We start from the raw sequence: 70,726 nt of genomic DNA, 5'->3' as shown, positions 1-70,726 counted from the left end.
ACCCTGTGAGAAACACGTTCTCCAGATGGACTATACTGCATGTTTATTTGCGATGTGAAGGGAATGAACATTTATTAAGCACATACTGTGTGCCAGGCGCAGGGCCTGATGTTCTGCCCTAATTGCTCACCAACCTCCAACAATGTGACCTCCAACAATGCAGAGGACACCTATGATTATTTCCCAGATGAGTGCTCTGAGGCCCAGAGAGGCCAAGGGACTTGCCCAGGTCACACAGACACGTTGCGTGTGGGCCAAGCAAGTGAGTCCAAACTTCTCTGATTCAGACACAGGGCAGAGTCCCCTTCTCAGAGGCTATAGGAAGCCCACCCTCACCACAACCCTCCAGACACTGCCCCCACCCCGGCTTGACTCAGTTCTGTACACATAGTAGGTCCTTCTTTCCTAATGACTTCTGTGCTTTGCCCATCCTTCCCTCTGTCCAGCCACCATTGATTGAGCACCTACTATGTGCTGACCCTGTTCCAGGAGGCAGGAATGCAGCAGCAAGCAGATGGCTACAGCTGCTGCCTCTGTGAGCCCCAGACTAGGAGAAAGGTCAATAACTAAATCATCTCATGAGTAAATGCATAGTCGTACCCATGAGAGGTGCCATGAAGTCAAAGTGGGGGATCCATGAACTCAGAGGAAAGTGAGAGGGAGGAGGGGTAAAGGCCAGGCTTCCCTGAGGTCTAAAGGATGCACTTAGGGGAAGGTCAGTGGTAGAAACCATTCCAGGTAAAGAAAACAGAATGGACAAGGAGCAGGTGCCTAGAGGGAGCAGGTCCCATGGGTGGAACCAAAAAGAGTGAGAAAATAGCTGAGGTCAGGCCATGCAAAGCTCAGTGGACCACAGAGAGGAAGCAGGGGTTGATCCCAAGAGAACTGGAAACCACTTCAGTGTTTTAAATAAGATATGATCAGATTTGTGTGGAAGAGACTCTAGGTTCTATGGAAAGAAAAGGTTATTGTGCGTGAGAGCTTTAGTGTGTATAGGGCTACCTCTATATTTGAAAGTACAGCCTCAATCAGGCTGATTGAGAAAGCAGAAGACACTGGGACAACAACCACATAGTACAGTCTAGAGGAAAATCAACCTCCTTCTCAAATGCCCCTCTGCTCTGTCTGTACCTTCTACTCATTGACAGACTTGGTAGAATTGTCTGCCTTCTCATTCTTCCTACCAGTGTGCCCTCTGACATAGGGCTTACCTCTAATCCATATAGGACACTTACATTCCAGGCATGGCCACATAGTTCCTTCTTCCTGGAATCTTCCAATAAGACTGTGAGGCAGATTTTATGTTGATATCCATTTTATAGAGGTAGGAATTGAGGTTCAAAACAGAGAATCAAATTGCCCAAGGTCATTGGCTTCTAAGAAGGGGAACAATAGTAGAGGGCGTTCCAATGGGCAGATTCTTTCAGACTTGCCATGAGTTGTAAAAATAACCCAGTATTTCCTGGAAGGACAAGAAGGAACTGCATGTCCATCCATCTGTAAGTGGCTGGGCTGTGGGCTCCGTGAGTGCAGGGACCTCCCTTATTCACCAGGAGACACTCCACAAATATTGGCTGGATAGTTCAAATATTGCAACAGCCTCCCCATGGAGGTACATGTTTCTGTCCTCTCCGTCCTCCAACCCATTTGCCATGTGTTCAAAAGCCCTCCATGGCTCCCCATTATCCTCAGACTAATGGCTTAACCTCTAGGCCCAGGGCTCTCATCAGCCAGGCTCCCACTCCCCACTCCAGACTTGAATGTTGGGGAAGTGATCTTTGAGAAGCTGTTAAGAACGTCTAGCGGAGCTCTAATTAGGAGAGCTGGGGAGTAAGGTCCAGGCCCCTCAGTTTTTCTATACACGATTGGCAGACCGCCTCCTAAGTGGCAGGGACAGACACGTCAGCCCCTGCACCTACCACCAGCGGCTCACTGCAGTGCCTGGAACTTTGGCCAGAGCCACTCCCTAGCATGAAAGTGTTATCTCCTGAAAGCCGTCGTGAACGTGCAGCGGACTCCTAGACCTACACCTACACCTGCACCACCCAGCTCTGCACAGGCACCCAAGAGATGGCTGGGGCATCAGGGGCATCTCAGCCAGCAACACGCAGAACTCTAAGAGATGAAGGAATAGGAGGGTTAAGTTTGGACGCAAGTGGGAATAAACAGGTGGGTCAGCCTGGATGGGACTGCACAACACAGTAATAAACTTTTGGGGTGATACTAAATAATAAAACTGTATAATAAAATAAAATAAATAAATCATAATAAAATACTAGGTGTTTATGATGGAATTGCATTCCTGCCTTACAAGCAGAAGGGCATGGATTACGCATTTCACAGGACAGAGACTCCCTTGAGACCACCTTGCTGGTCAAGCTGACCTCAGACTAAAAGTGAGAGCAGTGGTTTGCAAAGTCTCCCAAAGTGCAATCCCGGGGTGGGGTTGTGGCAGTGCAGATTCCCAGATTCCGGGGTCTCACCCAGACCTATCAAATCAGGCATTCACAGGACTCTGCATTTCATTTTTTTTTTAAAGATTATTTATTTGTTTGACAGAGAGAGATACAAGGAGAATAGGAACACAAGCAGGGCGAGTGGGAGAGGGAGAGGCAGGTTTCTTGCTGAGCAGGGAGCCCCAACTCGGGACTCAGATCTCAGGGCATGGGACCATGTCCTGAGCAGAAGGCAGACACTTAACGCTTAATGGTTGAGCCAGCCAGGAGCCCCAGGATCTGCATTTGAAACACACTGCCCTTTGTGATACTGGTACCCATTGAGGTCTGAGAGTGACCTGGAGGAAAGAATCCCCCTCAGGGTATTCTATGTTGCTGCTGACAGAGCGGAGGGAACAGGACTCAGGCACAACCCACAGAGAACAGATGAACCCCTTTTCAGACCCTGGGCAAGTCACTTAACTGCTCTGGATCTCATTTTTATCACCTGGAAAATGGGAGAAATAGCAGTAGCATTGCTGGGGGTTGTTGTGAGAAATCATTCATTTACTAGCCATTTATTGAACAGCTACTATGTGCACATAGACTCTGAAGATTCAACAGGGAACAAGGCCCACGAGATTCTTGCTGTTGTTTTGTAGGCCTTCCAGTGGGAAGGAAGACAATAAATGAGTAACCCTATCATGATATTTTCAGAAAGTCTTTGAAGAAAATAAAACAAAATGCTAAGATAACCCCTCCCTGAAGGACAAGGAACAGGAAAGTTAAGTCCATCAATGGGGGTGGGCAGAATCGAGGGGGGTCTCTTCAAGGAAATGACACTTGAGCTGAGACCTGAGTGATGGATGGAGCCACCTAGGAGACCTAGAGGAAGAAACATTCCAGGTGGGGTGAGCAGGAGGTGCAAAGGCCCTGAGGCTAGATGAAGTTCAGTGCGCCTAAAAAATAGAAGAAGGCTAGTGTGGCAGGAACCATAGTAAGTGCAGGTGACTAGTGGGAAGGTACGTGGGAAAGGTCCATGAGAGCCACATCAAGGTAGGTCTTATGGGCATTGGGCAGTGGGTTTGGACCTCCCAGTGTCCAAGGGGACATCACTGGAGGGGTTCAGCGAGGGTCTGTCACAGAATGAGGACTCTGGCTACTGTGAGCAGAATGGATATAAGAAGCCCAGCTCAGTAAAGCTGGTAGACCTCACTATGATTACTAAGGAGAACCCAGATCCCTCACATGGACCACCAGGATTGAGCACCAGGACCCCCCACACCAACTGAGCCTGCCAATCTGTTCTCGTTATCCTGACCACCCCCAAACAGTGACTCATGTACTAAGGCAGTCAACAGCTGATGCACTTGGGTTAAAATTATGCAGACCACATGCGATATTAAAAATCCAAGGAGCATATATTTTGAGCTCAGGGGATACCAAAATGTAGCTATTTTATTTAAGGAATTATTTGGCTGGTGTGAACGGATGTTTATCTGAGATTTTGTTCCCAGTTGGGGGGAAACAGGTACATGCAGCTTGGTTGCTAAAAATAGGGGGATCCTCGGCCTGTTTTCATGTGATAGGCCCTGAAATATTGCCCCCCGCCCACTGCCTTTCCCACCCCACTCAGGCTGAGGATCAGCACAGACTCCCAGAGATCTGGCCATGGATGGGCTTTGCCTGGGAAAGGCGCTCCTGCCACAGAGGCCCTGCCCCAGGGGACAAGTGCATGCCTAGTGTCTCTGGAGTCCAAATTCTGGACTTGACTCTGGTTCTGGGCCGCTGTGTAACCTTGTGCTGGGAGACAGGTCCAGGTGGCTGCTTCTCCCTGCCCCTGAAAGACAGGGACAGTGATGTCCACTGGGGGAGGGGGTACTGGTGAAGCAGGTCTATGGGGCCAAGCTCTGTATCGTGAAGCAGGTCTGTGGGGCCAAGCTCTGTATCGTGTATCGTTCATCTGGGGGGCTCCCCTCTTGTGTGTGCAGGGGTTCAGGTGGGAGCAGCAGCTCTCTGAGCCTGACCAACTTTGGCCAGAGGTCAGAACTGAACCAAAGGGAGGGAAAGGTGTTCACAGACCGCACGCAGAGCCCGTAACAGGTCAGTTTCACAGACAGCGCATCAGCCTGAGAGGCAGGGGTAAAGGAGGCCCACCTGCATCTGGCCCTTCACAGCATCCCCCTCCGACTTCCTCCCAGACCCTGGCAGCCCACACTCTCCATGCCATCTGTCTGCTGGGGCATCCCTTTCATTCAGTCACCTATTCCCGCTTTTCATTCATTCATTCATTCATTCATTCATTCATTCATGCACGCATGCATTCCTTCACTCATCAGTACTCTGCAACTGCCCTTGGACCATTTCAGGCCCTTGCTCAAGTCCTCGACTGCAACGCCTGAGGCCAGAGAGTGGTCGGTGCTGGCAGGAGGCCCAGGCCAGCGAGGGGCTTCACCCCCTCCCCGCTGTCTGAGTCCTAGGAGGGGGCAAGGACTTCCGCTGGGCTGGGCGGGAACCTCACTCTGTGGCAGAACAGTCCCAGGTGTCTGGGATACGTGAGAAGGATGCCTGGTCCTGGAGCCCCTCCCCTGGGGTGCCACTCAGGGGCAGCTAGAGGCTGGACAGCCTGGAGTCTGGAGGCAGGGGAGGCTCCCTGGGCCCTGCCAGGGCAGGCTGAGCAGAGGGTCCTGCTGCTCTAACTTCCCCACCCCATCCCCAGTCTTCCAGGGAGGAGAGGAGCACTCACCTTTGTTACCGTGTACCGTGGGGAGTACCAGGCAGCCAGCACGTTCAGCTCTGGAGACCTCAGGGTGAAGAACTTTGGGGTCAGAAAGACAGGGATTGAAATCTCTCAGCTCCGCCACTCACTAACTAGTAGCTTTGAATGAGTGTCTTGGTTTTGTTCCTCTGAGCTGTCCTTTCCTTGGGTAAGACCTTTGTCATCGGCAGGACACTGAGCTGCCTCCCAGCTCAGGCGGTGCCGTCCCTTCGCCTAGAGCACCCTGCCCCAGCCGGCCACCAGGCTACCTTCTGGCCCCTTCACAGATCCTCCTTCAGAAAAGCCCTCCCTGCCTGCCTGGCTGGAGAGGCTGCCCTCACCCACACACCCTGCTCGTTTGTTTTCCCTCATTCCACGCATCACCCTCACATTATACGAGACATCTGGTTTCCTGTCTGTCTCGCCCACCAGACTGGACCTTCCTTAGGGCAGGGCCTGCAGCTCCCTCTGGGTGCTGGGGGTGGTGAGGTGTGTGGGGTGGGGGGACCATGCTAAGAGTGTCCTACTCTCCTCCCTGAGCTGGGGACCTATCCATGACCTTCACTTTCGGTGGAGGAGGGATCGGGGAAGGAAATTCACTCTGTGGATGCCACTCAAGCCCTGGCATCAATATTCTGAGATTGGTACCCTTCCTAGCCCTATTTAGCAGACGAAGAAATAAGGCTCAGAGAAGTAAAGAACTTGTCTGAGGTCACGCAGCAGTGACGGATCTAGGATGCACACCCAAGCTGGCTGGCTCAGAAGTCCCAGCTCTTTCCTCTTGGGGAGTATTTGACAAGAGGTAACAAGATGACCAGAATCCACACCCAGCAGCCTACAGTGGACACTTAGAGAGAGAGCAATTTCCTTCTGATTTCGGCCGCTTTGGCACTGTTTGAAAATTTTATCGTTATCATAGCTGCAATCTTTTGCACTGACAAGATTCCGAAGAGAGACGTAGGGGACAGGATGGCCTCCAGCAGTCTCTGTCCCCAGGCAGAGGGCTAGGTGGCAGGGTGGCCTTCTACCTCCCTCTCCACCCCCATCTGGTGAGGACAGGGCCAATGTTGCCAGGAGACCTGGCAGTGGTGGGGGGTGGGAGCTGGTGGCAGATGGGTGGGCACGAGGTCTTTTCAAGGCAGCTGCCAGAGTAGGGGGCCTGCTTTGTTGGGTCTTTTCAGGAGCTGTGACCACACACAATGGGGGGCCGGGGGTGCCCCCTTTCTTTGCTTTCTTCTTTTACACCTGCTCTACCACCTGTTCCTCAGAAGGCTCCCAGCCCTCCGCCTATTCTTCCTGCCAGCCCCACTGGGCTCTGCCTCCCCAGTCCCTGGGCCTTTTTCTGCTCCTGCTCCCCTTTCCAGGCCTCTGGGGGAAACTCTTCAGGGGTCCCAGGCAGACCAGATACCCACTCTCCTTTTTCCCCCATCACCTTCCCAGTATGGATTGTTTTCCAGACTTTGCCTGAGCTCTTCCTCCCCCAGAGGGCCCTTCCTGTCCCTCTCCACCCGACAGGCCACTCAGACAGAATACCTACAAAAACAGGAGTCTTCAAATTTGGGGTTCACGTGGCTCTTCACCAGAATTTTGAAAGCTACATACATCACACAGACATTTTTAATTGGCATCTAAATGTTTTCATTGCAAATGTAAACAGTTGCAAAGGATGTAATTTCCAGCACGCTGCTCCCTCAACAAGAGCTGCAAATAAAATCTCATCAAAACCGAAGAGCTCTAGTACAGTCAGCTTCTTCATCTTCCAGAAAACTCCATCCTGCAAACCCAATGGCAAAGCCAACCCTCTCAGCCAAACCATGAAGCCAAGTCAGCCTGACTTTCAGTCAGAAGATGATCTGAGTTTATTTTGCAATTAGGAAATGTGCTAACGGACACATGAGCCCTCTCTTTTTCGCGCTATTTCTATTCTAAGATGGACAAGGCAGGCGACTCTTGGATGGGGAAAGGCTTTGGTGACTTCTCTGTCTGACCAATGCTACCTTGTTTCCTTGCCCCAGGGGTGCTCCCTCAGGAGCTAGACTCTTTCAAATTGCCTTCCCTTTGGTGCTCTGCAAGGCTTTTATTCCCCCCCTCCAACATTTTTATTGTGAAATACGACATGGGGAGAGAACACATTTTGTGTGGCTAAAGTTCAGATCAAAACCAAAATATGCAGTTCAATAATTTATCGAAAAGCAAACACCTGCTCAGGATATAGAACATTTCTAGCCCCTCAGAAGCCCTAGGCCCATTCTAATCAGTATCCCCTCCTGCCTATCCAAAGGGGACCACTCTACTGAACTGTAGGATGGGTCATCCCTTGCTTTTCTCCACAGTTTCATCACTGTGTTGGAATGACATAGGAAGGGAGTCATCTAGTAGGTACTGTCACAGAGCACAATGTCGGTGAGTCACCCAGGCCGGGGTGCATGGCTCTGCTCTGTCCATTCTTGTTAGCGTGTGGCGCTCTACTATAGGAGTCTATCCTGGTTTCCTGACCCATCCTACTGTCGGTGGATGTGGGAGCTATTCTTAGTCTGGGGATATGTCGAAGAAAACCGCTCTGAGCCATCACAGTCTCTAGGTTCATGCAAATATGCATTTCTTTGGGGGTTTATCTAGGAGAGGTTTGGCTGGATCATGGGAAGAGATACATGGTGACCTATAAAAGATACTGCCAGATACTTTTTCAAAGTGGCTGTAGCACGCCCACTGGTATTCTCATCGGCACTGCCTGCTCCACATCCTTGCTATTGTCCAAATTTTTAACGTTAGCTAACCTGGCTGGTGTGCCATGTTGTTTCATTGTGATTTTAATTTTTCATTTCCTTTGATGATTGATGAGATTCAGTACCATTTTATAAATGTATTGGTCACTGGAACATTCTTTTTTTTTTATTTTTTTAACAGAGAGAAAGAGAGCATGAGCAGGGGGAGCAGCAGAGGGAGAGGGAGAAGCAGTCCCCCCTGCTGAGCAGGGAGCCTGATGCAGGACTTGATCCCAGGATCCTGGGATCATGACCTGAGCTAAAGGCAGACGTTTAATCTGCCAAACCATCCAGGTGCCCCGGTCATTGGAACATTCTTATTGGGAAGTGCCTGTTCGTCCCCATTTTTATATTGAGTTGTTAGTCGTTTTCCTATCAATTTGTAGTTGTGTTTATTCTGGAAACAAGTAAGTGCTTTGTTGGTATATGCATATCATACAGCTTTCCGCACTCTGTACCTTCTTTATCGTCCTTAGTGTCTTTTGAAAGACTTTTAATGTAGTTATTTTATCAATCTCTTTTTATGGTCAGCACTTTGTGTGTCTTGCTTAAGAATCTTCCTACCACTCTGAGGTCATGAAGACATTCTCTTATGTTACCTTCCAGAAGTTTAATATATTGCCTTTAACATTTAGATCTACAATCCCCCTCAAACTGATGCTGTGAATGGTGTGAGGTAGGAATCAAGTTTTATTTCTGCTCTACAGAAATTTCCAATTGACTCAGCATTAGTCACTGAAAAGATCACCCCTCCCCCACTGCTTGACAATGTCACATTTGTCATAAAATGTGTGTCCATATATGTCTGGCATCTCTAGTACCTTGGTCTATTCATCTATCCTTGCAAAAATACCACACTGTCTTGCTCACACAGCTTTAATAGGTATTGGTTTCCAGTAAGGCAAATCCTCCCACTTTGCTCTTCTTTTAAAAAAAAAAAAAAGGCTATCCTTCACCTTTTGTGTTTGCACATGGATTTTACAATCTGTTTTCCAACTTATACTCAACCCCCCCAGCACACACACACACACACACACACACACACACACGGGCACACACCTGTGAAGATTGTGATTTGGGTCGTATGTACTGAATCTATAAGTCAGTTCGCAGAGAGTGGGATTCTGTAACATATTGAGTCCTGTCCATGAATACATGTCCCTCCATTTAGCTTAGCCTTCTTGGATTCCTTTCAATAATGTTTTATAGTTTTCTGAGTATTTTTAGGTGAACCAATTTTTTAAAAACTAGGAAGGGAGTGGAAGTGCAGACAACATTTGGATATGGCAAAATCATGAAGACAGCAACGTTCTCAGAATGTTTCCTTTGTATCCCCAGCCGGTGTGGTATCCAAAGCACGTGGAGCTGTGCCTATCTCTGGGCCCTGCCCACATAACCATGTCCTGTGCACACTCCAAAGCAGGCCCAACACCGAGGCCTCATGAGTATGGATGGACCGAATGCTCCCTATCATTCTACCATCCCACAGCATCCAACTCGTTGCTAGAAAACTGATTCCCAAACTATGCCAACGTGCCAAGAACAGATCAGGCAGTGTTTCAGCTCCCAGATAAATCTCTGTTCTTGAAAAGTAATTTATTGAATTCTCCATTAATTCTCCATTAAAGAAGGTTTATACATGTTCATTAGAGAACATTTAGAAATTGCTAGCAGGTAGACAAAAGGAGAAAAACAACACACATATTCCTATTGCTCAGAGATAATCACTGGTCATATTTTGATGCATTTCCTTTCATCTTGTTATACAAATTTTATATTTGCTTATTTTGTTTTTACAAGCTTGACATCATTCTGAATTTATGCTGCTGTGTTCAGCTTTTCTTACTTAACATTTAAGATGCCAGCCCGCTCTCCTGTGACTCTAACGTCTTTGGAAGCATCCTGGCCAGGTTCTGTTAGTAACGCCTGGCTGCTAAACACCCCGCTGTGGTAGGAGATATTTGTGACTTCGTGCTGGTGTACGCAGTGCGTAGCCAACGTCTCTGGGCATTTCTGAGCTGGTATAAATGCCTCAGGCCTGCTAGCTCATTTACCCTCACAACCCTCTTAGGGAGTTTGTATTATTACTTCATTTTACAGACACAGAAAGGTCACTTGACCAGCCCAGGTTCCCAGCCAGTGAGTGTCCAAGCTGGGGGATACTATTGGCTCTTGGAGACACTCACGCCTCCTCTCACTGGCTCCTTCCTTTTAACTGACGGAGCCTCTTCTTTCTGCAAGTGAGAGGGCAGTGCAATGGAGGGACCCAGCTGTAAGGTCCCCAGGATGGGCCCAAGTCCCCCATGTCCAGCTATGTGACCTCCATGAATCTTTCGTTCTTGGAGCTTCCATTTCTTTGCCGTGAAATGGGCAAAAAGGCCATGACAGGGAAATGGCTCTGTGAACTGTGGAGTCCTCCCGGAGTTGGGTATCCACCAAGAGGTCATCCCCACGAGCTCTGGGCACTGGAGGAGAATGGCAGCTCCCTCCCAGTCACCACCCCCACTGGCCCAGGACCCCAGCTCTTGCCACCTCACCTTGACTGACCAATTCTCTGGAACCAGTTGAGGTGCAATGGGCAGTCCTTGCCGGTGGCTCAATGGGAGCAGCTGCTCATCCTGGGGCTTCCAGCGTCTGACCTGGGGCCTGGCACAGGACAGGTGCCCCTCGGGGCTCTGGGATGGAGTTTCAAAGAGCCCTCCAGAGATGTACCCCCAGGGCCAGAGCCAGCAGGGACTAGTCCTAGTCCTAGTCCTAGGAGAGAAGAGTACAGTGCTCTTTCTACACCTCTGAGTGCTGATGGCCCTCATTCTCACAGGGTCCCTGTTTCCCCAGAGTTTGGCCTGTCATTGAGTCCCATTGCTCTGAGACATAAAGGCAAGTAAGACATCAGTCACAGGGCAACTTAGAAGGAAAGTCAGGATTTGAACCCAGGTCTATGTGACCAAAGCCTGGGCTGCCAGCCTGGCTCTGTGTGTCCATCTGTGGGGTTGAGATACCCATGGCCTAAATGTCACAGTCCACTCAAACCTCATCTGATCCCCACAACAACCCTGTGACTCTGATTTTTATTCTTGACCATTTTACAGATGAGGAGACTGAGGCCCCCACAGCCCTGAGCTGATCCTGGGCTTTTCAAGTCCCAGTCAGCGCCAGAGCAACTCTGGCCACACAGCCTAGACATCTCCCCTCGAGTCGCATAGGCGGTGATAAAGGACAGAAACCTCAGAGCATAAGCCAGGCCACAGTGAGAAGGTTCCAGCATCACCTGGGTGTTTCCATGGATCCCTAAATAGAAGCAGAGTCCCTCAGCATGGAAAGCAGGCAGAGACCCCAGCCCGTCTCCTCCTGGGACGGTAGTGATGGTTCCTGAAACCAAAGGGTCACTTTGTGCCAGGCTCCCTGCCAGGCAGCGAGGCGACAGAAGGGCCACCTGGCCTCATTTGCTTTTCCTATTAACCAGGGGTACAGACCCTCCCACCCTTCTCATTTTTCAGGGGAAGAAACAGAGGCTCCGTGAAGGAAGTCTCTTGCCAGAGGCCACATGGCCAAGGAAGGGCAGAACGGGGGTTTTGAACCCAAGCCAGCTTGCCTCAGGGCCCTTAACCGTAGCCTGCTGCACCTGCTGTGGCCCCCTGGCTTACGTCCTTCCCCATACTCCTCTTGCCCCACCAGGTCTGCCTCTGTTCTCCAGCCATGTATCGGCCTCACCAAGGTCCTGGCAATGCCCTTGAATCTTGCTTTATACTACACAAACATTTTAGAGGAAAGGCGCGCTTTACACTGGATCTTATTCTAAAAATGAGCCTATTCGAACCTCAGGCAGCTGGGAAGATGAGGAATCTGAGGTTCAGAGTGGGCACACAACATGCTCAGGGATCCCCTAGCCGGGTGATAGCACACTGGGTGGGCACCTGAACCGGGACCCAGAGTGGGATTCTCCCCTCTGCATCATCCCCTGCTGGAGCTGGAGAAAGCCCTGTGTCTGTGCCCCGCTCCCCATCCCCGCTCCAGAGCCCACCTGAACCCACCCTGCCCTCTGAACAAACAGGACCCGGCGCATTAAGGTGTGGTCTAGGAGGACACTCGTGTCCCAGCTGCCCACGCCCCCGATCAGCTTCAATTCCTTGCCAACCTGGGCTCCCCACCTCAGGTTCCTGCTGCCACTCCACATGGCCCTGGGGCCTCTGGGACTCCTTTGATGCTTTGGGCCAGTGCAGGGCTGGCTGAGGGCTGCCAAGCCTGCCAGAAAGGCCATAGGACAACAGGCATCCAAGCATCCCGGTGCCTCAGATGGGCCCTGCTCCTCGTATCAATCCCAGGCTGGCACTACCCCTCCAATCTTGCTCAGGTTCCCCAAACCTGGACCAGTCCGGAGGAGCTGCCCCAAGACATGGAGACACTGCCGTGTTCAGGGCCAAGAGAGGCGGCTTCCCCCACTGGGCCCACCCGAGTCCCGCACTCTATTCCCCTCCCCTAGGAAAACGTGTCTCTTCGCTGAGCAGCTGACCTCAGGAATAACAAAAATCAATAATGAATAATGAGGATGGCTTACTTTTATTATTTGCCACGTGCCAGGCATTGTTCTAAGCATTTGGCGTGTAAGGATTGAATCCTCCAAACAATCTTATAAGGTTAGAACTATTAGCCCATTTTATGCACAAGGAAAGTGAGGCACAGAGAAGTTGAGTGAGATGCTCAAGGTCACACGACTAGATAAGAGGGAAGCCAGACAATGAACCCAGCTGCCTGATTCCAAGGCCCGAACCCTTGGCCAACATCTCATGATCTGTGAGTGAGACCCAGTTCCCGCCCCTGGGATTTGTCCGTCCATGCATTCATTAAACATTTATTGGGCACCTGTTCTGTGCTAAGGGCAATCCAAAGACAATCTCACTGAAAGTTTCTGTCACCTATTAGGTCGGCATTATTACCATCCGCACTTTAGAGATCAGGCCACTGATGTTCAGAGAGGTTTAGTAACTACAAAGACACACAGCCACAAGACGGGAGGGTCAGTGGCACTGGAGGTTGCAGACGCCCCGAGTGAGCAGACAGCATAGGCGGGAGGCCGTGGGCCTCGTGGGCCTGGCCAGGCCTGGGCTGCTTGCAGGTGATCTCTCCATTTCACAGAGAAGGAGTTAAAGCCTCAGAGGGATGAAATGACCTGCCTACAGTCACCCAGCCAGGAAAAGACAGAACCAGGACTTGAACCCAGCCTACCCTGACCCCACCTGGATCCTCTCTGCAGCAGAAAGGGTTTGGGGCAGAAAAGGGCTGCAACCAGCTTGTGGGCCTGCGGGGTGGGTCCAGGAATGGGAGAGCAGAGAGAAAGACGAGCCCTTCCCAAGCTCACCTATCCTGACCCTTTACTCTATGCCAGGCCACGATGATGGACACATCTCCTCTTCCAAATACCCTACGAAGTGTGGGCTCCTATCAGTTCCATTTTACAGATGCAGAAACTGAGGCACAGAGAGGAGATGCAGCCTGTCCAAGGTTGCCCAGGTAGTAAGTAGCTAAGCTAGGATCTGAACCTGGACTCTGGAGCCATTTACAATCTGTTACTCCAGTTTTTCTTTGGAAGTCCGTGTTCTCCTGGGTGGCTTCGCCAGAGCTCCAGGAAGTCAGCAGGGAGCAGCGGGCTCTCCCAGGGTCAGACCAGGGTTGGGCATTGGACCCTGAAAATGAGTCAGCATAGGCCTGCCTGCTGGTTGCTCTAGGTGGGCTGGGCTGGGCTCTGCAATCTCTCCGCTACCTGAGGGGCCAAGAGGAGGAGCGCGCAGACTCTGAGGTCAGAGTGGGCTGGGTCCCCATCCTGGGTGTGAGGCCCAGTTCACCTCTCTGAGCTTCCCAGCAGGCCCCTTTGGATGGAGATGAAGGTTTTAAAAAGCAACCAATACAAGGACTGGGATGCAATACCTCACCCATTAGCTCCCTCCCTATCTGGTAGGGTTATTATGAGGATTACATAAATCGACCCATTGTGTTCAGTCGCACTGTTCTCTGCCTGTGTGTGGGTGGCTAAGCTACCTACATTCTCTGGCCTTCGGTTTCCCTCTCGGTGAAATGGGCATATTCACAGTACCGCTGCCTAGGGCTATTGTGAGCTTCATACATCTGAAGGACTTAGAACAGCTCCTGGGACTCAATAAATGTTAGCTATTCCTGTGTCATAATTACCACCATAACTGCACAGTAAATGCAAGTTACTGGAATCATCAATTAATTCCCTTTTAGCCCCTGCCTTGCTCATGGGACATACTCAAAATGATTATATGTTTCAGAGTGTCTGAGTTCTGTCCCTGTGTTATGATAAAGCTGAGCTCCAGGCCCCTATGACCCCAGCCTCTAATAGAGCTGCCTCTGCCAGATTCCAGGAAATGGCCAGCCCTTGATCTTTTCTATGGCCATTAGAACACTGCTGAGATGTCTTTGGGCAAACTCAGGAGGAAGGTTCTGCCCATCAGCCTTCCCACACACCAAGGAAGGGCTCCGCTTTGGCACCGGGTCCAGCACCAAGCGTGAATCTGCAAGGCAACAGGACGAAGAGAGCATGGGACAAGCCTCTTTCCCTTTTTGCCTTGGCTGCTGGGTAACGCGCAGCGGATTCTGTTCCACACAAACACAGACTGGTTTGCCAAGTGGCCTCACCACTATGAGCCTGTTCCTCCTCTGTAAAAAAGAGAGAACAGAGAACCCTCTGAGTTCTGCCTCCTCCTGGTTGTGTGAACTGGACAGTTTCCTCTCCTGCAAGGTGGGAATTGTGTCAATGACCACACCGTTAGACTGTGAGGAGGATCACTCACAGGGCACAGCCTGGTGCCCGCTCCCCAGTGGCTGCTTTGTAACCAGGCACTGAAAAACCGTTGCTGTTGTAGGGGAAGACCTGCTGGGGCCGGGGACCAAGGGTTTGATAGGCGGAGTTTACTGAAAGGTAGAGCCCTCAGGGAGCAGTTTAAAAACCCAGCTTTGTGGCTTGATGGCAACCTGGATTTTGTGTTCTTGAATGAGTGGTGGGCAGGAGTGCAGGCAAACACCCTTCGGTTCCCTGGAAGAAGGGGTCTCCCCCCAGCTCAGTGTGTGCCCTTTTTACAAGGTGCACCTGACTGCGTCCTACTGCATGGGGCCGTGCCTGCCAGGGCAAGCCCTGTGGGAGTGATGCCAGTTAGCCTGGCCAGGGCCTCCCCTCTCTACCCACTGCCCTGGGAGGCTGTGCCAACACTTCACTATTAAGAGAGTCAGCCCCACCCAAGGGCCCCTGTAACCCAAGTACGGGTTCTGGTGCTAAGGGAGAGTAAGCAGAGTCTGTGGGGTTCTGGGTGTGATTAAGGGAAAGGGTAGGGGGCATGAAATTCAAAGCCGGGAGAGGTTATGACCAGAGGCTGCTGCCCAAGTCTAAGGACGCTTCCACTGTCTCCTGCCTCTGTTTGCACGTCCCCTGTGGCAGGGATCACTCTCTCCCAAAGCCTCCTTCCCCACCTTTGTGGATCAGCTTTGCCTTGCTTCTCAATTATGGTACCCAGAGCCAAAGCATCTTCTCCTCCAATGGCCCAATCAGCGTGCACTAGAGCAGCAAGCCCCTGCTTCATTCTAGAGACTTTACCTCTGTGAACGCACCCCTATTTTGTTCACTTGTTTCCCCCTATGTGTATCACTAGTGATCACACCAGGGTCTGGGGCTACTATCAACCAATTCTCCTTCCTTCACTCCTCTTTCCTACCCCTCCCTCCCTCCCTTCCTTCTTTTCTTCCCTTTCTTTTTCCAGTTCAGAGCAATGCATCTCTGTAGTCAGTTTATTCAAAGGTGTACTGAGCATCTGTGTATGCCAGCCCTGTGCTGAGCACTGGAGATTTCAAAGAGACTATGAGCTGGGTCCTGCCCACAGGAGGCTTCCCATCTGCCAGTGGAGTGGATGCAAGGGTAACAGCTATGGTAACTGAGGGACAGGACAAAGAGCAGACAGGCCTCAGAGGGGTGAGCGACGGCGGTACATTCACAAATATAAGACAACTCAAAGAAAGGTTAAGGGCAATCCCTCGTCCCCCAATGAGAAGATGCACAATAAAGATGATTAATATAAACTTTAAACGGTGAAGATAAAATAGACATCTGCTTCCAGTAGTTATTTCTTTAGCAAGATATACATATTTTAAATAATGTTATATAAGATATTAATTTGGAAAGACTGCCTTTGTCTACTCTCAAATTTCAAGAAACTATTTGGTTCAAACCCTCCATGTGTGGCTTTGACGCCAGTATCCCCATCATCTGCTTTGTGGGTGGGGGTGCTTTTTTAGTTTCCACAGATGTTTTTTAAGATTTCATTTATTTATTTGAGAGAGAGAGAGAGCATGAGCGGGGGTAGTGGTAGAGGAAGAGGGAGCCCGATATGGGGCTCGATCCCAGCACCCTGGGATCATGACCTGAGCCAAAGGCAGACACTTAACCCACCGAGCCACCCAGGTGGCCCTGCACAGCGAATCTTATTCACAGGGACCAAGATGCTAAAACACAGCCCTTTTAGATACACATGTCAGTTGGCCACTGCACACTGTGTCTCTGCACACTGCACACTGCAGGGACCATCTGCACAGCATTGGGGCAGTTGAGGCTTTATTTGCTCCAAGTGTGTACTGTGGTCTACACAACACAGGCACTTACTTGGATGCTCTGAAATTGACCTTTAAAAGGTCTGTTTATACCAACCTCCCTTGCACTCACCCTTTGTGACCCTCCCTTGGTGACCCTTGTAGTCACAAAGTCCAATTTGCACCACATTGCTTTGCATGAGGAAAATTTCCTTGGCTTCTTTGGTGATAATTCTGACCTCTATATGCGTCCCAAGCTCATATGCATTGAGGGTATTTTGAACCAATGTACCTTTCCCGAACAGGACTTGTGTTTAAAAATTAAGTAACTGACAGAGCACCTGTAAGATGAGAAATTAGTGACTCAAATAGAAGGCAACTTCATGTGCAGACATAGTGAGTCAGGGTGGGTGGGGTATAGAGAAGCTTTCCCAGAGGTGGAAGCTTTGTGCTAACCTTGAAGAATGAAAACCCTCTGGGATGGGTCAGGAACCTAGGCAGAAGGCGTTGGAGAAATAGACCTGGGGGTTCTGTCCTAGATGCCTCCCTTTCATTCACATAGCTCCAGGCCAGTTTTGGCCCTTACCAGCTGGGAAATCTTGGGCACCTCTTTTCCATTCCCTGACCCTCAATTTCCCTATCTGCGAAGTGGGGATAGTAACATATATTTCATAGAAGATACAAGAGCATGGAAAGTAAACTTGGGGAAAAAAAAAACTGGTTGAGAATTGGGTCTTCCTGGGTAACTCATTGCACATCCTGAGCCTCAGTGTTCCTATCTGCAAAATGGAGCCCAGTGAAGGCAGGAACTAGCAGGCTTCACTTCCCATTGAGTTTGGTCTGGTTTCTGTACAGGAGAGCTGCTCAGAATACTGGTGGGGTGAATGAATGAATGAATGGATGGATGAATGAGGAATGCCTGTTACTCCCTCTGCAAGGAATATGCTCTTTGGCTCTTCCCATGGCTGATTTCTTGCTGTTTCTTCAGATGGAGCTGGAGTGCCCCAGGTTCTCCCTGAGGTCCCGAAACAAAGTTACTATATCACAGTTATCTTATTTTCTCGCTGGCTTTGATCATCATATTGTGTGATCTAAATTGCTTTTTATTTTGGGGTGCCTGGGTGGCTCAATCAGTTGAGCTTCCAGCTCTTGATTTCCCCTGAAGTCATGATCTCTGGGTTTGGAGTTGGAGCCTCAGACTCCTGCTCAGCAGGGAGTCTGCTTCAGATTCTCTCTTTTCCCCTTTGCCCCTCCCCCTGCTCCCCCTCTCCCTGCTCTCTCTCTCTCTCTCTCTCTCTCAAAATAATGAACCTTAAAAAAAAAACAACCTCTTAAAATAAATATAAAATTAAAAAATTTTTTAAAAATGCTTGTTATTTAGGTTTTCACCACTCACATGCCTCGTCTGTACTTACAATGTCCAGCACAATGCCTGGCATGCACTTAATAAGTGTTATAATATGTTCCCTCCTCTCAACCTTTGGAGGTCCGTGGTCACACCCCCACCACGGTCACCCCGACTGGCTTGTCCTCAAGTAGGTGACCTTCTGCCTGCTGTGTACATCTACAGCCCCTGCACCCCGCACCCCGCATAACTGCACCGCCAGGGTGAAGGCTTGGCCCCTGTGGCCCAGCGCCTGGAACAGGGCCCGGCACACACTAGGCCTTATCCAAGTGTGGGAAGAAATGAGTGAAAGGTTTGGCACCCCGAGGGCACCCAACTGCCAGCGCGTCTTCCTGTCCCGGGCGCGGGAGCGGCGAGAGCGGGAGGCTCGGCGGTTCTGCTCCCGCCGCCCGGTCCAAACTTTCAAAAGATGCGACGGCCACGGCCCCGCCTCTGCCTGCACGGTTGGAGGCAGCGGGAGGCGGAGGCGGAGGCGGAGCCAACGGGCTGGGGCCGGTTGGCTCCGCCTTCTCCTCCGGCTGCCACCGCCTCCCTCCAGGCGCCCGCCCCAGCTGCCGCCCGCCGGCTCGCCGGTGCAGCCGCGATGCCCCGGAGCCCTACCCTGGCCCGGGTCCCCGGCCCACCGCGTTGTTAGCCTCCGTGCACCCCGCGCGCGCCGCCGCCAACGCCGCGCCCCGACGCAGCGATGGGCAACACCGTGCACAGGACCCTGCCAGGTATGCCGGGGAGCCCTGCCCGGGAGGCGGGCGCTGGGGTTCCCCTCTCCCCAGGGGACCCGCTGGGTGTCTTCCGGAGAGCCACCCCACCCACTTGGAGCCCTCGGCGCGCAGCGGGCTGGAGTCATCGGTGCCTCCTGGACCCCGGCTCCGCGCGCGCCCCGTGGCTGGGCTTTGCGCTCCAGGAGGACGGGTACCGCGTCCCGGTTACCTTGGGGACCCCAGTCCTCGTTCTTCCTGCTTGGCCAGATGCGCGAAGGGGCCGCTGGGGCGATGCCGCTCGCCCCCTCGCCTTTGTTTCAGCCCGAGGGCGCTGAGGAGGGAGCCCGGGGCGCCCTGGGGCGTGACTGGAGTCGGGCTCCCCAGGGCTTCCGACGCCCAGAACCACCCGTTGTGCCGAGACTGCAGCTGCTGATAGTGGGGGGCGCTTGCAGGGGTACCCCAATTTCCAGCCGCCAGCGCCCCCGCGGCACATGCTGCCTTGGTTTGGCCATGTTCCCACACGCACCCCGGCTGCGCCCCCCTCTGGTGTCCGCTCAGTTGGGGGCTCTCTAGTCCCTCGGAGTCACCACTGCAGAGCGCATCGCCCCCTAGTTAACATCGCCCTAGAATTTCCGGGGCCAGAGTAAGGGGATGGGGGTGAGGTGGGAAGGTGGGAGTAGGGGGCAGAGGAGGACTTGCTAGAGAATACCTGGTGGTAACCGATCACTGGGATCACTGCGCTGGGGGCTCCTTGTCTGGCACTTTGCATACACCCCAGGGCCCAGGCGGCATGCAAAGCAGTTTTTCCTTGTCAAGATGTTTATCCAAATTTTACAAATAAAGAAATTGAGGCTCAGAGGAGGAGAAATGACTCGCCCAAGGTCATACTGCTAATTGGGGGGCGAGTCTGGGTTGGGCCCCATGTCAGTCAGCCCCACACCCCGGTCTTTAGAAAAAGTCTTTATTTTGGCTTAAGGCTGGACATCGGTAGCGTCTTTTAGGCAGAAAGTGAGAGATCTGTGTATTTTTAAAGTACAAAGGCCCAGCTCAGTGGGGAAGCAAGTCGGCTGCTGTGCAAATTTAGTATGAGGTTTTGGGAGAGAGACATATCAGTGGTCTGTGCTCTAACACTCCCATATAGTCCCCCCCGCCCCTTCTAGGCTTTATATAAAAAAATTCGTTGTTTCTTCCTCTGGGGGGTATTGAAATGGAGGATGCTGTGCCTGGGATTCCCAAGGCTAGCCTGTGGAAGAGGAGCCAGCTCCTACTTTATAAGCTTCTGGGCAGCTTTAGGGCCATTGCATTTGAAACCCTCATATTCTCAGACAGGTGAAGTCACCAGCAGGATCATCAGGTAGTTGGAGGCAGAGGTGGGATTTGAACCCAGGTCCACTCATGGACCAGGGGCCTCCACCTCCTCTGAGCAGGGATACTGGCTGGATGGGGATGGAAGGACCCAGCCACCTGGCCCCAGGGGTGTCCAGGCCTGTTGGTCAATATGGCAGCAGATACTCTCCCAGCCACAGATACCTGGCTGCAGCATGGTCCCCTTTGTAAGAGTTCCTAATTAAAAATATTTATGCTGTTCTAGTTTAAAAAAAAAAAAAAAAATCCGATTTGCTACCTGTGGGTCAGCCCTAGGGTGGGTGAAGACACAGCCACAGCCCGGCAGGCTAAAAATAGCTGGCGATTTATATATTCTCCATCCCACAGGGCTCTTGCTCTGTGAACAGGGCCACCCGGGCTAAGAGCCCGGGGTTAAGGTTGTTTTCCCACGGCAGTAGCTAAGTGTGAAAAATTAAAACTCTCCACTGGGGCTGATGCTTGCCCTGAGTTTGAGGAAAGGGACAGAGCTGGAGCTCTGAGGCACATCAGGTTGCCGTACTGAGAATATGAAGGGCCGTTTATTGTTTTCCCGCCTGTGTGTCATTAGTTTCTCACACACACTATGCCATTTTTTACAACTCTGTGTCAGCACACAAGGCTTCCCACACTTGAAATATCCTCCCTTGTCTAGTGCATTTCTTAAAATTTGGCTTAGCTGTCACCTCCTCCAGGAAGCCTTTCTTGACCACCCACACCAATCCCACCCTTCACTCTGCTACCTAGAGACCTTCTGATGGCTCTGCTTGTGCATCCGACCACATTGCATCGTCGTCACCCCTCTCCACAACTGGCCTCAGGGCTGCCTGAGGACAAAAACCATGTCTTGATTATCTTGTATCCCTGGTTGCCCAACCCGGAGCCTAGTGGCTGGCAGGCACTCAAAAACCATGGTAGAGCTCACATGTTGCCTGCGTCTTAGGCTGAAAGAACACTTGGCTCAGTGTTGCCCTGTAGAAATCCTTGTGCTTTCATTCTCAGGAAAAGGACACATGCGTGGGGTTTCTTTTATGGGACTTGAAATAGAGAGCTGGCATTTGCTGAGCACCTGGATTCCATACCAGGCTTCCTGCATATGTGGCTTCATTTACATGCCAAGCATGCTTCTCCTTAAGGCTCCTGCACTTGCTGCTCCTTCTGCCTGGAGCATTCTTCCCCCAGACCTCCACGTGGTTTCCCCCTCGCTTCCTTTACCTCCCTGCTCCAGTGTGGGTACTGCCGTAACCTCCCCTGCCCTGCCCCCGGCATGCCCCACTTGCTCTCTCCCGCTTGGTGTCTCTCCTTAGCATGATCACTGTGTGCCACACGGTGTGTGTACATAGCTGTTTCATCACCTGTCTCCCCAGGGAGGATCTTGTCTTTTTATTCACGGCTGTATATTCAGCACCTGGAGCAGGGGCTAGTATACAGATGTTCGGTACATGCTTGTTGAATGAATGAATGAATGTAATGCCCGCAACAGCCCTGCAAGGGACGGATCATCATCTCCATTTACAGATAAGGAAACCAAGGCTCAGAAAGATAAAATGACTCATCCCAGCTCACACGGCTCCCCCCGTTTGGAATCTAGGTTGATTTGGCTCCGAAGTTCTACATTCTTCCTCCAACGTTGTGGTACCCTCCCAATCCATGGTTCAGATAACTTGTGTTGGGTGCCCCCAAGTGACTCTGTCATGTCACTGTGTGCAATAATGACATGCCAAAGAAAGGGAGTGTCCTTTACGATTGACGTGGGAAGCCCCTTGGCAGTCTTCACAAAGGGCATCAGCAAATTCAGACGAATGCCCTATAAAGAGAAATGTCCAGGAGCCAGCGCGAGAACTCGCATTTGCCAAGCTCCTACTGTATGCATCACCCGTGTCTTTCTAGTTGCAGTTCAGTACTGCGGAGTAAGGTGCCATGCTTCTCCATTTTGTGGATGAGGAGAATGAGGCACAGAGAGGTTCAGACACTTGACCCAACTCACACAGGTTGGCAGAGGCAAAGCTGGGTTTAGAAGACCTTATTCCTAATACCACATGATCCTTTTCTCTGGACCCTGTTCCCTTTCTCTGGGGTTTGTAAGAATAAAAATAAAAGTAAACACATGGAGCTCGGGGAGGATGGAATTCCAGCGCGGTGGGGCTCTCCCCCCCTTCCCCCTTCTCACCAGCGCATTGCAACCCTCCTGCCAGCGCGCCTCCAGGGCTCCCCCACAGTTCTGATTGGAGAAGAGACTGAATTCAAACTGCCAGTTGGGTTTAATCATTAAGTTGGTCCACGCTTGACCAAGTCAATGGCCCTTTTTAGTGTTAGTTCAATAGTTTGGCATCCTGGAGCTTGGAGTGAGAGAAGTATGTTGACCTTAGTCTGTGCCCAGCTCTGCGTCAAGGACTATACCCACAAATCCTTGTAACAACCCTTTAGGAGGACTATATTTAGCCCCATTTTCCAGGCAGGCAACATCTGTCCTTAGGGGCCATGTGCCCAGGCTAGAGTGATTCCCAGGGTCTGTCCTGCCCTGCATTTTCCTGAGTGTGCATCCTCATTCATTTAACTGACATTTTGGGGCACCTGTCATGTGCCAGGCCCCGGGGGTCTAGCTGTGAATGGGATGAAAGCCACCAGAGGCCCCCATGGAGCTGGCCTCTAGTGGAAGAGGAACGGGACACGTAGCTGGTTATATCCCGGAGAGCACAAGGTGCTACAAACCCCGCCTCAGAGAGAGAGGCATGCGGGGGCCCAGGGCCCCAAACAAGGCCTGGCCACCAGACCAACTGGTCTGTCTACTGTGGCTCATGCATGACCAGCTTTTTAAAAAATTTAATGACAGAATAGAACAAAACAAACAAAAAAAATCAAGCACATTGAGGTAGTAAGGAGAATTTTTCTTCATAGATTTTATTTCCATTGTGCCTGCATGTGTGTGTGCTGGGCTCCATGGGCCCCATCAATGAAGAGTTGTGGGGCGACCACTCACTGGTCCACAGCAGCGGGAGGTCTGGTGTTTGGGTCTAGAGCAGGGACCCTAGCATCCAGGTGCCCGGCTTCAAATCTCAGCTCAGCCGTTGCTCAGTAGAGTGACTCTGGGCAAGGTGCTTCCCTCTGTGTGCCTCAGTTTCCTCACTGTGAAGTGAGGGCCATAGGGGGAGTGCCCTCATGGTTGGGGTGGCAAGAATTAAATGGAAAAGGGCAGGTAATCTTAGCACAGTGCCTGGGGCTTTCACAGTCATGGTTATCATGGTTATGTGGAAAGAGAGGACTTGAGCCTGCCCCTGGGGTTCCCTGTTGGGGACGAATGACAGGTGCCCTTCACTTTCTGCCTTGAAAGCCTGGTCCAGGTGATTTTGAGCCTTGAACCCGGGGCTGTATTGGGAGGCATCCCTTTCACGTGTACTGACAGCTGCAATTCCCAAGGCCTCTCCAGCTTTGTCTGGGACACCAGATTTCTGATGAGAAGACTCGTGGCAGATTGCATTTTACCATTTCCATTTGTTCACCAGACCTCCAGGCTGGGCTCTCTGCTGAGCCTGGGGTTAAACCTGGGTTTAGGGACTCAAGGTCTAGTGGGAAAGACCAACAAGGACAGGACAGTTACTGTAAGTGGGGTAGGGGGGCCCTGGGGGCCGTGAGAGCCCAGAGCAGGATGCAGGAAGGCTTCCTGGAGAAGTTGCTTGTCTGGTGAGACCAGAAAGCAGAAAAGTTAGCCAAGAGAAGGAAATGAGCAAAGCTGTTCAAGACAGAGGGGCTAGGTGTGCAGAGGCCTGAGCGGAGGGAGAACGGGGCATACGTGGGAAGCCGTGGCCTTCTGGGGGTTCCAGTGTAAGTAGAAGTGGCCCATAGGGATAGAGCGGTGGGCAGAAGCCGTGTCAGAGGAGCGGATGGTTTCTTGCAGGCCAGCCTGCGTCAGGAGGCTTCGATTTCTTAGCTGCCGTGCTCCCTGCCGGGATGATGTGCGGAAGTTGCCAGCAGGGGCATGCAATTTCACTGGGCTTGGCCATCAGAGCTGTTTAATCTTCCCCACGGACAAGAAGAGTCAGCTCTGCCCTCTTTTGGACCAAAGGGCTTTCTGTACTTTGCGGTGCTCTATGAGGGCTTAAAATAGAAGCCCAGAAGCCAGGTGTGCGCTTCCAGCGGGGAGGGCAAAGGAAGGAGGCCTGGGTGGAGCCCTGTAGGTAGTGAGCGCTCACCTGGGCAGCAGCAGAGCGCTCCCAACTCCCGCCGGCTTGCCGCATTCCGGGACTTTAGCCTGTTCATCCTCTCTCACTGGTCAGGAGCAGCCTTCCAGAAGTAGTCTCCCATTCCACAGATAAAGAAACTGAGCTCAGAGGGGAAAGGAGCCGTGCCCTGAGACCGGCAGCCAGAAAGTAGCAGAGTGGAATCTGACCCCAGGCCTGCCCAGCCCCAGAGCTCCTTCTCCTCCATCACCAAAGGGCATGGCGCCCTGCGGCCTCTTGGGGCTGCTGCCCCTTGTCCTCATCCCGAGCCCCACCCCTGTCAACAGGTCCTGCCTGCAGGTGCCTCTTCCCACCTTTTTTGTCCTTGGGAAGATGAATTACTTCTGTCTGCCCGTTCACTCCTTACCCCTCCTGACCTCACCCAGGGCCTGTAGACTTGGTGGCCCTGGAGAAGGGCGAACTTGATCTCTGCACCCCTTCTCTGAGGTTCCTGCCTGGTAACCATTGGCCTGTGGTTGACCACCCCTACCTGCCATTTGCAGGTGTCACAGTGCGCCCACACCCTTTCCCCTGAGCCCAGCCACTCATGGGCCCTGCCCGCCCAGAGGGCCAGGCAGCACCCAGCCATCAGTCAGCAAGGGTATGGGGCTCAGGTGGGAGCCCTTTGTCACCCAGCACCCAGGCTTTCCTGCAGGTGAGGAGCGTCGTGTCTCTGGACCGTGCTGTCATTCTCAGCAGAGCTGGTGACGGCACAGGCTGCGGCCCTTCATGCCTACATTAGCCGGACAAGCAGCTTGACCTCTCTGTGCTTGGGTTCTCTCTTCTGCAGAAAGAGGGTGATGATGTCACTTCACAGGCATGCAGGACATCTGACAGATAGTGAGTGCTCCCACGGGGTGCCTGTTAGGATTATGTACTCACGGGGGAAACCAGCCCCTGCTCTGCACTGAGCCCTGTGCTCCTGGGGGAGACAGACCCAGAAGACACACACTTGTGTCACACAGCTGGTCTGTGCCAGACGCTGTTATGAGTAGGTCCCTGCATTTGACCCTCAGAACAAGCCTCAGGAGACAGCTACTGTTGTTACTCCCTTATGACTGTTGAGAGAACAGAGAGGCACAGAGAGGGAGAGTAACTTGCCCATGGGCACACAGCTCGAGGAGTCCAACATGATCGCTTCGAGAAGGCAAGGATGTCTGTCTGGGACTATGACTGGCAAGTCAGGGTGGGAGGTCGGGTGGGCCCGGAAGCCTTCATGGTGTTAGGCAGAAATCTGTAAGCATCCTGGCACATTCGATTTTGGTTGTTCACCAGCTCCTTAGGTGTCTGTCTCACATCCTGCCTCTGGGCATGGTGGGGTGGGGATGGCCTCTAAGTGGCCTATGGGCTCACCGAGGGGACCCCAGCTGATATTCCCCAAAGCCTGATGTGTAGCTCTCCAACCCCCTTTCAAAGCAGGTCAGGGGACAGCTGATGTCCTGAGGGCTTTCTAGACTGCAAAGCAAGGCCCCATGTCATCCCCAGGGGAGTAGAGAATTCCTATCGATATGGCCTGGGAGCTCTCTGCAGATCCCCGCGGTCAAAGAGCAGACCCGCTGGGGAAGGGCACCGCGGACCAAACACAGACAGGACCAGTGCGGGGCCTTCATGTGGAGGCAGATTTGAGCTCAACCAAAGGAAGAACTTTCTAACTGTGGAAGCAGTCCGCAGGGCAGCGAGGTGTTTAGCACTGGCGTTTAGCCTGGCTGGGACTTGATGTGGGCATCGTGGTGGCAACTGAATATCAGATGGACCCAGGATGAACTGTTCGTCCATCCCAGGGGGATGCTCTTCCAGGGGTCCCCTGGGGTCTTACGGGGGTGCTCTCTGGTGTTCATCTGCTGAACACCTGCAGACCCCTTCACAGTCTTTCTTTTATAACATCCTTCGGCCGGTTCTTCAGGTTGGAAGTTCTTTGGCCCATTTGATGGCTCAGACCCTGGGACACAGAAAGATGCAGCCACCTGCCCTTGCCGGGGTCTGGGACCGTTGTCTTTGGACATCAGGCCCAACTCACCCTTGTCCCTTTTTCTCTCTTTGTTCTTATTACTGAGGCTCAGCTGGCCTCATGCCTCACTTCTGTGCAGTGGGGAGAAAGTGCTTTTACAAGTAAGCCATGTGGGGAAATGAGTGGAGTGGGGGTGTCGGGGGGCAGTGTTGGCCCTGGGCACGGTGCCCACAGCTATTCACAAGTGTGCTCTGTTTATATCCTCAACATTACACATTGTTTATATTACAATTCTATTCCTTGGGCACGTGTTTTCTTTCCTTTTTCCCCACGGATGATGGATTTAAGAGATGGGTGGGCACACGCATACCCTGTGTCTCCCAAGATGGGTCGGCTTAGTAACTTTCCACTCCACAGAAGAGCTTCCCTTCCCCTCAAGGTTCAAGGCAATTCAAGGTCAGGAGATGGGACAGTGGAATTTCCCTGACTCCGAGGATGGCCCAGACCTTCATCTCTGCAGACAAAGTCCCCCCAGGGACTCTGTTCCTAGGACTAGAGAGTGATTGGAACCTGCCTCCTATCTGGCAGATGCAGACGATGGGGACACTGGGGACCTGAGCTTTGTGCCGGTTCACACAGCAATTACAGACGAGCTCTTTGCCAGAATCCCAGGAGAGGTGGTGGAAAGAGCCCTGGTTTCAGAGGAAGACTTGAGTTCAAATAGTTCTACTGTATCTAACCTGGGTCACCCTGGGCAAGTCATGTCCCTCTCTGAGCCTCCACTTCCTCATCTCTAAAAGGGGGAGAATGATGGTACCTCCTTTACAGGGAGGCAGTGAGGTATACATGGGGAATTCCGTGAGAAGACAAGATGAGGACTGCATGAAGGCGAGGAAGCTGTCTCCTAAAATGGGTGGGCTGAGGTGGAGGGTGGGGAGGAACAATAGGACCAGTCGTCCTGTTCCTCTCAGGTCCCCGTGAGAGATCACTAGAACACCCACTGGTTGGCTAGAGAAGCCATTCTGAAGAATGGTCAAGAGCACACATGGTTTTGGATCCACGTCAGAGTCCAGTCCTGACCCAGCTGTTCACCTGAACCATGCAGGCTTTCCGCAGCAACCTCAGTCCTCACTCATTCGGAGGACGGTCAGCATGGCGGAGGAGGTGGAGGGAAACGAGAAAGCTGGGGAAGCGGAGTGGGAGAGGCACCCTTCAGAGTCACTTCTTTGCGGGCCTCAGAGCCAAATGGGCAGGGAAGGAAACATTAGTTGAGAACCTGCTGTGTGCCGGGCACTGTGCTCTACTCCTTCTGTGCAGGGATGACGTCTACACTTTGCCTAAAGCAGCCAGAGGCCTCTCTTCCCTAACCTTGTGAACCAGGCTGGTCTGGGTTCAAATGCTAACTCCACCACGTCCTGGCTGTGTGGCCTCCGGCAGCTCTCCCAACCTCTCTGAGCCTCCCTGCCTCATTGGGTCTGGTAGCAGTCGCCTCCCCAAGGAGGACCATAGGAGGTCTGGGGAGCACGGAGCCGATGGTAGTCTCTGCATTATCCCCTGGAAGGTCTGTCTCTCTGACCAAGCCCCACCCCCAATTCCTTTTCTGGGCCTGGGGGGCCCATCCCTACCCCCCTACCCACCACCCCCCCCAAGCTGTAATCAGTCACCGGCTTTCCTTTTTTAGACGCTGCTTATTGTTCCTCTCAAGTTCCGCCAAACTGGCCTTTGAGCTGCTCAAAACAAGCTGATTGATGACATTCCCCCCACCACCACCCCTCCCCAAGACCAAGCCAGGGCATCCCTCCACCACTCCCACCAGAAGGCGGTTTAAGCTACTTGGACATAGTCTAGCTCTTTCCCCCCCACCCCGCAGGTCAGGAGACGAGCAAGAGACCCTGGGGGTGGAGTGAGGCATGAAACAGGAAAGGCGCAGCCTTTGGAGTCAGACAGGACCAGAGTCGAAAGCGGACACTGCCCTTGCAAGCTGGGTGGCCTCTGTGAGGGTATCCAGAGAGGGGCCTCGGTTTTGTCATCTGGGAGCCACCTGGCAGTGGGTGGTGAGGGGCAGAGGGGCCGCACGGCAGGCCCACGGCACACACGTGGTGTGCCACAGAGGCAGTCGCTGCCCCCTTGGAGCCAGCCAACACCGCCCAGCTGTGGGGCCTGCGAAGAACCCCGCCTTGGCTCCAGGAGCTGGAACAGCGCAGTTCAAGGAGGGCTTTCTCCTTCAGTGTTGCTTTGGGCCTGAGAAGCAGGACAGTGGATCTATGGTTCCAAAAAATCAGGCTGGAGCCCTGCAGGTTAGTGAGTGGCCGGGTGGCCGGGCCTCACCCAGCCCACGGGAGAGGCTGTCCTCACGGCAGAGAGAAGGAGAAAGTTGGTGGACTCAGCCAGCTTATCACCAGGCCGCTGCCAGGAGCTGCCTGGAGGAGAAGCAGGTGCCGAGGGGCAGGACCGTACCAGCAGCTGGAAGCAACATTCAAAACCTGAACTGTTTTTCTTACTCCTGCTATGCTAGGTCATTTTGATAGGCTGAGAAGAGAGAGAGGAAGTTTCTATGGGAAGAAGCCGGGCTTGACTCTCATTCTTTATAAAGAGGTGGATCCTCAGGGTTCCTCCCTGCTCCAAACAATTCTGTGGTCCCCAGAGCCTTCTTGAGGAACTTCTCCCCCTCTGCATGGCCTTTAAGACCGTTTGTGATGCGGCCCCGGGCTCTGGCTCCAACTTCCCCTCTGTCTTCTGCCCTACACTCCTTTTAGTTCCTTAAGTACATTACACTCATTCTCACCTCCAGGCCTTTGTCTGTGCTATTCCCTCTGCATCAAATACAATTCTCCAACCCTATCAACCTCCTAGCCACTTCTGCCTCAGCCCTGTAGCATGGCTGCTCTGAGAAGCGTCCCCATGGCGCCAGCCCTGCCCACCACCCACCCTGCACAGTCCTGGTATCGGTGTCTGCCCCTCAGCCAGTCTCAGATCACAGGACAAGGACTGTGTGTGACTTGTCAGCGCATGTGTCCCGGCAGCCAGAACAGGCCCTGGCATGGAGTGCGTGCTCCTGAAAAGTCAGATGAAGGAGGAAGTGATGTACTTGAGAGAGAATGAAGGCACTTCCCCCTGCTCCCTGCCCCAAAGTGCCAGTGGGACCCTAACCAGGGGAGCTGGCCCCTGGGAATTTCCTGGGGCTTGGAGTTTCCTGGGGCAGTTTATCAGGAAGAGACCTCAGTGAAGGGGCCCAGCAGAGGGTCAGAATGGGCTAGAAAATCCTGACTCCGCTGAGCACACTTCAAGGGGGCATTGGGATGACCTCACCCCCTGGGAACTCGGTGCATCTGAGCCCACTTGAGCCAAGAGGGCTGCCACTTAGGCCTGGAAGGAGTAGGCTTTGCTCCCAACAAGCAGCGTCGCGTGACCTCCGGCCTCCCTCCCCAGCCTCCTCATAGGTGTTGACAGGAGTGTGGGTACTTCCCAGCTGTGCTGGGGTGACCAGGTTTTGTTTGCAAAGAAAAGGGAGGGGAGGAGCAGGGTGGCAGTTACCAGTGTGGGCTGGCCCCCTTCCATCCTGGCCTCCCAGGTTCTCTGAAACAGAGAACAAAGTCCCGTTACGCTGGCATCTGTCCCGTGGGTGCCTGTCACTGCCCCATTCGGCAGAGGTGAGGGAAGGTTGGTTATTTTTTTCCCAGCCCGCTTTCAAACCCACCAATGGCAAAAGTACTTCGTGTTGCCAGAGAAGACATATTCTTGTCTGGCTTTGGGTGGAGGGAAGCCTTACCAATACCGGCCTTGTGTTTTCCTCTGTAAAGGACATAAACACACACACCATGTTGCCAATAGCATTGATTTGAATTGCGGACCTGGACAAATGTCACTTGAACCAGCCTCTTCTCACCGGAGGTATACTGTCTGAGCCTAGAGGTAATAGGAGTCTAGGAAGCTCCTGAAATTGTATGCCAAATTATGTTCACGGAGTGTTGGCATTTTTCGGGGGAGAGAGGCCTATACAGCTTTCATCATCCTTCACAAGGGCCATGACACTTGCTTCCAGTGGTTATAGGGGGCTGCTTTGGAGAAGGGGTGGGGTATGGAAGGGCCCAGGCTTGGCCCTCTGCTGCCACTGCCCAGATTTGCAGCCTTGGTTTTCCCCTCTGGAAAACGAAGGTGGTAAAACCTATCCTGCAGGGTCATCCCAGAGACTAAATCGAATAAACAGAGGCAATCACTGGCCCGTAACAGGGGTTCAGTAAAGGGCTGCATGTGAAAGGAGGGTACAGAATAGACCGTTCTCCCGGCTGGCGATTCCCTTTCCCTGTGGAGTGGAATCTGCTGAAAATTTCAGCCAGAATGCCATCTGCTGAATGCCAGCACGCTGGAAGCTGTCATCTCAGCGGCCAGAGAAGCTGGGGTGTTGCTTCCTGTCATCCTCTTGGCCGTAAATGCCATTTGCTCAGGCTCTTTTTAGATCAATGGAGAGGATGGGCTGGGACAACAAGCGAGGCACATTTGGGACACTGCTGGGATGGCTTAAAAATGGGCTCCTGTCCTTGGACACTAAGGAAAGGCGACCCCAGGGTTTTTAAGAGGCCTTTCCTGGTCAAGGTCACCAGCCCTCCATGGAGAAACATGTCCAGATGTATTTCCCCAGACCTACAGGTAGACTTCTCTGATGTCAAAGGATGTTAGAAACCTTTTCTTGTCAAAGGAACAAAGTAAGGTGGCTGATGGGAAAGACCACGTGTTTAGTGAACACCTACTATGTGCCACGCATCGTGTCTGAGGAACTTAGCTTGCCAACTCAAAACTGCTCACAGCGGTCTTGCAGGATGGTGAGGACTCCTGCCAGTTTTGGAGGTCTGGGCGGGGAGACCCAGAGAAGTTAGGCATGGACCTTAACATCACACCACTATGAAATGATAAAACAGAATTTAAACCCACATCTGTCTGACTCCAAGCCTGTGTTCTTTTTAACTGCCTCTCACACGGAGATTTAGGAAATGAGACTCTGGGAGAGATGGAGGTGAAGGGCTCCCCCAGAAGTTGGATCTGCTGTTCCCACAGGGAAGGAAAGGAACGTTCAGTGATCATCTACTATGTGCCAGGATTTCTGCCCGATCTCTGTGCTCTCCCGGCCTCTCAGCAGCCCAAGACAGGGGCCTAAGGTCACACAGCATTCCAGATGAAAAACTGCACCACTGGGAAGTGACGTGACCACCCAGGGCCCCCAGGCAAATCAGCAGCAAAGCTCAGGCTCGAACCCAGAGCCCAGGAGGGGTGGTCTAAAGGACGGACGTGGGAAAAGCACATAGCCACCACCCAAGCTGCTCTTCCGTCCACTGTCTTACCCAAGGACTTGTCCAAGGCTGGGCAGTGGCAACATTTATTTAGTCAGAAGAGAGTCCCGTCCTCCCTAACTGTCCATAGCCACTCAATATGCCCCCCCCCCATCACGGCCCCTATGCTTATTAATTTTTTATTAAAGATTGTATTTATTTGACAGAGAGACACAGCGAGAGAAGGAACACAAACAGGGGGAGTGGGAGAGGGAAAAGCAGGCTTCCCACTGAGCAGGGAGCCCAGGACCCTGGGATCATGACCTGAGCCGAAGGCAGATACTTTACGAAGGAGCTGCCCAGGCACTCCTGCCCCTACATTTAGAGTCCAGGCACTGCTTCCCTGACAAAATGCTGGAAAGACCCTTCCCTGTGGTCTTGGCAGGGCTGGAGCATCCTTTGGTCAACTGTGAGGCTGGGCCAGGAATGTCTCCTGCTCCCTCCTACGCATGGGATGGGCTCCTGCAGCAGTCTCCTGGGACCCCACTGCACAAGACCCCCTCTGCCCTGCCTTGTCCTTAGAGTCCCTGGGTCGGATTCCCTGACCAGAAGAGCAGGGGGCTCCCTGGACATAGTGGGTACCCTCACAAGGCTGGCGGGTGCTCAGCCTTCCGGGGAAGGAGGGGGGCCTGGGGCCTGTTCCCGGACATGGTGTGGGGGCCTCTTCTTGGTCAAAGGCTTTCTCACCCCTGACAGTGTGCCTGTTTGAATCTGGTGCTGGCGCCAGCAGCTAGGAACCTCTGTGCCCACAGACTCGGCCATTTGGGGGAACAGCTGAAGTGATCCCAGGAGGGGAATGGTGGGGGACATTCTGGCCCTCGATGGACTATTCCGCAGCCATGAAACCTAAGCACTGGGAGGCTCCAGGAGCCATGTGGGGAAAATGGTTTTTTATATAATGTCGAGTTAAGAAACAAAAAGGCAGGAGCACCTGGGTGGCTCAGATGGTTAAGCGTCTGCCTTCAGCTCAGGTCATGATCTCCAGGTCCTGGGATCAAGCCCCGTGTCAGGCTCCCTGCTCAGTGGGGAGTCCGCTTCTCTCTCTCTCTCTGCCTCTCCACCTGCTTGTGCTCTGTCTCTTTCTTAAATGAATAAATGAAATCTTTAAATCTTCTAAAAAAAAAAAAAAAAGGCAGGAAGCAAAACTGGATGTGGCCTCTGACTGCAGGGAAGTTGAAAAAGCTGCTCGGGACTACTTAGTACTCAGTACGTGCGTGCTGCTTACGGAAACAGGCTGGGACCGGAGGAAGGAATGCTGGTTTGGGGTCAGGTGTTGCTGGGCCTACATCACAACACAGCTTCTCGAAGCTGAGGGGAAGGGTCTCTGCTGCCAGGAGCTTTGTTTCTCACCTAGAAAATCCTGCAGGTGAAGATTCTGAAAAGTAGCTACAATCCCATGTCCCAGGAGACATCTAGCATGAGGCACAGCATCGAGGGAGGGCACAGCCAGCAGCCCTTCCATGGAGAAGGGCCGGACAGAGACCATGGAAAATGCCACATGAGTTAGGGTGTGAAGGGAGAGAGAAAGGAGGTATTTTTCTCCTCCCTGCTGAACTTTCTATAACATGGCTGTGGCGTTTCAACTTCAGGTTTTCTGTTGACATTTCCAAACTAAGATGTTCTGCAGGATCCCTGAGGCCCGCGTTCATACTTCTGTTTCTTGTGGAAGCCACTTTCCCTGAGCCCAGCTAAAACCAGACAGCGATGTACAATTGGGAGATTAATTATTGTTCTTTCATCTTAAGCATTTTCAATTTGTATAAATAACACATCCTCTTAGACACTTTCACTCTGGTCTTTTTACCTCATGCCAGGGCAGTGGATTCTGAGCGGGTAGAAAGAGTGTTTATCCCTCACTCCCTAAAGGAAGTTGGATAGTATTATCAAGATTCAACAAGTATGTAAACTTCGCAGGTCACTGGCTGCATTTTATCCTAACATATAGCTGGTTTTACAGGAAACTTCCCCTTGTAGGAACAAAGCAGTGGGTCTCCCCAGCCAGCATTCATTTCAACCGCCAGCCCCCTCTAAAAGAACATCTACTAGGATTCCCAAGCTGTTGGGTAAAGAAATTCTGAGAGAGAGAAGGTTGGGGAAAGAGCAGTGATGTCAGGGAGAGGAAAATAATCACATAACCATGGCTTGTGGGCTTTGGTGCTCAGAAGCGCTTTTGATCTGTGGTCATATTTAGTGTTTCCTGGAGACTGTGCCAGCTGTGGAGACCTTGGGGAGAATTCAGCCTGTGGACACTGGAGGAAGTGTCTCAGCCCAGAGAAGCTGGGTGGCTTGCACGAGGCTACAGTGTGCATGGAGAACGTGGACTCTGTGGTCCCCGGGCGGCCTCTCTTGATAGTTTACACTGGGGTTGTACTTCCTCGACTTGCTTGATTTTTGTCCCCTGAAACAGCTCTCCAGCCGGCCCTTGCTCTTATCCTTGTGGTTCTGGAGATGGCCCGCAGTATGGCTCGGGGTTTACCCTCCTTGCTGCCCAGGGAGCCCCTGCCTTTCAGCCTGCTCTGCTGAAGGCCCTTCTTAGCCCCCTCTCCCTCCTGCCCCATACAAGGTTACTATCAATCAAGGCTGTTTGGGTTGCAAATATCAGAAACCTGGCTCGACGTGGCTTATAAGCAAAAGATGTTCTCCTTATCCCCCTTGGGTGGAAGTAACCTCTGCCATTCTGCCTCCTGCCTCAGAGGTGGTCTGCCCGGACCCCTACTGACCCTGAACTCCGCAGGCCCTTCTCCTTCTTTGGGCCCATTTCCCCATCTGAAAAATGGGCTTATCAGAGAAGAGGATTTCTGAGGTCTGCTCTAGCTCTAAAATAGAGGCAGCAGCTGGGATATATCCAGTGCCTGAAGTGTGCCTGGCACACACAGGGAGAATCAAAGATGAAATGAAAAAGCCCCTGCCCTTAGGATCCAGCCCTAGTATCTCCCTATCCCTCCTCACCACCTCTCTGCTTCCCCGTCAAGTATCCATTTTGTCTTATTTATCAACTATATTAATCACCCAAAGCTAGTATATGGAATATTTCCTTGCTTATTAAAACCTCAAAATTTGCAATCTCTACTACCTTCAAAACATATCCAGAATCTGACCCCTTCTAGCCACCCTGACAGGTACCTCCCCACCTCCCAATCTCAGCCTTCATCATCTGTGCCTGGAATAATCCAGTAGCCTTGTCCTCAGCCCCCAGCTCCCTCAACCACCCCCTGCCAGCAGTCCCCTCTCCACACAGCAGCCTCATCACTTCTCTGCTAGAAACCTCCAGTAACATCCCTTTCACTGTGGTAAATTGGCTTAAAAAACAAGCAGCAACCACGGCCTCTCCTCCCCCTCCCCCACTCCCCGCTCCAGCTCTGCTCTCATTTGCTTCCACTTCCCACACCTGCTCACACCAGCCCCGCTGGCTTCCCTGCTGTTTCTCAGCCACACCAGCTCATTCCCACCTCAGGGTCTTTCCACTGGTTTTTGCCCCTGCCTGGAAGGGACACCCCCCCCCCCCCCCCCCCCCCCCCCACCCCGCCCAGCTACCCTCATGGCTCAATCCCTTCACCTCTGCTCAAAAGTCACTGCTTCAAGAGGCCCTCTGTGAACCTAGTACTTTACTCTTTCCCACTTCCTGACTGCATTTCTCTGTCAGGCTTCCCACCAGGTAGAGTACGTTTTACTTCTTGTCTTTGTCCCCCGCCCCAGAATGTCCACTTCTTCAGAGTGGGAACCTCATCCTTCTTGGATACTACTGTATTTCCGATGCCTAGCATGGTACCTGGCTAAAACACTACGTGCTCATTAAAGATTTGTTAAACGAATGATTAGAGTCCCTTAAATTCTTTTCTTTTTTTCTCCTTCTGCAGGACCTTGGCTTCTGACCTTATATTTTGTCTTCTAGGGATTACTGGCTTCTGTTTGGAGAGGGGCCTCCAGCTTCCCAGCATGGCTTTCTACCTCCCCCACAGGCTTGGGGAGGGGAACCATAGCTTCCCTAGCTCATCAGTACACCTCTCTTCATTTTCCCCTGTCCTCGCTCCCCTTTGTCTCAGTATTAGTGGAAGCCCAACAATGTGCCCAGAGCGCAGTGAACCCCATGGCTGGGTGTGGGAGGAGTGGTCCCCACAACAGCCTCTCATTCCCTAAAGTGACTATTCTTCTCCCATGACTGCAGACCACTATGGGCCAGGGGTTGCCTGCAATTTATAAGCCCTTGCCATGAAAACTGTACTCAGCTGCTATTGTGAAGGAGCAGCAGAGACTCGTGCAATAATTCCCCACCCTGCCGTCTCCCAGGCTGCCAGAGCCAGGAACTGCTCCTGGGATGGAGGAGGACAGGTGGAAATGATGAAGCCCCCACCTCAACTCTCAGGCACCGGAGTTTGTGGCCAGCAGCCCGCTCCTTTGAACCAAGACCCTCCCGAGATTCTCCAGGTCCTCTGGGGCAAAATTCCCTTAGAAATGAATCCTCAACAGTGCATGTTCTAGAAAAGCCAACCTTGCTTATAAAGAATGCCTTCATTTTCTATGGGTAAATGGCTGGCGGGCGGGGGTTGGGGGGGGAAGAGGGGGAGTCACAGAATAGAGTGACTTTGTTGTGATAGCCTTGGGCAGGCTGGCGGTAGCTGGAACCTACTCAGAGTTTATTAGTGTCTAATTAAGATGGAATTTAAAAAGGAAATGACTTTTATTTTTTTATTTTTTTTTTTTTTAAGATTTTATTTATTTATTTGACAGACAGATCACAAGTAGGCAGAGAGGCAGGCAGAGAGAGAGGAAGGGAAGCAGGCTCCCTGCCGAGCAGAGAGCCCGATGCGGGACTCGATCCCAGGACCCTGAGATCATGACCTGAGCCGAAGGCAGCGGCTTAACCCACTGAGCCACCCAGGCGCCCAGGAAATGACTTTTAAAAAGACGAACCTGTTCATGGAGTTCTGAAGGGCCCTCACCCTCCTGCCTGTCTCTTTCCGCAGACCCGAGCCCGCCGGCTCGCCTCCTGGCCACCCGGCCGTGCTGCGGCCCCGGCCCTGAGCGGCGTCCGGTGCTGGGTGAAGCGCCGCGCTTCCACGCACAGGCCAAAGGCAAGAACGTGCGGCTGGACGGCCACTCGCGCCGGGCCACTCGACGCAACAGCTTCTGTAACGGCGTCACGTTCACGCAGCGGCCCATCCGGCTGTACGAGCAGGTGCGGCTGCGCCTGGTGGCCGTGCGCCCGGGCTGGAGCGGCGCGCTGCGCTTCGGCTTCACGGCGCATGACCCGTCGCTCATGAGCGCCCAGGACATCCCCAAGTACGCCTGCCCCGACCTTGTCACGCGGCCTGGCTACTGGGCCAAGGCGCTGCCCGAGAACCTGGCGCTGCGCGACACCGTGCTGGCCTACTGGGCGGACCGCCACGGCCGCGTGTTCTACAGCGTCAATGACGGCGAGCCCGTGCTCTTCCACTGCGGCGTGGCCGTGGGCGGCCCGCTCTGGGCGCTCATCGACGTCTATGGCATCACTGATGAGGTGCAGCTCCTCGGTAGGTTGCGGGCCGGACCAGGCACTGGTTCTCCGTGCGCATGGATGTGTATTTTTTTCAATATTAGCAAACAGGAAGGGCTCACTTTGCCAAGCCTTGTTCTAAGCAGTTTACACATTTTAACTCATTATTTTACCACAACCTGCCATACTCATTTTACAGGTGAGAAAACTGAGGCACAGAGAGGTTAAATAACTTGAGTTGCAAAGCCAGGACTGAAACCCACAAGGGCTGGGTCCAGAGTCCAGGCCCTGGGTCAGGTTCATTAATACATCAGGTACTTGCTCATTCACCCACCCATTCTTTTGTCCATTCCTTTGCTAATTCCTTCACTCTCTTGTTCATTTGCTCACTCATTCTCTTATGCATGTGTTTGCACACTCATTCGTTGTTTTCAGTCATTCACACAGGTACTTATTCATTTGCTCTTTCATTCAGTCACTCACACATCCACTTAGCAATCAAATTTATGCCCCAGTCCTCGTGTATCTACAGTAGCCACCGGTAAGGGGCTCCAGGTCCACTGGGGAGGCAGGCAGAGAAGCCTGGCTAGCCGTGGTTCTAACGGAGGAGGCAGCCACTAATGCTAAAATCCATAGGGGCAGAAGCCCTTGAGACCTTTTTTCTTTTCTTACCTTTTTAAAGGATTTAAAATTCACATAATGTCAAAGTAACCATTTTAACGTGTACAATCCAGTGGCATTCAGTTGACAACAATCGCCTCTAGTTCTAAAACATTTTCATCACCACAAAAGGAAACCCATACCCATTAAGCTGTCCTTCCCCATTCTCTCCCTACCTCCAGCCCCTGGCAACCACTGACCTGCTTTGTATTTGTGACCTTAGCTCTTGAACTCATAGGTTACATGTGAGCCAGCCCAGCCTTGATTTCCGGGGAAGGGGAGATCAGATTTCTCAGAGCATCTGGACACAGCCCTGCCTGTCATTTACCTGCAGTAAATCTACAGATCTAAAGTTTTTGTTTTTTAAGTTTGAGTTTGGATGGATTTATATAACCGCCATAACCTAGGAAGGTTCCCCTCTTTCTTGGAGGCAGCCTGTGTCCTGACTTTTCACCATATATTAGTTGCACCTATTCTTGAACTTCACATAAATGGAATCATACAGTATATGCGCTTTCTGTCTGGCTGCTTTATCGCAGCACATTATTTTAGAGATTCATCCGTGTTGTTGCTGTGTGAATCAGTGGTTTGTTCCGTCTTAATTGCTGAGTAATATCCCATGGTACCATAGATAGAGATACCATAGATAGAGAGGTACCATAGTTGGTGGATCTGAATATCTGGGCGGTTTCTGGGTTTTCTGCCTTGCACCTTGAGGGAACACTCTGACCCTCACCTCGCTCACCACTACCACCCGCACCACCACTGGGCAAGGCCGGAAAATGCATGCACCCCGGCTGTGCCCTCCTTTCCCCGAAGAAGGAAGGCATAACTTCTGAGTAGTTAAGAATAGAAGATTGAAAGTCACACAGACCTCTGTGCTATACCTGGTTGTCGACTTGCCAGCTCTGTGGGTTTGGCCAGGTGATTAAACCTCTATGTTTCTTCACCTGTAAAATGGGTTCATGGTAGTAGTACTCGCCTCCTGGCATTGTTGGGTGACCTGAGAGGGTATATGAAAGGGACACAGCACACTGTCTGGCACATAGAAGGTACTCGAGAAATAATAGCTAAGAAAGCAGAATCTCAGCCCATTAGCATGTGAGGCTAAGCACATGTCTCAATTCCAGGCTTAGGCAAAACAGCCTATGAATAGCTACCCAGCCTGCAAGCTGGGGCCTTACTTGGGCATTTCAACCATGTCCCCCCCCACACTTTTCCATAGAAGTTTTCGCATTTCACCTTCAGGAGATGTAAGTTTCTAAAGCCTCCTTGATCTCCTGTCACTCTTTTTTGGAGGTCTCTATTCAGAGCAGGGAAATGATCGTACCTCATTCACCTGCTTTCTCATATAGCCCATGTGTTCGAGTAACCACTAAGAAATCCTATCCACCCTGTAATCTGGGTTAGGGCTTTTTGAAAATTTATGAACTGGAAGCCGCCTTTGAGGACTTAATATGAATAAATCTGTGAGGAGTATGGACTCTTCCCCAGCACATTTGTTCACTTAGCAAACTTTTATTGAGCCCCCTTCAACGTCCCAAGCCCCTTGGAGGAAAGGGAGAGAGCCCCCTGGAACACTAGTGTATGTGGTAGACATGCTCTTCGGTCTCCTAATCTTCAGGTAGTGCTGGAGATGTGCGGGCTGACAGGAAGCACCTGTGTTACAGGACCAGGTGTACAAGTAAGATTCGAAGGAATTCCATTTCTGAGTGATAGGATTCTAGGTGAATTTCATTTCTTTATACCTCTATGAGTTACTTTACCAAAAAATATGTGTGAAGAGCTTATGGTGCTTTTACAATCAGAAAGGGCAATAAAGTTATTTTTCTTTCTGAAGGTTATATGAGATAATGGGGACGTTTCTGGCATGTGATCAAAGCTTAATGTTTCCTTCCCAGGGGAAGAGTAAATTGCCATTGGGTACATCTGGGTAAAGGGATTATGGGTGGTCCCTACCACTACCACCAAAGTTACTAACAACTCATGATCAGAAAAAAAAGTTATAATAAAAATAAGGAAGGTAAGCTTTTTTATGATTTTTTAATGGCTTGAGTTCAGGCAACAGATACCCTACTGTTGGCAGCAGCAGGGTTGAGGCAACATGAGAACCACAGAAATCCCACCCTAAATGGGATCTCCCTCTCCCAGTTCTTAGAACTGGGCTTTCTAATGGCAGTGTCTAAGGTACCAAGTGGATAAATACAAGTCAGCCAATGTTTGTGCAACCAGAGCCCTCTGATCTCCTTTTCCTCACAAGGAACAAGGAGTTGACATAGTTCCTTTAGAGACTGTCAGCTATGAAACTCCAGAATAGAAAACCCCAGAATAGAGACCCCTTACCCCGTCCTCACCTCTCACAGACCCCACTAGATAAAGACTGAAAACCAACAAGCTCAAGTGTCATCTGAGTTTGTCAAATTGAATAAAAATACAGGACACCTCGTTACATGTGAATTTCAGAAAAGGATTTTTTTAGTACAAGTATGTCCCAAACAATATTTGGGACATACTTATAAAAGCATTTGTTGTTTTTCTGGAATTCGAATGTCACTGGGCATCCCGGATTTTATCTGGCACCCCTCATCTGGGAAATATCCCCCCCGGCTTGTGGAAAGGGGGGGACCTTTATTTGCCCTGGAACTTGAGCTAAAGTTAAGTCTCAGAAAGAAAAAGTTCATAGGCCTCATGTATTCCTTTCAGTTGATGGAATTGTGTTCCTAGCCCAGCCTCCTCCTGCAAGGGGTTCCAGCTACAGAGCCCGGTGTCTGGTGTGCCTTCTCTGGTGACCTGCTCATTCTCTCCTCAAGACACGGGGATTTAGCCCCTTTAGATAAAGAATTTAGGACTCACAAAAGGGAAGTGACCTGTCTAGAACCACCAAGCTTGTGAGTGGCAGAGCCAGGATTAGAACCCAGATGCATTCGTCTGTCGTTAGTTCCGTGGTTCTTGGCCGTGGCTGCACCCACAGCAATTCAATCGGTGCTTCAGGGCGTGGCCCCCAGGCTTTAGATCTCTTAAGACTCTTCAGGTGATCCCAGGATGTGGCCAGGCTTGTGACCACAACAGTCCCCTTTGCACTGGTGCCGGTCTCTCCTCCTTGCTGGGTGCTGAGCTGAGTTTTTCAGACATGTCAGTTCAAAGCATGGGGTCGTCCCTGGACCACAAAGGCCCCTTCTCTTGTTTGACTTTACTCCTTCATCCCCAACCCTTACTCTAAATTCGCATCCACTCCTTCCCCTGCCCAGATAGGCACTACTCTTATGTTTAGTATTTTTATAAAAACATGTAGAGTTTTACACTCATAGATAGAGGAGACTGTGCAAAGATTCTTATAACATTATTCTTTTTCCACTTGCCTCATTTTTAGATCTGTCTGTGCTGTTGTAGACCTGCTGGTTTCTTATTCCCTATGAGCTTCTGCACTGATGGGACTAGGACGCCACCAGTCCCCCCATCCCCTCAAGCGAACTATATTGCAGTGCATACTCTCCCACAGGGCTGTACTGTGGCTGCTGGGGTTTACCGTTGTCTGGGGCACAGACCAGGATGGCCTTGCTGGACCCCGGAGTGGTCCATCTTGAGAAACTGATTTCTCTAGATTTTCCTCTGGGCCAAAGGGAAGGGGCTGAGCCCAGGCAAATGACTTTCTGTTGAATTTAGTAGTTCCCGGACCCAGGAGAGGCAGGTATAGTCAGGTTTCCCCCTCCTGTCCCTGGCTCCTCTGGAAGCTCTTTCTTGAAGCTCTGGAGTTCAGGCCCCATGTCCTGAGGCACCTCTGTCCCTCTTCCAGACAGTTCAGTAGTGGTCACTGTCATGTAGCCCCTTTGTCCTTCCTCTGCCCAGTGGTGGAAGGCTGGTCAGACCAAATAAGCAACACCAATCCAAGGCCATGGCATGCAGGTTATGTTGTCAGAAATCTTTGGTTTTAAGTGGCAAAAAACAGTTCAATCTTGCTCAAGCAGGGGAAAAAAAATGTCTCATGGGTCAGAAAATTCAGGAGAATGACTACCTGTAAAGCTGGCTTGATGCAGGCATTCAATGAACAGCACCTGAAATATTGGCCTCCTTTTATTGTTTGCCCTGTCATCCTTATTAGCATCATCCTCAGCTGGGCTCCCTTTTGGGGTGGGGGGGAAGGCCACCAGCAGCTCCATTCCCATGTCCGTCATCCCACCAGATTAGCAAATCTATCGGGGCAGCTGCTTTCCTACAAGGTCTAGCTAAAGTTCAAGGTTTAGCGTCATTGCTCTCCATTGTCAGGCAGTGGGATAGTGACTGGCCAAGTTAAGGCCTCCTCCTCAGGGTAATTAGTGGAGTCGGGAGGTAGGTGTGGGGCAGTTCTCTCAAAAGCTGGGTACTGGGCCTGAAGAAGGGGAGTTGGATGCCATACACCCAGAAACAGTAGCTCTATGTAGGCCTTGTAGGGGAGCCATTTACCCTTTTTGAAAGCGTTTAGCCCCTTCGTTAAATTAGTTACCTACTATGCACCAGGCACTATGCCGGGAACTACCTGGATGTTGTTTTCCAGTCCTCACTAGAACACCGTGAGGCAGGAAGTAGCATCGTCCCCATTTGCAGACCCTGCACGGATGGATAATTTGACCAAGGTTACCTATCAGTTGGTGGTGTTAGAGTTGATGTTTGTTATTTATTAGTGTTATAAACAAAGTGTTTGGCCAAGACTTGAACTTATGGATCCAGATATAAGGCCTACAGGTCAACTGTACCCCATGCTTCAAGTGAGGAAACTGAGACCTAAAGAGAGGCAGGACTTGCTCAAGGTCCCCCAGCTGATAAATGGTCATGTTAGAGGAGAGGGTTGGGTCCAGGACCCTGGAGGGGTGCCTCAGCATGGGAGCTGTGAGCATCCCACAGCACACAGGGAGGAATGGCTGCAGGTGGCTTCATCCAGAGCCTCAGTGGGGAGCAGCACAGGGGAACTGGATTTTGCAGTGAATGTATTCTCTCTAAATGGTCCAGGCCAGCACCCAGCTCCCTGTCTTGATAGTAAGGCATTTGCCTGGCAGGGTTGCCTGAAGGACTGTGGTTTCCCAGGCTCCTGAAGGCCTACTCTGTGCCAGGCACAGTGCCAAGTCATTGTTATTCCACAGATCTGCCATTAACCTTTCCCACGGACCTATGAGACAGGGATGAAGGTCCTCACATTGCAGAAGGAAACTAAGGTCACATCCAGGACCGGACACTGTCCAGTGGAGGTCTGTCTCCCCTGGTCCAGTCTTCTTCCGTCAGAAAGCATGGGTTCAGTGGCCCACAGACCTGGCATCTGCATCTTTCCTTCTTAAGCCCTAATACCCCTGCCCTGCTGCGAGCCCTCCTATGGCCATGGCTGAAGGAGCTCTGCTCCTATTCCCTCCTGCCTCTTTGGAGACATTGCTCCTATCATTTGTCTCTTTTTCCACCTTCACTTTCGCCCTCTCCACAAAATTGTTCTCATGAAGCACATAAAAGAGGTCTGGTTTCCATTAAAAAAAAAAAAAAAAAATCCCCTTGCAGCACCTGGGTGGCTCATTTGGTCAAGCTTCCAACTTTTGGTCTCGGCTCAGGTCATGATCTCAGGATCAGGTGATTGAGCCCCACGTTGGGCTCTGTGCTCAGCGTGGAGTCTGCTTGAGATTCTCTCTCCCTCCATCCCTTTGGCTTGTGCTCTTTCTAAAATAAGTAAATCTTTTTTTTTTTTTTTTTTAATGCCCTTGGCAATCTTCTCCACCAACTACTTTCTCATTTCCCTGCTCTTCTTCAGAGCAAAATTTTTTCAAAAATATCTTTGCTATCCTCTCCACCTCCCTCTTTGGCTCATCCCAATCCTCTTTATCTTATCCCAGTAATATGTATTTTTTTAATTTTAAAAGTTTAATGTGAAATGTAAAAGAAAATACAAAAAGAAGTCCACTTTCTTTAATGTACAAAGAAGTATGAGTAGAAACAATAATAAATTATATATCACATTTGTTTATACTACATGTATATACATATATATGTATATATGTTATACATGGCCATATATAATATGGTTCTCCACATTAACTCTACTATTCTAACAGTAGGAAGTAGGTAGCAATTTAGGGAATGGGAAAGAAATAACCCTGAAAAGACTTTTTTACCATGTTCATTCTACACTGTGTATGGCTGTGTGTTCGTTTCACCACTGCACAGAATTTAGCTGTATATAAAATTGAACTTGTTCAGAAGTTGAAGGAGACAAGAAATGATGGTCCAGAGCCTGGTGTATTGTCATGCAATTCAAACAATGGTATAGCTACCAGCTTGTAATTTTTAGGGACTATAAACAAGGCTTCCTCTTAAAGTTGAACCAAAACAACTTTTTTCCTTAGGCTTTGTAGTATGTACAGGAAAAAATGGATACTGAAGAGGTTCAAAATTTGGTCTCTACCAGTTAATGCAATTAACAATGACCCAGTCTGGCTGGACTTGATCTTGATGACCACTATCTGTCAGCATTTTAGTCCTTCATTTTCATCTTCTCCTGGGTTAAGTTCACCAGCAGGTACTTTGGAGAAAGTTGTTCCCAGCTGTAGCAGTGACACGTGGGGTAGCGGGTGCTCATGTACTTCCTCACAATGATTTTATCCAATTTCTGCCTCATGCACTGAAATCTGGCTGCTCCCAAGCTGTCCTCATGGTCTCACCAGACTTCAGCCTGCAAGCTCTCCCTTCAGCCCCATGCTGTCAGATCCAGAGCTCAGGCTTGTCCTCTTACCTGGCCTCTCACTTTTGGCACAGGTCATCTCTCCCTGCCTCTCCGACCTGCTCATGCCCCCTGGTTTCACAAGCTTCTGGTTTTCCTCCTGAATCCCTGGCTGTTCCTCCTTGGCTTCTTTTCTGGTTCTTCCCTGCCTGTCTCCATATGCTGAGAACCCCAGGGTTCTATTGTCAGCTTTCTTCTCTATCAATATGCATGTAGAAAAGTGTACAAAACATATGTGAAGTTTAATAAGCCATCATAAAGCAAGACCATATCTTCATCTACCCTTTCTCCAGATGATGATCCAAGCCTGTCACCAGGCTTTGAATCCCATCTTTAGGATGTTGGCTCCCAAGTCCATATTCTCAGCCCTGATGCCTCCCTTTACCTACTCACATCTCCTCCTGCCATCCAACAGGCATTCCACACTGAACACATTCAGGCAGCCATCCCCACTGTCACTGAAGGGCACCACCCACTTGCTTGACTGGTCCAAAACCTCAAGAGTCATTCCTAATTCCTCTTTTCCTCTCCTTACATCCATTCTGCCAGCATGTCCTAAAACACCTTTGGAGACAATGAGTGACTGATGAACGGTCTTTTCTGTCTCTAATTCATTCCTGGCTTCCTTCATCTTCACACAAATATGGTTTCTCCTGAGACAAATTCAGCTCTGCTTCCATCTAGTCCCAGATATATTTGACCTGAGAGAGCTAGGGAAAGGAAAGAATCCAACTTTCTCCCAGATCCAGAGCCAGGCTCTGTATATGGGCCAGGGAGAGTTGGAGGTTGTGGAGCCAATCTTAGCCACCTCAGTCTCCCTGTGCCTGGCCTTGGACTGCTACTTATTTATTTAAAGATTTTATTTGTTTATGTGACAGAGATCACAAGTAGGCAGAGAGGCAGGCAGAGAGAGAGAGAGAGAGGAGGAAACAGGCTCCCTGCTAAGCAGAAAACCCAATGCGGGGCTCGATCCCAGGATCCTGGGATCATGACCTGAGCCAAAGGCAGAGGCTTCAACCCACTGAGCCACCCAGGCGCCCCTGGACTGCTATTTAGTAGATGTTTGGGGCGGGAACAGAACTGCCAGACTCATTCTCTCAGAGATCATATTAAACTCGTGGGGACTGCAACTCCAAGAGCGACTTGGCCGAAGGCTGAGTCCACGTGCTGGCAGCTCTAAGAGTGGAACAAAGACAGGTGAACTTTGGAGGCAGTACCGCTAGTGGTCAGGGGATCTGGTTTTGGAGTCATACAGCCTAAGATGGAATCCCATTTCTGTCACCCCTGGCTGTGTGACTTTAAATAACTCACTCCACCTCTCAGAGCCTTGGTGTTCTCCTGCTGTGAAAAGTACCCACTTTGCAGAGCTACATGAGATAGTGGTGAGGATTTATGGGGATAATGCACAGAATTGCATCTGGTAGGCAGGGTTTCAAAAAAATGTATGTACTTTCATCAGGTCTAGAGAGTTTGGAGGCAAATCACAGGTTAGAAGTTAGGAAGTCTTGATAAGCTCCCTTGGGGGTCTCTTGGTATTCTGGGATTTCTGATTCTCCACAGAGAATCTTTTGAGAGGTGGATTCTGAAGTGTGCTGACTTGGGCTTGTCTCACTCAGGGACAATGTCTGATGGGGACAAAGTTCCTCACACAGAGATAAGTGAGGAGGCCCAACCTTTACTGAGGGGCTGATGTGTGCCAGGTATTAGCCTAAATGCTGTCACATATGTTGTTAGACCAGTCTTAGAGACTAACCTTTCACCTCAGAAATGCTGTTTCTTCAGTTTATCCCTTCTGCCTGGAATGGTTATATCCCACTTCCCAGGCACCCCTCTACTCCCTTGGCCTTCAGGTCTTCACTCCATCTTCACTGTCACAGAGACCTGTTCTGGCCTCACTTTTGACCAAGTCCCCCTTTCACACACGCTCAGAGAACTCCAGTTGTCACTCCCTGGTTGCATGATGTGGAGTAACTCTCCTTGCCTTTCAGAGTCTGAGTTCCCACACTGAAGCATGCTCATTCTACAGAGCCATGCACGACAGCGGCTCTTAGTAACACTCATCACAGTTTGTCCTTACGTGGTTTTATGTCAGTGCTTCATTAAAGTCTGCCTCACCCACTGGAAGGGGAGCTCCATGAACACAGAAGCCATGCCTGCTTGTTTACCTCTCTTTACCCAGCACCCAGCACAGTGTTTGGCACATGGCAAGTGCTCTATACATTTTGTTCAAAAAGCACTGAGGGAATAGCGATAATAACTAACATGTTTTGAGCACTTACTTTGTCCCATCTTCTGGGCTACACTATTCATAACAACATCTAATGTCATCTCTGTAACCACGTGAGGGAGGGGGACCAGGATTATCCCATTTGAAGCTGAGGAAGCCGAGGCTCTAAGAGATTAAGTGACTTACCTAAAGTCACGTAGCCAGGAAGGGCAGAACCCAGGACCTGAACCATCTCCACAGGCCATGCTCTTAATGAGAATGCCGCACTGAAGGATGGACTCCTGTGTAGAGCTGCTGGGGCAAGGAGGAGCAGCACTGGGGTGGGGGACAGCAGCAGACACTGACAAGGGCAGAGGCCCAGGGCAAGCCCAAGGATAATGCCTTGAGGCTTGCCTAGCAGGATGGGTGGGACAGAGAGGCCTGGGAAAGTGCATCAGGAGGCTCCACCAGAAGTGGATGCTACGTGAGAAACATCCACTTATCGAAAATGTCTTTAAAAGAAAAAAAACTAAAACACATGAGTCTTTTATATGTGCCTTTTTTTTCTGATTACAAAACCAATACATGTTCACTAGAGAAAAGTGAGAAAATCTAAAACCGTAAAGAAGTCAATTTACAACCAGAGATAACCATCCTCAGATTATGTATCTCCTCCCTGTATTTTTCCTATGCATCCTATACATACACCATTGGAATCAAATGATATATTCAGTTTTGTATCTTCTTTTGTTACTTAATGTTATATCATTGGTGTTTTCCCACATTATTAACTACTGATTTTAAAAGATTTTTTAGGGGCGCCTGGGTGGCTCAGTAGGTTAAAGCCTCTGCTTTGGCTCAGGTCATGATCTCAGGGTCCTGGGATCAAGCCCCACATCGGGCTCTCTGCTCAGCAGGGAGTCTGCTTCCCCCCCACCCTGCCTGCCTCTCTGCCTACTTGTAATCTCCATCTGTCAAATAAATAAATAAAATCTTTTTTAAAAAGATTTTTTTAAATATTGGGGTTTTCTGATAAGACTTATAATATATATATTTATTATAGAAATATTGAATAATACACCAGTAGGCCAAACAGTTCTGTGAGCCAGGGTCAGAACAGGGATGGCCAGTTTATAAAATCTGCCCTGTAGATTTCTGCCGGTGGAGTAGGGAGTAACATACCAGACTTGCACTAGGGGCTAGGGCATGCTTTTTGAAAAAGCATATTCATTATTATGACAATTTTATATTTGGAAAACTAAAAAGAGGAATAGTTTGTTTTCCATGATATAAATTACAGAATGACAAATCTTAGCTAGAGGGGTCTAGTTAGAGAAGTTTGAAAAACACTTTTTCTTGCTTTACTTATTATGGTTAATGAGGATATCTTTATCACTAAAAAAAACTTCATAATACTTCAATGACTGTTTCTTTCCCTGATTTGTTACTCAGAGTGGCAGTCTTCCTCAAACCTCATTCATGCATTCATCCATCCATCCAATAAAGAATGGAGGTCTTTGCCCATCACACTGCTAAGCCCTGAGAAGGTGATAGTGAAAAGACAGGCAAGGACTCACATTCTTGTTGGAGAGACAATCGGCAAGTAATCTACCAAAGTATGAAGACCTGTATTACCTAAATGAAACACTATTTTGTTTTTTTACTTAACTATATCATATGTAGTATCAAGAACATGTTCCATACCACTAAAAATTATTCAAAAATATTTTCATGATGGTGACTTAAAATTCTTAGTTTTGTGTCCTATAAAATGAGGCTGTCTCGCAGAAAGCTAACATATTCAGTGTCTGTGCAGCACCCAGGCACAGGGCTCTGTGCTGCGTTCTTTCAGTGTCAGCACAGTGCTAAAGAGCTGGGGGTTCTTGTGGCTTTGCCAGTACCTGTGTGACCTTGGTCGCATTCTTTAACCCCTCTGTGCCTCACCTTCCTTCTTGGCTAAATGGCTGGTAATAACAGAACACACCTCGCAGGTTGTGTGAGGACTCAGATAACACACCAAGGGAGCTTAACAATAGCACCTGTCACATAAGGCCACAAATAAAAAGCAAAAAGTCTTCCTTCATGGAGCTTATGTTTTAGCTGGGGAGGCCAACAATAAAGGGTCTTCAAATCTTCCAAAGTGTAAGAAAACCTCCGGAGTGGGGGAGGAAAGGAAGGAGGGGAGGGGCAGGGAGAAGAAAGGAAGGAGGAAGGCAGGGAGGGACGAAGGAAGGAAAACAGAAAAGGCCTCACCTGCCCAACCCAAAGAGAAGTCAACAGGATTGTGCTTACTCAGTCTGTGCACCTGTGGTTCTTGAATCAGCACACACATAAACTAGAAAAAACTGAGGGGCTATGGGGCGCGGGCGAGGGGCAGTGGGGGCACCGAGGGCTCCCCGCCAGCAGCCCGCACCCTCACCACCCCCCTTCTGCCCCGGAGCAGAGAGCGCCTTCGCCGACACGCTGACGCCCGCACGCCTCAGCCAGGCCCGTTTCAGCGCCTGCCTGCCGCCCAGCAGCCACGACGCCGCCAACTTCGACAACAACGAGCTGGAGAACAACCAGGTGGTGGCCAAGCTGGGCCACCTGGCACTGGGCCGCGCCCTGGGCCCGCTGCCCGCCGACGCCTCGGCCGCCGCCATCCCGTGCGGACCCCGCGAGCGCCCGCGGCCCGCATCGTCGCCGGCGCTGCTCGAGGCTGATCTGCGCTTCCATGCCACGCGCGGACCCGACGTGAGTCTGTCCGCCGACCGCAAAGTGGCCTGTGCGCCGCGGCCCGATGGCGGCCGCACGCTCGTCTTCTCCGAACGCCCGCTGCGACCCGGCGAGAGCCTCTTCGTGGAGGTGGGCCGCCCGGGGCTAGCGGCGCCCAGCGCGCTGGCCTTCGGCATCACGTCGTGCGACCCGGGCGGGCTCCGGCCTGCGGAGCTGCCGGCCGACCCCGACGCGCTGCTCGACCGCAAGGAGTACTGGGTGGTGGCGCGTGCCGGGCCTGTGCCAAGCGGCGGCGACGCGCTCAGCTTCACGCTGCGGCCCGGCGGCGACGTGCTCCTGGGCGTCAACGGACGCCCGCGCGGCCGCCTGCTGTGCGTCGACACCACGCAGGCACTCTGGGCCTTCTTCGCCGTGCGTGGCGGCGCCGCCGGCCAGCTGCGCCTCCTCGGTGAGTTCCCCGACCGATCGCGCACGCGCGGGGCCGTCCGCTGGGTAGCTGAGCCACGGCGGAAGCCCAGGCCCGCTTTCCAGGCTTGAGCGCATGTTAGCACCCTCCTGCCTCCACCTAGAGTTTCTGATTCAGTCAGGGTGGCCCCGAAATGCAGTTCAAACAAGTGTCCCAGGGATGTCATGTTGCTGCTCCCAAACCCACCCTTTGCCCACACGGACCTAAGTTCCCACTGAGGTCAGGGCCTGGACGGCTTCATGCAGTCGGTAGATGGTCAGTGCAATTTTTATTTCTGTTGTTATGACTTATTATATCACATATTTATTTTTTACATACATGAGGCATATTAAGTTGTAGAAGAAAAAGCAAATACAACTACACTTGAGAGGACATCAAAATAACAGTGTCTACAGAAAATGGGATGGAGGCTTGAACCATCTTATTTTGACACGATTTGCCTTCATTCCTGCCACCAATAGACATGGAGCACCCCCCAGCTGTGGACCAGGCGCTAGGCTCCAGGGTGGGGCATGGCAGAGGACAGGACACAGGCTAAGCACAGGGGGACCCTACAGACACCCCTGAATGGAATGCTGTGGGCCACTGCAGAGGGCCTTCTCTCCCATTTGGTAGAAAGGAGGTGGTAGTCAGGGAAGGCTCCCAGAGAGCCCCGTTCCATTTTCATGATTCAAGAAGTCAGTCCAAATGGTAACAGAAATGATGACCACTTCATGTTTTCCTCATTGAATTTTATACTCTATGCCTCTGTGAGACCAGTATCACTATCCCATCCACAGGAAAGAAAACTGAAGCACAGAGAGATTAACTCACTGTCCCAGTCAGATAGCTGGTCAGCCATGAAGATGTTGGGCAAATCACAGACCCTCTCTGAGCCTTGGATTCCTTCTGTGTAGAGAGGGAGTAATCACCTGCATCGTGGCATCGTCAGGAGGGTGAAATGATGAGGTTAATATAATGCTTCCAGCAGGTGCCTGCCATGTACAGCATGTTTAATACGCAGTAACATCAATGACTGCTGTTTGTAGGCAGAAGAACAAGAAGGAAGGTCATCGTTTGTTGTTGTTGTTGTTTAAGGGATGACCAGATATAGTCATCATTTACCCTGAGATGAGTTGCCTAAGTTTCCACTGTGGCTTTGGCAAGAACTAAGCCTAGAATCGGTCTTCCTTACGTTCCTCCCCAGCACCTCCAGGGGAACCAGGATGAGTCCTTGAGTGGTCAGGAAGAGAAGGTAGAATGGAAGCAACTTCTTTTGGAGGCCAGGGACCTGCTGTCCTGATTTCTACCTGACAGCAACCCCAGCACTCCATTATTTGTCCATCCATCCTCAAGTAGGGTAAGGGAAGGAACATCTCTCTCACCTAATAAATAAGCCATTATTATCTGAAATGGCAGTGAACACAAGGAAGAAAACTCATTCCTGTTGAATACTACTAGTCAGGAATCTTGTAGTTGAAAGTGACAAAACCCCACTCAAAGTGCCCTAAACTGAAAGGGAAAGGTATGGGTACACATACCTCAAAAGTCTGGGACTGTATTGGATGGATTCAGGAGCAGCTGGATTGAGGTTTTAAAAGCATGCCAGCAGGATCCCATCCCAAAGCTCACTTTCCCCTATGTAGAGCCTCTCAAGCAGGCTCTACGGTGCCAGACCTACCTCCGAATGGATGGGCCCCTTCTTTCCCAGCAGTTGTAGTTGTTCTCATGAAGACCTCTTTGACCTCCACTGGGTTATGTAGCCTTATCTAAACCATCAGTGAGACCAAGGGGTGGAAGTTCTTCTTGGCCTGGCCTGGATCATGTGAGTGAGGGTGAAGTCAGTGCCCCAAACAAAATCCTGGTACTGTTTCTGAAATAAACAGGAATGGAGGCTGAGCAGGCAAAGAATAGGTGTCCACCCCACATAGATGGTTCCATCAGTCCTTAGCAGAAACCTGGGAGGTAACTTTTACCACCCCCCCCATTAGACAGATAGGGAAGCTAAGGTGCAAAAGAACCAGGGACTAGCAGAACAGGACCCACCTCCCACCTTCCCTGATGAAGTCTCTTTGGTCTCAGGCACCCTGCAGTCCAGCCCTGCGACCACATCCCCATCAGGGTCCCTCAGCGGCTCCCAGGATGATAGCGACTCTGATATGGCCTTCAGTGTCAACCAGTCCTCCTCAGCATCTGAGTCATCCTTGGGTAAGGAGGTATAAACCCTAGAGGGGGTAGGGGCTGCCCTGGCTCCTTCAGCTGTGCCAGAACCTTCCTGAGACTGAGCAAGGATGGCCACCTTTGCCCCCTGCATCCTCTCCTTCCCCGGCTGTACATTCATCTGGAGGGAGGAGATATCTACATATCGTATCCCAAAGGGAGATAATGGTGTTTGATGCTTGGGGGAAGGAGGGTAGGGAAGGGGCAAAGCCCAGAAGAAAAACCCAAGTGTCTCTCAAAATAATTTCCCCACAAGTTCGGCCACAGAAGCTCTGGCTTCTGGGGGTTGCCCCAGTGGAGCCCCCCTGAAAACCACATTATTATGGTCTGTCTTGTTCTCCCTTTTTGCAGTGACCGCACCCAGCTCCCCACTGAGCCCCCCAGTGTCCCCCATGTTCTCCCCACCAGAGCCGGCAGGCAGCAAGAACGGCGAGTGCACGGTGTGTTTTGACGGCGAAGTGGACACAGTCATCTACACGTGTGGACATATGTGTCTGTGCCACAGCTGTGGCCTGCGGCTCAAGAGGCAGGCTCGCGCCTGCTGCCCCATCTGCCGGCGGCCCATCAAGGATGTCATTAAGATCTATAGGCCATAGCCTGGCCTGCCAATGGGCCTTGGCCAGAGCAAGGTCACCTTTCTGAAGGCCCCCTGGGCCAGGCAACCGCTGTGGCCACCAGGGGGTCCAAGGGCAGTGGCCATCCAGGCTGCCACTCTCCAGTGGTGGGCAAGGCATGACAGTCATGGAGATGAGGCCCTGGGGGTCTGAGCCGAGGCAAGGGCTGCTTCTGGCTCAAAAGTGCTTTGCCCCCAAAATGCCGTCCCAACAGCGAGCTCAGGAACTGCCTGGCAGACCACCCTGTCCCTTGGTGACCTCTCAGCTGGGAAACAGCATTCTCTGTGCAATGCTCTTTGCTGGAGTTGGGTTGAGTGTGTGTGAGAGAGGATGAGGGGAGGGAGCTGCCAGAGAAGAGAGAGGGAATGTGTGTGAGAGAATGAGTGAGCGAGAACGCATAGATATTTATCCAGGGATCCTGGCTCTAGGAGGTTATTTAACACTAAGAAATGTGCAATCCAGAGCCCAGACGGTAGCGTGACTCGAGATTATTCACTTTCTGGGGCTGGAACGTCAGCTGGTTTTGAATGTATGAAGCCTGCACCTAAAGAGAACTCCCTTGGATGGTATAGAAAAGGGACACTCAGATTTTCTAAGGGGAGGAAAAAATAGCTCATTGTTTACAGCTCCCAAGCAGCAACGCCTTGGGGGGAAGGTGGGTGGAGAATAGAAAAGAACAATTTGCTTTTTTAGTTTCTTCCTCAGTCCTGGAGAGGAGATTGGATGGGTGCTGCGGCCCACTGAGAGCTCTGGGTGCTGTCATCCCCAGAAGCCTTTCACCCCTTCACCCCAGATAGCCTAATAATAAGCATAGTGCACCTTGACTCGGTCCCTCTAGATGTTTTTTGTCTGTCCCACCCCTTGCTGTCCCCAAGAAGACAAGCAGCAGGTTCTCTTTTCCTGGGGGAGGGAAAGAATCCAGGAGGCAGCTGACTCACCTGCAGTTGGAAAGACCACCCCATCCTGCAGACGGCTCTCCACATTTTGTTTTGTCACCCCGGGCCTGGCATTCACCAGCAGCAGTGGGCACCACCAGGGCAAGCTGCTGGGGAAGTGGGAGGAGGAAAAGACTTTGCAACTGGTTCTGATTCTCAGCTTCTCTTTCGCTGCTGATTACTAAGATGTTAAATGATCATTAAAATGTTAATAGCTGAGATATTAAAATGCTGACCGTAGGACTCCCCCGCTTCAGGGAGAGTCCAGGGCCATTTGCAGGCATTTCCTGGGACCTGGCCCTGTCCCTGACTTCTTCACCCCTGCTGAGGCCCACGTCTGCAGACTCCCAGACTACCCCGGGGCTGATAGGCTGGCCCAGGCCAGCTCCTTCCTTTTGCCTCCAGTTCTGTCTGGGCCTAACCTCTGCCCTACTTTGTGCTGTACCTTTAAGGAAGCCCCTGGGCCTCTCTGATTCTCAGTTCCCAATCTGTCTAAGATGAGGCCCAGTACCTGCCCACTCCAGAACCCACGAGAGGACCAGCATAACATCTAAAAAGCCCGACACCCTGCAACGAATGGGTAACATTTTTACTACAATTCCTAAACTGCTCCTCTGCCGCACAGATGATGGCAGGGAAAGGAGAACATTCAGAGAGTTTCTGCATTCATAGAGCACATGTTTGCCAGGTGTCTGGGGGCCCAGAGCCCAGCCCAGTTGGGCCCTCATCAAATCAAAGCCCGTAAGACCAGTCGGTCTTTGCGATGCTCTTGGACCACCTGCTTCTTCTCTGTCTGAAGTGGTCATAGTGTTCTGACCTGATCTCAACTCCAGAACCCCCACCCTTGCTCCTGCAAGGAACCCTAGTTGGCTATTTTTCCCTAGTGAATCTGGGAAACATGCCCACCTTCAAATTTTGTGACGGAAGTTTTTGGGGAAGGACTGGAGCCCCAGGACAAGAGCTGGAGAAGCTCGGTAGCACCCAGGGCCCAGCTGCATTTGGCCAGCAGGAGCCTTCCACGTCCCCCATGCGGGGTGTCAGCAAAGCGCGTGGGAGAGGACGTGTGACCTCCTCCCCACTAGAGCTGGTTCTCCAGGCAGCAGTGCCACTGACAGGATTGAGCCAGTCCCAAGCTCTGGTGGTCTCAGAAGCCCGTGGGAGGCAGCTGGTCTCCCCTATTCCTTGCCCTTCCTAACTGCCCCCACCCCTGGGTTCTAGCCAGGGTCATGTACAGCCATCACTGGGAAACCAGTGACTGAGGGCCTGGACCCGACGTGGCCCCAGGCCGTGCTCCTGGTGACCCGTTACCCAGATCAAAAGGAGCTGGTGGCCTGTTTAACTTGTTCCGCAGCTGCTATAAATAACCTCCTTGTTTCCAAGAGGAATTAAGGGGGTGTTTATCTTCTAAAAACCAGACATTTCCTGATGCTCTAAACTGATCTATTCAGTGCTATAGAGGAGCGGCTCACATGGCCCTCACATGGCGGGAAAAAGAGGAAAGGGAACCCCTCTTTCTCACTTCACGCCATTATGTGCCTCGGCGCTGGGCTGGAGAGGCATCCCCGCACAGGGGTCCTGCGAGGCAGGCCTTCTTACCCCACTGAGTCAGATCTAAAACACCACTGATGATAAAATATACCGCCTTATGTCCCACTAAGGGGAAAATATGCAGATTTAACTAAGATGCCTCAGCTATAGGATTCATTCTAATCAGAGACTTGAAATGTGAGGGGGGGAAAAAAACCTGCTATTTAGAATCGATAAAATATGGTATTATTCCCATTTGACAGGTCAGAGAACTGAGGTCCTGTGAATGAATAGGATCACATGCAATAGGTGGCAGGGCTGGGATTCAAACCCAGCAGTGTCTGGTGCTCAGTCCCACTCCCTGGCTGCCTGGCCCCAAGCCCCGGAAAGCTTGAGACTGCCTTGCATTTTCTTTCTAGAACCTTCTCCGGGCAGCCCCTGGAGGGACCCTGGGCACCTGCACCTATATGGAGGGTTCCTGCCCCAGACTGTGGTCCCTCTGCCACCCATATCCTAGAAGGACAAGTGTCCTTCCTTTCAGGCTCACCTTCCCGCTGCCTGCCTTCTGGCAGAGTTGAGCCATGTGAGATCCTGAGTCCAACCCGAAGGCTTCCTTTGTGACACAGAGAAGCACACACGGGGCCACTTTGTGGAGGAGCCAAGGCGTTGTCCCACCACCTTCCTGGGCCTCAGGAAGGGATTCCAGGGCTGAGAAGGGGGAGACCAGAAGTTACACCTTTGTTGTGGTCTTGTGCCTGTTTATTGTGAACCACCAGAGAAACTGGGCTGTTTCCAAGTCAAAACAAGCTTCTTTCCCTAGTCCAATCCCAGAACTGGGAGTCTCCTGGGGTTTACCCAGGGCAGCTGCTCCCCTAAGTGCTGCAACACTTTGCTCAGCACCCACTCATCGCATGGCCTGTGTTCTGGACACGGCACTGGAAACGGACTAAAGACAGAGCCCACAGGGAGCTGACAGTCTGGAGCTGGGCAGATTTATAACCTTTCATGTGCCCCATCAGGCACTGGGGCCTGTGCTAGCACATAGTAGGTACTCTTTAAAGGTTTACAGAAGAAATCCAGAAATCAAATTACAAGGGCTCAGGGGTTTGGTAAAACACTACATACACATGCACACAGTCATTCAACAAACATCTGCTGTGTGCCTGCTAGGTGTGGGGTGCTGGGGATGTGGAGCTGAGAGGACAGCGCCCTAGCTCTGCCTTCAGAAGTAGAGACATTAGAGGACAATGAGATGCTAGGGACAGAATCCCGTTGTCTTTGTCAGCCATTCTGTTGCCTTTGGGGATCTATCCTGATGAGTGCCCCAGAGCCTTCCTGAAAGCTTCATGCTTCGAGAAGCCTCTTCAGCATTAGAAATGCCAGGCACTTTGTAATCAGCGAGCTGCTGCCAAAATGGCCTTGGGCAGAACCCTCAAAGGCTCCACCTTTTGATGATAACCCTCAAGTCCCCCCAGGGAGCCCCCTGGGGTGATGGCTACCTGCTACTTTCAGGCTTGGGAGTGGCTGCTGGAAACAATCCCCTGGTCCCCAGAGAACCTCGTCAGTTCCAGTTGAGAACGGGCTTGTGCAAAGTCTTGGAGAATGAGAGGCAGTAACCTCCCCCTGGCCAATCCCATCTCTGCCCCAGTTCCGGCAGAGGGATGTCTGCTCAGGAACACGTGGCCTCCTGGCATTTCTTGGTATTTAATTGTCTTTCCTAAGCCCCTAATGAAACAACTTGTACAACAATCTGTCTGTGCCTTATGAAAGTGTCTGTGCACTTTTTATCCTTTTTAAAAGCAACTTTAAAAAGTGGGCAGGGGACTAGCATACCTAGTAGTATTCTAGAAATATGTGCTAATCACAGAAGCCCTTCTGCATTATGTTTTTTGATGTAGGAGTGATGAAGTGTACGTCTCTCACCCCATCTCCCCACTACCTGTGTACAGACCTTTTTAAAAATGTCTCTTATTCTTATTTTTCTGATTCAATACTGTGACTTCTCCAATACAATCTAATCTTTGGGGATCTGTAATAAAGATTTTAAAACTTGGGTGGACTGGGTTGGGAAGGGTTTGCACTGGTCCTGTGCGTTGTGCTTTTGTGTGTTGTGTGTTTTGGTTTTTGTCTATTTTTATCTGTTTTATATTAACATAATTTTTTCTGTTTAAAAAACAAATACAACTTTGGCTTGTTAAAAAAGAAAGCTTCTTCAGAACTCAATTTTAAAAATCGCAGTAGCACATACTGTTGGAGAGTGAAGGTGAGGGGTACAAAGCATTGTTGACCTTGAGGAAACATTTTGCAAATTATGTCCATAGAGTCCTGATAATGTTTGATCATTTTGCCAAGTAACTATTGTGAAAATATCACAAGGAAATCATTCTAATCAAGGATAAGCTCTATATGCAAAGATGTTCACTGCGGCATTATTTATAATGGTAAAAAAAAAAAAATTGTATAAACCACTCTAAACCAGCCAACCAACAAACCAGGGTGAACTTGCCAGAGCTCTCGGTTTCAAGTGACAGAAACCGAACTCAGATTGGTTTAAGGGGATTTAAAAACTCAGTTACCTTTCAAGTCCAGTGTCATGAACCCAAGAAGCCACTTCAGGTATAGCTGGATCCAGAATCTGAAATGCTGCAACAGGACTTGGTCTCCCCTGCTTCTCACACTGTCCTCCTTTGCTGTGGCCCAATCCCGGGAGGGTTCTCAAGACAACTGGGCACAGCATGGGGTAGGAGCAGCCTACAGCCTTCCTGTGTGGGCCCACTTGGATCACATGCCCCGCTCTGAGCCAATCACAGAGGCCAGGGAGATCCAGGCCTCTTACTGACCAGACCTACCATAGGTGCTCAACTCCCCCCAATAGCTGCTCTCCTAGAACTGAGAGTAGGGAATCGCAGTCTCCAGTGAGGAACTAGCGCTGAGCAAGTTGGAACAACAGGTATCGCTCTCTCTAAGAAAGGTTGAACGAACCATGATACAGATGTGTACCTAGTTAGTGGTATGACCCGTGAAGCCAGACGGCCTTGTCCTCACCACGACACTGGGTGAGACACTTACCTCTTTGTGCCTCAGTTTGCTCATCTGCAAAGCAGGAATCCTAAAGTTCCCTGATTTTAGGATGGGTGTGAGCATTATTGAGATCGTGCTGGTGATGTGCTAGGCACCGCGTCTGGCGCTCAGCAAAGAGTTTACAACACGGGAACATGTTTATGTCAAAACACGGTGGGAAAATCAAGATATAAAACTACACATACACTCCGATCTCGTGGTTGTAAAAACAAGCAAGCAAGCAAATGAACAAACAACAGCCCCCAAACCAGACTGTGTTGGAATGACCCACAGGAAAGAAGGAAAAATCTCCAGGGGGCTGTGTTGGGATAATGGTATTATTGGACATTCCCCCCCTGTGTTTTCTAAATTTTCTGTAATGACAAATTATTACTTCTAATTTAAACATGCTACTTGGAAAAAGTATTTCCCATCCCTGCAAAAACTGATGAAAACAGCTAGCCCTTGCTGGAATTCGTCAGGAATTCCCAGGCTGACTGTCTAAGTTTGAGATCCAAATTTAGTCACAGTGGAGATAAAGGCCTGCAAGCTTCCAGTGGAGACCGGGCCAGGCTGACCATTTTGGTTGGGCTTTCTCCCAGCCAAGCTTTAAGGCCCAGATTTCTGGGGGTGGAGCCTTGCATTGTATGGGGAGTAGCCGGGGAAGGGAGAAGGTGGAGCTGCTCACACCTGCTTTTCCTGGCTTGCTGCAATAGCCTGGTTTGGTGACACTGAGTTTGGGGAACAATGGGACAAGAAAAATGAAGTTGCATTTATGAAGCCAAAGAAATCATGATTTTCCTCTTCTCTCAATGAATCTTCACAACAATGTTGGTCTCCTCATTTTACAGGTGAGGGAAGCAGGGTCCCTTCAAGGCAGAAGAAGGAAGCCACCCTAGATGTGGCTGTTCCAGAGCTAAGACAAAATGTGCCTCTGAAAGATAGCATTCATTTCTAGCAGACCAGGGGACATTTTCACAGATATCATCTGAAAATTAAGACTTTTTTTTTTTTTTTTTTAAATAAAGAGGGGTAAAGACCATACTAATCTAGACTCTTTGGATTTTAAGAGACTGAAAGCCAACTCAAGAAAAACAACTTAAGAAACAACTCACACAACTAAACTGGTCAACCTGCTTCAGTAATGGCTGGATCCAGGTGCTCACACGTCATCAGGTATCTGCCTCTGTCTCAGGTCTGCTTTCCTCTGGGTTGACATCACTCTCAGGCAGGCTCTCCCTCTGTGGTAACCAAGATGGTCTCCAGTGGCTCCTCACTCATATCATACCAGCTTAGTGACCCTTTAGAAACCTTTCAGGAAAAGTCTCAGGGCATCTGTCTTTTGACCCCTTGGATCAAAAGTCCAATCCCTAAATCACTTTCTGTCACACACCCACACTTGATACAAAACCAAGGATGACATGGCCCTTGCCCTCAAGGACCAACCAATCTAGAGGGGAAGGCAGACTCATAAAGAGACATGTTCAAACCGGTGTGGACCTGCGGCTGCTAGGACAGATCAAATTCAAGGCATAAAGACCATAGATCATTTACTGATATATAATTTAAACATCCTTCATTCTCCTGGCTGTTCAGGCTTTCGCTGATGCCTGGGTCATGCTTCCTAGTACATCATATTTCTCTTCTAAGGCTTCAATGTACAAAGCCTGTGCCCCAAACCTCACCATCCCGCCGCCGGAAGCACAGCTAGCCTCAGCGGAGTTCTGTATGGAGAATTCTTTTTCCCTTATTTCCTGGGTTCCTGCAGGACAAACAATCCTCTGCGAAGATAAGAACAAATCATCTACTGGACACTTACTATGTGCTGAGGACCTCCATGACATGTCTGACTCCTCACTCTAGCTCTTTGAAGTAGGTCCCATCATTACTTCTGTTTTATACAAAGGAAAACCAAGACTCAGATTAAGTAACTTTATGCCATTCCATATGGCCTCTCAAAGACAGAAGTAGTTCCCAGGATCTAGACCCAGGGCAAATGGTCCCAGAACATATGTCCTTATGATTTCACTGACCCCACCAACAATCTGTCAGACAGATATCATACTCCCATTTTGCATGAAGGTAAGAGAGGCTCAGAAAGGGCAATGACCTGCCCTAAATCACACACCTGTGAGCTGTGGAGGGGGGATTTGAACCAGATCTGACTCTTCCCACAGCATCGCAGCTTGTCTGTGGGTAAATTATCAGAAGGGGGATGGGGGAGAAGAGCAAGAGGAGGGGGAGGAAAAAAGAGAAGAAAAGTGGGGATAGGAGAGGAGGGACCCAGGTTGTGCACCCAGAAAGGCAAAGGGAGAAAGCTGCCTAGCTGGGTCCCTGACTTACACAATGGCCATCAGTGTGGTTCCAGGGCCAGAGAATCTTCCCTTCTCCCTTCAGGCTCAATTCTGCTGGCTCTCGGAAGCTGGTTCTGGCTCCCACACAGGGATGTGGAAAACACGAATATTCCAGGCATCCACAGTGGGAACAGAGCCCCGACCTTGGCTGTTAAATGCACCCAGGGGAAGCTTCCAGAAGCCCAGGGGCGGCTGCATCAACACAAAGTGCCTGGGGCAGCCAGTCAGCTTTCCTCAGCGGCCCCCCCTCCTGGCTTGGCCTGCCCAGGTGCAAACCTTCTCCCTGAGTGGAGCGCCTCAGCCTGCCCTCTCCTGCCTCTCCCCAGCTGCCCAGGAAAGGCTCGAGCCTTCGTCCTAGGAGCCCAAAGGGTCTGCTTAGGAGTCCGCAGAACTGACCTGAGTTCACTCACGTCCACGCCCTGCCGCCAACAATCAGGAGCCCGAGGAGTGCTGTTCATCCTGAAGCTTGCATGGATATGGCCTCTGGAGTTGTACAGTGGGAAGCCCCCTTCTCTAGGCCTCACTTACCTGCCTCTAGGTGGGGCCTCTAAGACCATCCCCTCAAGCCCATAGCGGGGAGGAAGGGAGCCAGATTGTGGCAGAAAAAAAATGTCTCCTGGGGACCTTTGCCCAAGGGAGGCTGCCTCCTGGCTTCGAAGCTTGGAGCAGCAGTTTGCAGCCTGTTGGTGCCTAGTAGGGTGTGGGGCAGTGGAGGTGAGGGGTGATGAGAGCACAGCAGAGAAGACAGAAGGGCCTGGGGGCCAGGCCTGCCTCTGCTGTGGGATCTTGGACAAGTTACTGACTCTCTTTAAGCCTCAGTGTCTGGATCTTTAAGGTCTCAGCCCCCTTGTGGATTGTGTCAAGATGAACCAACTGGGTCAGGAAGTGGTTGGCATTTGGGAGGTGCTCAGCAATGGTGGTTCTTCTTTTTACCAGTGTTATAAGCTGTGCTATCTCCCTTCCCTCCCTCGTCCCACTACCCACCCCCCACATCCCAGCTGGGCCTCAGTCTTCCACAGTCCCCTGTGCCTTCCCTCAGGCCCGTACTGCCTCAGGGGTTGGCCCCCATGACACTATTAGCAGCATCTACAGGTGATCACACAGGGTCCCCCAAAGAGTAGAACCTTGGTATTTAATCCCCCTCCCCCCGGGGTAGAATTTCTGGCGTTAACACACCTCCTTCCCACAAGGAATGAAAGGAAGGGGCAATCAGATGGCGGGGGCTTGCCAGGCCTCTGAGTTTGCCCTGGCCCCTCACCCCTTGCTTGTTTTGGCTCCCCATCAAGAATGCTGGACCAGGCCTGGGAGGCTGACTGACCTCAGACTCCAGAGGGAAAGTCACACTTTTGCTCAACTCCCAGGAGCAGCCCTACATTCCAGGAGGGGCGTGGGAAGGGCCAGGACCAGACTGGGGAGCTGCCTGCAGCCTGGCCTTGCTCACAGCCTCAGCACCGGCCATGTCCACCTCCACATCCCCCAGGGAGATCTGCACTCCCCCCACCCCCAGTGGGTAGAAGATAGAAGATACCCATTGCCAGCACAGGACAGAAGTGAAAGAAATTTCCCAGTGAGATGTCTCTGGCCTTCCCCATCTAGTCTCCCTTGCTAGCTAGTGTTCTTCTCCCTTTCTGGTACCACCCCCCCAGCTTCAAAAAAAAAAACCCAGAACCCTCTCCATTATTCTGAGCACTTCTAGTCTCCCTTCGGCTTCTGTCCCCTCTGAGAGGTAGCTGCAGGTAGTCCTAGGGCTGTCTAGATTTGACCGGGGCCATCCCTCCCGGCCCAGTTTCCTGTCTATCCACCCTGGTTTGGGGGTGGAGGGTAGTGTTGGGGCAGGGAGGGGGGTTTCAGCTGGCCTTGTTCTAAACAGAGGCCTGGGCGAGGCTTCCCTGAGCAAGTCACACAATAGGTCGGCCTTGGTGGGTGGACAGCAGACGGCTAGCAAACTGGCCAGTGCAGAAGGGAGATGCCCCAGCGCAGAGGACGCGGGGCCGCTTGCTGGGAGAGCAGACCAGGGGCCAGACAGAGGGCCCCAGAAGACATTTTCCTTCTGTTACAGCCAGGCTGTCTTTCTCCAAGAGGATCTCAGGACTCTGCTGCCTAGTTGGCTTCTAGGTGGGCTTTCTCCCACAGGCCAGGCTTCCCAAGCTCCAGATGGGACACAGGGCCGTGGAGTAGCCTGGGCAGAGGTCAGGAAGCAAGGTGGCCTCGGGTGCCCCCCCCCCACCCCTTGGAACAAGGAGCTCTTCCCTAGTCTCACCTTCCGGGCGGGCGGTGAACCTGGAAGTCCTGAGGTCCGGAGAAGAGGTTTTTCCAGACTGCTCCTTGGGAGGGGCCTGCCGTTTCTTTGCCAAAGATGGAGCATGGTCGCCCTCTCCTGGTCTTGGGAGAGTGAGCAAAGACAAGCAGAAAGAAACTGCTGGATGGGCAGTCAAGGTCCGGGCACTGGATGAAGCTACGGCTCCCACCCCATCCCTGGCACATCCTCAAGATGTCACCAGATGGCCTGGGAATGCCGGTTCCTGCAGGTAGCCTTGTGGGTCCAGGGAAGCTTGAGGAGGACACATTAGGGTGACACTGGGTCTGGGCTGAGGTAGGTCCAGGCTGAGGTTACATCAGAGTTTGGAACTCGGCTGAAGCTTTGGTGGGGAAGGACTGGGGCTGGGACCAGGACAGGTTCCTTCCCCAGACACTGCAAAACTAGGAGGATACTACCTGGCCCCTAACTTTGGTCCTCACCTCAGGCCACTGATCTGACTGGCTCAGTCTAACCTACACATACAGCCCTGTGTCAGGCACATTAAAATTAAACAAGTAGGAGGAAATGCAAGAAAAAGAAGACTTCAAGACATGATGCTGAGTGAGATAAGCTAATCACAAAGAGACAAATACTGGACGATTCCACTTCCATGCAGTCTCTAGAATAGCCAAATTCATAGAGACAGAAGGCAGAAGAGAGGCCACCGGGGACTGGGGGAGGGGCCTGTGGAGTTACTGTTGAATGGACACAGTTTCTGTCTGGGAAGATGAAAAATATTCTGGAGATGGACGGTAACGATAGCTGCATAACGAAGATGTACTTAGTGCCACTGAACTATATGCTTACAAACGGTTAAGGTGGGGGGGCGCTTGGGGAGAGCGCTCAGTTAAGCGGGTGACTCTTGATTTCAGCTCAGATCACGGTCTCAGGGTCGTGGGATTGAGCCCTTCATCCAGCTCTGTGCTTAGCGTGAAGTCTGCTTGAGATTCTCTCTCTCCCTCTGTCTCTGCCCATCCCCCTGTTCACTCTTGCTCTCTCTCTCAAATTTTTTTTTTAATGGCTAAGATGGCAAATTTTATGTTATGTGTTATTTTACCACAATTGGTTTTTTTAAGGTTTTATTTATTTATTTGACACAGAGAGAGAGAGCACAAACAGGAGGAGCAGCAGAGGGAGAAGCAGACTCCCCGCTGAGCAGGGAGCCCAATGCAGGGTTCGATTCCAGGACCCGGAGATCATGACCTGAGCTGAAGGCAGATGCTTAACCAACTGAGCCACCCAGGCACACCTACTACAATTTTTTTTTTAATTGGAAAGAAAAACAAAATTCTCAAATATAGATGAGGAATGGCAGTGCTGCTAAAACTGTCCCTCTGGCCGTTGGGGCAAAGGGGAAGCTTCCCTACACCCCTGTCCCAGTTTGCTAGGGCCGCCATGACAGAATACCACAGACTGGGTGGTTTAAGCCACAGAAACATATTGTCTCACAGTTCTGGAGGCTGGAAGTCCAAGGATAGGTGCTGTCAGGGTGGTGTGTTGGTGACTTTCTTCCCGTCATCACATCCTGGCATGGCCTTTCCTCTGCGTGCATGTAGAGCAAGAGATCCCTGGTGTCTCTTCCTCTCTTTATGAGGACACCAGTCCTCCTGGATGAGCCCACCCTTATAACCTCATTTAACCCCCCGTACCTCCCCAAAGGCCCCATCTCCAAAGGCAGTGGCTCTGAAGGATCAGGCTTTCAGCATATGACTCCTGGAAGGGTCATTATCCTTGTTTGGTGCAAGAAGTGTCTGGACAGTGGGAAAAGAGATCTGACGTGGCAAGGCTGCCTCCATTTGGAGAGAGTTAGCCAAGGGGCGCCCAGCCCAGGGAGCAGGTTAATGGAACAGCACACCCTCAGCCTCACCAAACGTGCCACCGGCGGGGGTGGTGGTGGCAGACACTACAGCAGAGTGGCCTGGCTAAACCCAGGAGGATGTGAAAGTCCTGGTCTACCCTACGAGGGTCAAGGAAGACTTCTGGGAGGAGCATCTTGAAGGGGGAGCAGATGGTCTCCAGGTGGAGAAAAGGAGGAAGGGTTTTCTACATAGGTGGAACAGTGGGTTCCTGGGTGATTTATCAGGCCAACAACAAGAACAAAAGTATAAGAAGGAGCTGGTTTGGAGAGGATGGATACTGCACCTTGCCGATAGCCTTTGAATATTTCTTTGTAAATAGTCCTTGTTATTTTCCCTCCCTCCTTCACATAAAATAGAAAACACTTAAGCCCTGATTCACCTTTAAGCCTCTCCCCAGAGCAGTGGTTTTCCTGATAAATTGCAAAATTGCCTAGCTAATGCTAAGCAGTTAAATCAGATTAAATCAGGACAGTTAGTGTCCCAGGGCTGTTTATCATTCCCCACTTGTTTGCAAGGAAAACAGGCGATGTGCCTTGGGTCGGAGCTGAGAAGTGAGCTCTGTCAGCAGCATGACCCCAGCAAAGTGATCGGCACTTGCTTGCTCCCCTTGGTTTCTGTAGTAACACAAGAGGTATGTGATAGCCCCAAACCACCTAGAAGACCTCTCACTACAGGATCTGGGAAGAGTGAAATTGTAAGACCCCCAGATGGCCTTCAAGAGCCCACCCATCACTGATGGAGAGAACAGTGATGATGGAGAGACTCAGGCCACCTTCTCCTTCATGGATAAAAGAAAGAGGATATGTGGGGTCCACCCCAACTCTTCCCTCTTGCTCCCCTACAATTCCCCACCCCCCATCACCCTGACCCTGCACTTTGCCAACTTTATGAAAGTGGAAAGCTCTTAGTTTTTAAATATTAACCGAGTCTCCTTGACCCCTGACACTTCCCTTCCTTATCTGGGATCTCTCTTCTGCTCCCCTCTTCCCTCCCTTATCTGGGGACTCTCTTCCCCACAGCGCAGAAAGCACAAAGGGTGCAAGGGCTCAGCACCTAATCTGATGCTCTAGGACCAGTCGGGGTCACTGTGTGGATGGAATTGAGGACCAGCTCCTGAGTTCTATGTCCATACCCCATCAATATCTTCGCATGATACCAGCCCCTGCAACTTGGCCATGACCTTGGGGGAAAGGGAGGGAACCCCAGTGGAGTGGGGTCTCCAAGTAGAAATGAAGTTGCGAGGAAAATAAGTTCACTTCAGGCAAGCCTGGGTTTATGGATTGAGATTCAGACCCGTGGTACACATGCTTCCCTCTATGCCCCCTCTCCAAGTGCATACACACAGATTTTGTCTGGGTCACGCCTACTCACCCGTTCTCCGTTCAAACCTCACAGCTTCCGCATGACCTCCTCCAGAAAGCCTTCCCTGGCAGATGCCACCCTTCACCCCTGCACCACCAGGCTGAGTTAATCTGTACTAATTTGCTTATCTCTCTGTCTCCTTCAGTAAACCATTAGCTCCTCAAGGGGAGGGATAAGATCTAGTTTGCTCTTGGATCTCTGGTGCTCAGAGCAGTGCCCACCTCTTAGAAGGCACCCCCAGATTGCTCTCCACTTGAACAAATGACCACTGGTAAGTGAGGAAGACAAAGTGGGCTAAAGTATCCAAGAGGGCGTTATTTCTGATAGCTGCCGAAACTGGCTTCTGTCAGACTGGTCCATGTGGACCACAGCTTTTTAACCTTGAACACCCTTGAGAAACCACCACAGAACGCTGCTAACTCTCCTCCTGAATCAGCAGAAGGGAAGAGAGGTCTCCCCTTCTGGAGTGCAGAGCCCTCCATATTTGCTACCTATGTGAGCTCTTCATTCCACACACTTTCTTTGAGTCTCTGCACGTCCCAGGTGTAGACGGCCCTTTCCATCCTTAAGCACTTCTTCTCCATGATAATCCCTTCAATATCTTCCACTCTGGTCACTGATGTGGACAGCTTTTTTTTTTTTTTTTCTTGTCCCGCTCAGCCTTTATTCCCCTCCTTTTGGAAACAGCACCTCAATTTCCCTCAGGGGACAAATCCCACCCCACTCTCATCTGTGTGAATCCTGCCAGCAGGTATCATTCCCCTGGCTGCGAGCTGTGCACATGGCCTGGCCTGGCCACACTTCCCACCTCCTCCTGACCTCGCCCCGCCTCACCCCTTGGCCACACCATGGCTGCAGGGAGTTTCTCAAAACATAAACCAAATTACATAATTCCTCTGCTAAAAATCCTTCAAAGATTCTGCCATCCCGCCCAAAACTCTTCATCAGGGCCTGCAAGGCCTTGCGGCATCAAAGTCTCAACTTAAAGGTCACGCACTCAGAAACACCCATCCTGACCACACTCCGCATGTGTGGATTCCTTGCATCCCATTTTCTTCATAGCATTTTTTAAAAGATTGTATTTATCCATGTGTTGGAGAGAGAGGGAGCACAAGCAGGGAGAGCAGCTGGCAGAGGGAGAGGGAGGAGCAGACACCCCGCTGAGCAAGGCCCGGCCCCTCCCCATGTAGGACTCTATCCCAGGACCCCGGGATCATAACCTGAACCAAAGGCAGGCTGCTTAATGGACTGAGCCAGCCAGGCGCCCCTTCTTTATAGCATTTCTCACATTCTGTCAGTTTACTTTCTCTCTCACCCTATCAGAAGCTGGATGGAAGCAGAGACAAGTCTATCTTACTCACTTTTGAATCCCCAGAACCTAGCACAAGGTAGGGAGAAGCTGTGGACAATGACCCGGGGCTGGGAGCGGCCAAGCAGACAGATGGGCTGGCTGCCGCCATGGCAATGATGGAGGTGGTCTGCCCTCAGGGGATTAGCGGGTGAGATTTGGCCCACATAGAGCTCCCAAGAGCTGTAGGGAGACCAGCTAAAAAAGACATCAGTGATGTTGAAGGGAGGGAAAATCAAAGAAGCAAGGCTTCTGAGATCCAGAGCCCGGAAGGCAAGGTGGCTATGGTGGGGAGAAGGACATCCGCTGTGCTGTGCGGCAGAGAGAGGAGGTGTCCACTGTGTGGGAAGGTGGTAGGTTTTGGGGGTGCGGATGTGAGCTTTGCCACTGGAGACCTCTATTATTACTCCACAAAGAATGAGCTGAGATAATCAGCTGCGAGTCCGGGAGAAGTAAAGGGCTTCAGAAAAGAGAACCAGGGCTCGGGGTAGAGGGGGGAGCTGTGTTCTCAGAATGGGAAAGGAAACCTAGAGAGTTATGGGAGGATTGCAGGGCGGTGGTTTCTGAGGATGGAAGGTCCCTGGCGTGCAGTGGGGTCAGGGGGCTGAGGGGCCAGGGAGCAGGAGTTCACTGGAGGTGGGAGGAAATGAGGCTCAGGAGATGGATGGGCACTCCTGTGAGCTTCCAAGTCCCCCCACACGAGCTCCAGTCTTCTGTGACTTGGAGGGGTTGTCCGGTGGGGTGGCAGATGGCAGCCACGAGGCGGAAGGGAGGGCAGTATGGCCAGACGATAGAATTTCAAGGAGAGGGAGCTGGGAACCTGCAGAGCCATCCTTGGCCCCCAGGCACCCCACGTGGATGTGGATACGTCCTCCCCCTCATACACGTAGAGGGAGCCTGTCCTCAGGGGCAGCCCAGCTCCAGTCCAGGGAGGAGAGGAGAGGACAGCTCAGAGCCAATCTCAGAGAGGAGGGCGGGGCAGGGGGAGGTGACTGAGCGTGCCTGTGCATGCCCGTGTCAAGTGTGAGTGCAGGAGCATACGTGAAAATGTGTTAGTGCTGGTGCAAATATGTGGATGAGTATGCAAATGTGTGTGGGAGTAGCGGTTGTGTACGTGTGTACGGGTGGTGCGAGGATGTGTTGAGTGTGAGTGCGGGTGTGAACGTGTGTGTGCATGTTAGAATATACGGTGGCTGAGGGTTCCTGTGGGGAGGGGTGTGAGTTTCTGGGACTGTTAAGTGTGTGAATGTGGGCGGGTACATGTGAGTGCTGGTGTGTGTGAGAGAGGGTGTGAGTGTGTGGATGCAGGAGTGCGTGTTGTGGAAGAGAGAGAGGGCAGGGAGGGAAGGAGAGAGAAAAGGGGGATGGGCAGGTTCAGGCCAGCTGAGGGGTTGTACAGGGACTACTGGCCCCAGGGAAAGTCTGGAAGAAGACAGAAGGCCCAGAGGGCTGGGAGGCAGGGCGGGGTCACCTTGAGGTTCTCCCAGGGACATGGGCTCTCACCCCGCTCTACTCCTGTGGCCTGGAGGCTTCTTCAGCTGAGCGGTGGCTTCTGGGACAGCTGCTCCCCAGGGTTCACACCATGTATGGGCAGTTTCCAAATTGCTACATGTATTTTTATCATTAATTCTAAGAAATGCATAGTATTCCATTGATTAAATGATCCAAAATGTATTCATTGTTCCCCTAGTAATAAGCATTTAAATTGTATGCAACATTTTCCAATGGTTAACAACCCTGTCTTGCAGGTCCTTGAAGCTCTTTTTGCTCATCTTACAATTTCTGTAGGAAATTCCTATAGGAGGAATTCCTTGCAGAGGAAGTGTTAATCCAAAAATATGCAAAGATCTAAGACAGTAGACCTCCACTGCCAAACAGCTCTCCAAAGCCACCAAAACAATTTACAACTTCCCCAGCAACGTGGGACTATCTACTTCCCTATAACCTCACTAACTCTGGGCAGGATTTATTTTTCATCTTCGATCAGTTAGATACTTTAAATATATGGCCTCTCCTTGATGTTGCAATGCCTTTTTTTTATTATTGGCAATCACTGCCTTTTATTGTTTGAGTACTGCCTATCTTATTGTGAATTCCTTTTCCTTGTCCTTTGTGGATTTTTTGGCAGAGTGTTATTGCCAAAGAGTTAAGAATGCTAGTAAAAACAATAATCCTTTGTCGGCCAGATAAGTTGAAAGTATTTCTCCTAGTTTCTTATTTGACTTTCAATTTTGCTTAGATGTTTTATATGTAAAGAGGAAAAAATGATAATTCAGGTAGCCAAGGCTATCAGTCTTTTCCTTTGTCTTTTGCCTTTGGGGTAAATCTTTAAAACAATGTTTCAACCCAAAGATGATATATTCACCCATATTATCTTATAGGACATTTATATGGTTTTAACAAACATTTAGGTAATGGAGTCATCTAGAATTTATTTTGATTTAACTCGTGAAATACAGATCTAACATCACGTTTCAAGGTGCTTGTTGATACTCCCCCCCTGCATGTTCCCTCTGCAGCCTCCCACCTCTTGCCCAGTAACCATTTACTGAGCACCTACTGTGTGCCGTCCTCATTCTTGCCTGGGCACGCGAGTCACCTGGGAACCTGCCTGGGGGCTCCAGGAGGACAGGATCTCCATTCACAGACCTCAATCTACCTTAGTTTCTTCTCTAAAGGCTCTTTCTCCAAATACAGTCCCATTCTGAGGTCCTTGAGGTTGGGACTTCAACATATGAGTTTGTGAGGCAGGGACACAATTCAGCCCACGGCACATCCATGAAATCTATTCTCAAAGGAGAGAATAATGAGAAAAGTGGAAGGAATATTCAAAGAGATAGTGGCTACAATTTTACAAAGGTTATGAAAGACCTCAAGCCACAATTAGAAGAAATGCTAAGATCCTCCAGGTAAAGCAAATTCAAATCAAAATTCATGCGGGCACATTATAGAAAAATGACTGAAAACCAAAGACAAAGAGGAAATCTTATAAGCAGAGAATGGCCCGCATAGAGAGGAGCTGAGGGTATGGGGCATTTGGTGGAATCTTTACTCTGTGGACTGATTGGGCTGCACAGAGGAGGGGTATGGAAAGAGTGGGAGGCAAAAGAGTAGAAGGTATTATTGGAATGACCTAGCAGTAGAGGCTAAGCAGCAGGAGAAGGGCATTTGAAAGAAACAGGGAGGGGGGACCTGAGTGGCACAGTCAGTTTAAACATCCAACTCTTGATTTCAGCTCAGGTCATAATCTCAGGGTCCTGGGATCCAGCCCCACCGTGGACTTCCCACTCAGTGAGGAATCTTCTTCTCCCTCTCCCTTTGCTGGTCCCCCTGCTTGTGCTCTCTCTCTCTAATAAATTTTAAAAAATCTTAAAACAAAACAAAACAAACAAAAAAGAAACAAGAAGAAGGCTCT

General features: G+C 51.0%; 1 protein-coding gene and 1 pseudogene across 1 annotated transcript; one reads left to right on the top strand and one right to left on the bottom strand.

Annotated features, from left to right (window-relative positions):
* Nucleotides 1-18,640: 18,640 nt before the first annotated feature.
* Nucleotides 18,641-57,229, top strand: LOC111141190 (neuralized E3 ubiquitin protein ligase 1B). The gene is made up of 5 exons (XM_022493579.1): nucleotides 18,641-18,671; nucleotides 36,469-37,014; nucleotides 49,017-49,736; nucleotides 51,816-51,941; nucleotides 52,305-57,229. Exons 1-5 carry the CDS (start codon nucleotides 18,641-18,643, stop codon nucleotides 52,547-52,549), a joined length of 1,668 nt encoding a protein of 555 aa, XP_022349287.1. The 3' UTR covers nucleotides 52,550-57,229.
* Nucleotides 43,818-46,518, bottom strand: LOC111141037 (annotated as a pseudogene).
* Nucleotides 57,230-70,726: the final 13,497 nt, after the last annotated feature.

The sequence above is a fragment of the Enhydra lutris genome, unplaced genomic scaffold, assembly GCF_002288905.1.
Source record: "Enhydra lutris kenyoni isolate GAN:26980312 unplaced genomic scaffold, ASM228890v2 scaffoldscaffold5, whole genome shotgun sequence".
In the NCBI taxonomy this organism is placed as follows: Eukaryota; Metazoa; Chordata; class Mammalia; order Carnivora; family Mustelidae; genus Enhydra; species Enhydra lutris.
The sequence above is the reverse complement of the archived record's forward strand: the minus strand, read 5'-3'. Positions and strand labels throughout refer to the sequence as shown.

Excerpts from the sequence above, each read along its gene's own strand:
- LOC111141190 (XM_022493579.1), top strand. The coding sequence starts at position 18,641 with ATGGGCAACACCGTGCACAGGACCCTGCCAG. Across the intron at positions 18,672-36,468 it reads CGTGCACAGGACCCTGCCAG|ACCCGAGCCCGCCGGCTCGC; the intron begins GTATGCCGGGGA and ends CTCTTTCCGCAG. Across the intron at positions 37,015-49,016 it reads TGATGAGGTGCAGCTCCTCG|AGAGCGCCTTCGCCGACACG; the intron begins GTAGGTTGCGGG and ends GCCCCGGAGCAG.